Source organism: Lagenorhynchus albirostris, chromosome 12 (assembly GCF_949774975.1).
Source record: "Lagenorhynchus albirostris chromosome 12, mLagAlb1.1, whole genome shotgun sequence".
Taxonomy (NCBI): domain Eukaryota; kingdom Metazoa; phylum Chordata; class Mammalia; order Artiodactyla; family Delphinidae; genus Lagenorhynchus; species Lagenorhynchus albirostris.
The window spans coordinates 68,010,241-68,070,135 of record NC_083106.1 but is presented as its reverse complement, the minus strand read 5'-3'; the positions used below and the strand labels follow the sequence as shown (position 1 = coordinate 68,070,135).

The 59,895-nt window shown below is 41.5% G+C and overlaps 3 protein-coding genes and 1 pseudogene across 3 annotated transcripts; 3 read left to right on the top strand and 1 right to left on the bottom strand.

The window, feature by feature from the left end:
• Positions 1-3,165: 3,165 nt before the first annotated feature.
• Positions 3,166-3,972, bottom strand: GJB7 (gap junction protein beta 7). Its single transcript, XM_060167733.1, has one exon. The coding sequence runs from the start codon at positions 3,970-3,972 to the stop codon at positions 3,166-3,168; it is 807 nt and encodes a 268-aa protein (XP_060023716.1).
• An 8,111-nt stretch (positions 3,973-12,083) lies between these two features.
• On the top strand, positions 12,084-59,064 carry C12H6orf163 (chromosome 12 C6orf163 homolog). Its single transcript, XM_060167686.1, has 6 exons — positions 12,084-12,230; positions 26,209-26,407; positions 42,442-42,536; positions 43,971-44,078; positions 48,889-49,091; positions 55,284-59,064. The coding sequence occupies exons 1-6, from the start codon at positions 12,084-12,086 to the stop codon at positions 55,759-55,761; spliced, it is 1,230 nt and encodes a 409-aa protein (XP_060023669.1). The 3' UTR covers positions 55,762-59,064.
• Positions 26,357-34,776, top strand: SMIM8 (small integral membrane protein 8). The gene is made up of 3 exons (XM_060167749.1): positions 26,357-26,407; positions 32,107-32,264; positions 33,971-34,776. The coding sequence occupies exons 2-3, from the start codon at positions 32,130-32,132 to the stop codon at positions 34,127-34,129; spliced, it is 294 nt and encodes a 97-aa protein (XP_060023732.1). The 5' UTR covers positions 26,357-26,407; positions 32,107-32,129; the 3' UTR covers positions 34,130-34,776.
• Positions 39,188-40,162, top strand: LOC132530895 (density-regulated protein-like; annotated as a pseudogene).
• Positions 59,065-59,895: the final 831 nt, after the last annotated feature.

Below are 59,895 nucleotides of genomic sequence, written 5' to 3'. Positions count from 1 at the left end.
CAGGGGTCGCGGGTTCGATCCGTGGCCGGGGAAGAACCCGCATGCCATGCAGCCAAAAAATAAAAAATGTTTAAGGCATCTTTGGGAAATATAGAGATTTTTTTTTGTAATTAAAAACAAAAGTACATGTGAAACAGTGAAAAGATTTATAAAGAAAAAGTTCATCTCTCCTTCTCCTTCTCTTATTGTAACCAGTGTTGACATCCTTTCCCGTCTTTCCTCCTATTGACACAAACATTCTACACGTACACACATGTAAAAGTTAGGATGCTTGAAGCCTAAGAAGGAAAGATTAATACAGGAGAAGAGTCATACCTCTTTTTTCTATTATACAGGAAAGAAATTAATGAAGAACATGATTTTATTAGCACTCTTTTAGTTGCAAGGCCCAGAAACCCAATTTAAACCAGTTTAAACAAAAATGGGGAATTTATCTTCGATGTGACTAAACTGCAGAAAGGGTAGGGGTGGAGCCAGTGTCAGGGATAGCAGGATCAAAGAATTCAAACATCCTCAGGTCTTTGCCTTTTTTCCCCTCCCCTCTAGTCTTTGCAGTTTGTCTCTCTGAAGAAAGTTGGCTTAATTTCCTTGGGAAGACTGGAACCATAGCCACTTGCATGCTTGGCATTCTTCTATCCAAGTACTTGAAAAAAAAATTCCCTCCAGCTCCAATTAGAGGAAACCCTGTGGCCAGGGGCAAAGTTGTAACCAGAAAGATTCTGGGGAAGAGGGCAAGGGAAACAAAAGAATTGCAAGTCAGGAATGGCTTGAATGAAATTAGAAAGACATCTGTTTAGTGATCTGGGAAGCCTGATGTGGTGAGCAGGTAGTTTAAGGCAGACCTATGGTGATTGTTAACTCTGCTTTTACTAGCTGTGTGTCCCTGAAAGAAGTAACTGCCTTTGCGGGTCTCACTTTCTTCATCTCTAAGGTTACTGTCTGAGCACCAGAAGCTTGTAGGGGGTCAAGTGAGGTGATGTAAATACAGGATACAGGTGTGAGATACCCAACCCCATCTTCACCTCCATGCTCCTTAATGGAAGTGGAAATTTTCTGGAGGTGGGAATTATATCTAAAGATCCACAACACAGTGTCTTGCTTCTATTAATCATTACTCCATAAATATTTATTGAGAAGAGAAAGAATAAAGATGGCAAAATCTAACTGCCAATTTCTCTCAATCAAATGCTTTGGGTCTTCACTGACACCAAGACAGCCTCCAGAATGTTCATATAGGAAACTCATTTTGTAAATTAATTAAGCTTTAAAAAGAAAAAAATTATTCCCCTTCCTATCTAAACAACTTTATGCGTGGCCCTTACCTCCATTACCTTTAAGTCTCCTCTGTACGCAAAGTGGAAAGGCAAGAACGTACATATGCATCCAATCCTCTTAGCTTGAGCAGAGCTTGTTGTCATAACTGAGGTGAAGAGGCTGAGGTCCCCAAAGGCGTTTCGGCAGCAAATTCATCCTCAGACTGAAAAATTCCCTGATGTCCATTCCAGTTCTGTGCACTAAAACCCTATGTTCTAGATTCCATGCCATGATCAGGGCCTCCAAAACCTTAAACCTCTCTAACCACCTATTACTGTAGAAAAAAATATATGTTCCTTTAAGTCCTTCCTGGTTACCTGAATTTGTGAAGGCTAGCTTTTGTGAAACCACAAACATGTTTTCATGTCACAAGGTGAAGTACAATGGATACAAGTACCTGAGTCCAGCAGTGACATGTGGTGTAAACTGGAGGAGGGGGACCACAGAGTTCACATCCTCTCTGCTGTCCAGACAGTCTTTAAAACAGATTATGGCCACTGTTGGCGGCATGGTCTGGAGGCTACATAATGACACAAATAACCTTTGTTATGCACGAACTGTAGTGAGACATTTTATGTTAAAGAGGGCAGGCTGTGGAAGACATGACATAATTTTAGTTAAAATTACATTTTTATGAACTTACATTTTGTTTAAAAAATCCCAGCGGAGAAGAATGATTTCTGAGCTATCTTTACCAGGCAGGGTTGCAAATCCTATTCTAAAATTGTCAGGACAAGTTTTATTTCACAGAACAATCATGCCCAGGGCAGCCAAGTAACGATATCGATGACAGTCGAGTAACAGCGCAAAAACACTTCATTTTTATTCTGGAGAAATGCACATATGTTAGAGTATTAAATCCAAGGAGAATATAGCTGTGATTTTTTTTAAATAGGAAAGTAAAAGAAAGCCATAGTTTTCAAATCAAGTGATAATAAACATATCTTCTTTTTACATTTTTTGAACCAATGTAACAGCATAGTACACATTTTACTATCTATTCTAGAAGGAGATGTACTAGCAAATCGTAGGCAAACTATGACATATTGTATAGTACATTGTGAATTCCTGATTGTATAAAGGTCCAACATATGGAAATTTACAAAGTATTTCATTGTTCTGTGGTTAAAGATAAGTGTTCAGTAACTATCAGGTAGGCATATTCTTTATCTGGGTCTTCCCCTTGCTCCCTACCAATGTGCTTCTCTCTGTGGGACCTGCCTTCCCTCATGACTCTAGAATGACTCTTGCAAATGTCTGCTAGTTCAGGCTTAAGTGGAATTATCTCCCAGTAACATTTGTATTTAAGCTGGAGGCCAGTAAATGATGGCCTTCTTCCCTTTCCCCTAGTCCACTTATATCCAGGGACACCTAAACTGCAAAGCGTCCTGGGCTCTGTGGAGTTTTCCCCAGGCTGAACCCCCTCACTGAATGTGCTTCTGTGTGCCCCTGGTTAGCTGCTACCCCACCCTCATCGCAGGCTTTCTCTACAAAGTTTGAGTAGGGCTGAGTGAGTGGAGCGTTGGCTGCCACTTGGAACGATTGCCAGTGCCTCAATTGTTGTTTGGACACCATCACATTCGAAAGAAGTGTCACTTTTTATATTTTCCAGTTGATAGATCTAAGCACTTAGAAGAATGCTGTTAGTTGGCTTTCTTCAGACTAAGTTGCAATTAACCATTCAAACACAACTCATGTAGGATTCATGTGGATGAACGCTACCACCAAACAATGAGACCTCTGTCTAGCACATATTGAAAAATTTAAAAATTCCTCCCAAGTGACATTAAGGCTGACACCCTTCGTTTTCCAAGGAAGCCTATGTCTACTTCAGAGGGATGCGGGTTTGCTTTAAGCCTCTCGTGTGCCACAGAGTACCTTTGTTTCCCCTCCCTGGGCTGTGCTCATGGCTGAGTCTAAATGGTGCTTCTGGAGCAAGGGAGGGGCCCCCATCTCACCATATTTAACATATCTGAGGTTGTGGCACTCACACACTGAGGACTTGAGTTTTTTAGAGTATTTTTGGAGACAGCACTTAATAAAACACTTGAGGACCAAAAAACTCAGTTCAGTGAAATTCAACACAACGCACAGGCATGAGGTAATGACCAAGAAGAGGATGAAGATGGTTTTCTCCGTGGGTTTGGAGACGAAGCAGTCCACAGTGTTGGGACAAGGCTTCAAATCACACTTCATAAAGTAGGGAACACTAAAGCCACCATAGAGCTTGTAAAATAAAACCAGGAAGCCAATTTCAAAACCAGTTTTAACAATGAGGCTGATCAGGTAAGTGTACCACAGGCCCCCATCCATGGTGCCTGGGCTGACATAGAGTTTCTTCCTGTGCCTTTTCTCTCTACCCTCACGATAGGCTACATGTAGAACCACCAGAAGTGAAGGCGTGGAGACCACGATCAGTTGTAAGGCCCAAAGTCTGACCTGGGAGATGGGGAAGAAGTAGTCAAAACACACATTTTCACAACCAGGCTGTCTAACGTTGCACTCAAACTCTTTCTGCTCATCTTTCCATACATGCTCTGCCGCCACCATGTAGACCAGCAAACGGAAGATGAACGTGACCGCCAGCCAGATCCGCCCGATCCCAGTGGAGTATTTATTTACTCCACTCAGGAGGTCTCTGAGGAACGTCCAACTCATGACTTAGATTCCAAAGAAGGCAATATTCTGCAAAAGAAAACAGTTTCGTCATGATTCATTTACTTCTATTCCATTGATCATTTCTACTGTCTTACTTGTAGATTATGGAATTATGGAAGATAAACTTGACTTTTTGCATTATTACAACCCTGGATGTTCAGGGCTCTCTAAGAATCCCATGGGATATGCTTGCTTTCATACAAGGAGATGACACAGCTGGTCCACAGGATGGAAATGAGCCCATGCCCAGTTTAACTTGGAATTTGGTTTGTCATCCCACACACACTAGCCCATTCCCAGACAAATCCTTCTACTTTTTGGCTTCTCTCTAAGGATGGTTGGGTTCTGTGGCTGATCTAGAAAGAATTAGATATGAATCCCAAGGTGACCTTGGTACCTTGAGATATCCCTCACATGCCAGCTTCTCTTTTTTTTTTAATGTTCTTTTTTAATTGAAGTATAGTAGATTTACAATATTGTGTTAGTTTCAGGTGTACAGCAAAGTGATTCCTATATATGTTTATTTCAGGTTATTTTCCATTATAGGTTATTATAAGATACTGACTATAGTTCCCTGTGTTCTACAGTAAATCCTTGTTGCTAATCTATTTTATATATGGTCGTGTGTGTCTGTTAATCTCAAACCCTTAATTTATCCCTTCCCACCCTTTTCCTTTTTGGTAACCATAAGTTTGTTTTCTATGTCTGTGAGTCTATTTCTGTGTATTAATTTTTGGATTCCACACATTGAAGTTGTAGTCTCTACTCACTTTCTCTAATTTGTCAGTGCCCGTCCATAATCCCTAATCCCTAAAGGTTATTCCCTGTCCCTACTGCCTCCTGTGTCCCGTATCTCATCCCAGCTGCTTGCCTACAATTTGATAGTGAGAAGTGAGGCTCTCCACTATGAACTCCCTCAAACTCATGCTCCCTCATCCCTCCAGATCTACTTACATCGGTGCCCAACTTACCTTCTTTACCCAGTTTGGAGGGAGAGGGTTGGTCTCTTCTCACCTCAAAATGATCATGATCATTCCAGCTCTAATCCCATTCTTGATCTACCCATTTCCCCTGCTCTGAATTCTGTATCTTCACCCTCCACTGCTCCCTTCCTCTCAGTGTATAAACGTGCTGAAGTGTTGTCCATTTTTAGTGGGGGAATCTTCACAGCTTCTCTTTCTGACAACCTCTATCTTTATCCCTTATTTCTACTTCCTCAACTATTATTTACTCATCAACTCACTGAGTCTAGTTTTTCTTCTCAGCATTGCACTTAACTTCAACTACCTCTCAATTACCAAGTGTTCTGGACACTTCAAATCTCCTTTAATTTTCCTGTGGTGTTTGATACTGTTGCCTGCACTTGTGTTTTTGAAACTCTTTCAGCCTTGATTTCCATACCACTCTCCCCGCTCTTTCTGTTATTCTGATCCTCTTGATTGTACCATCTTGGTTGTCTTTGCCCAGCCCTGAACAGCTCTGTCCTCTGCTCTTTTCTCCCTCCATATGCCCTCCCTGCAAAACCTCATGCATTCCTACAGATTCAACTACTGCTTTCAGGTTCTCGTTTCTCAAATCTTAGGCTCCTCCCCAGACTTCCAGATCTCACTGCCTCCTGGCTATTATCTAAATATCCTACAGGCATCTCAAACTTGATATGTCTGTAGTTCAATGTATTATCTGCTCTGCTCTTTGATTTCCTTATGTGGTTAAACAGCATCACTAACGCCCAAGCACCCAGGTCAGAAATCTCATATTCATCCTAGATGCCTCTCTCACGACCCTTTTAAAATTGCTCACCAAGTTCTTCTGATTCCTCCTAAATATCTCTCAAATTCACTTCCAAGTCACTGCTGAGCTCTCTCTCACCCATACAGCCCTGCCACTGCTTTCTACATCCGGTCTCAGCATCTCCTCCGTTCCCCTCCTAGTACACCCTCAATGCTACTCAGTTCTCTTGCGCCCCTCTCCGTCTCTTTTGCTCGTTACCCTACAAAAGTGGATAGGAAGCTAGAGAGCCTTCTTTTCCAACTCAGCGACACTGTCTTTCTTGCACTCTTGGCTTCCATCTTGTCATGTAACTGAACTCCATGGGCTGGGCAGTGATTTTTCTTTCTTTCTTTCTTTCTTTTTTTTTGCGGTACGCGGGCCTCTCACTGCTGTGGCCTCTCCCGTTGTGGAGCACAAGATCCGGACGCGCAGGCTCAGCGGCCATGGCTCACGGGCCCAGCCGCTCCGCGGCATGTGGGATCTTCCCGGACCGGGGCACGAACCCGTATCCCCTACATCGGCAGGCGGACTCTCAACCACTGCGCCACCAGGGAAGCCCCTGATTTTTGTTTCTTGAGCCTACAGTGTGCTCAGCCTTCTCTGTTTAGTGCTCTTTTGAGTTGGTCTCTCACAACCAGCCTGGAAAGTGGGGTTTTTGTTGGTTTGTTTATGGTGGCGGTTGTGTTGTTCTTTCAGATGAGAAAGCAGACTCTGAAAAATAAAGCCACTTCCCAAGGTCACAAAATAAGAGGCAAAGCAGGGTTCACATCCAATTTTCGTTACTCTAAAACAGAGTTTCTCAACAGTGGCACCATTGACATTTGGGGCTGGATAATTCTTTGTTCCAGCAGCTGTCCTGTGCATTGTAGGCTGTTTAGCAGCGTCCCTGGCTTCTCCCAGCTAGATGTCAGTAGCACCACCTCCCGCCCTATTTGTGACAACCAGAAATGTCTCCGGACAGTTCCAAATGTACACTGGGGAGATGTAGCAAAATCTCTCCAGTTGAGACCATTGCGTCTCTAGTACAATCAGAAGATGTGGACTGGAGCTCCAGGTCTGCCGCTAAGATACTTCATGATTTCTCAGGTGAAAACCTTGCCATTTCAGGTCCTATCTCCTATTACAAAGATGGATTACATCTTGCCTTCTCTATAGACTCCGCCAGAGGAGCATCATGGAAATGATGATGTGAGGGGAACCAGAAGGTAAAGAAAATGGGGATATTGTGATAGTAGCGTTCCTGCCAGAGCTCGTCACATGATCTCCTCCAGAGGGAACATTATGTAACAAGCTCACATGCTAGAACCCTGACATGTATGAAGGTTAAGAGGTATTTTCAGAGACAACAATGTACACAATGCCCTATTCAGCAGGGAATAAATACTTCAATGTCCTTGGTTTTCAGAACACAAACAAAATTGTATTAAATAAAAAGGATTCTCAAATCCACCTGAAAGGTTAACATCTCCATGAATTATTAAAACAAAGCCCCAAAGATTAAAAAGGGGACAAAAGGGTCTTATGTTTCCCTATGACATGTGTCATTGGGCATTTGTCTGTATTATTCAGGAGGATATTTATGTAATGTTGCAAAATATTTAAAAGTACCCTGTTGGACATTTCAGAGAACGGATAAAGGTAAGAGATTTTCTTTTTTTCAAAAAGAAAAGTAGTAAGAAAGTGACTGGTGTTTGAATAGGATCAGAAGACGCCATCAAATGTGTTAGGACTATGAATTTCACCTGACTAATGTCCATCCTATTTTGAAGTTCTCTGCTGATGGAAAGGCAATGGCTTTCCTCAGGAGGGAGGGGTGTTCTAATATGAGTCCACTTTTAACAGGAGTGGTTTACCATAGCGGATAAGAGCCTGAACACAGTGTTGGACTCCTTGGGTTCAAGTCCAAGTTCATCTGTGATAATAATAGTACCTACCTCATGGGGCTCAAAACAGAGACTGACACACGGTAGGTGCTCAGTAAGCATTATCATTATAATTTTTAGTTTTTCCATTAAAAACCTTTTCTTGGTGTCAGAGTGAAGTCTTTCCAATTGCGAGGTAAGTATATATATTTTTTTCTTTTTTTTTTCTCTAGCTCTGTTCCTATGAAGGATAATAGTTAGGAATCTCCCAGTAATAGCCCTTTAAGCATTTGAAAGCAGTGAAGTCATCAGCTCAACATTTTTATCTCTTAATAATGTAGATTGTCTCCTTATTTTTAAAAAGGGTCTTTAATTTATCCCTTTTATTAAATTACTAAGGATTACTCCCAATTTTTAGAGTTTCCGTTTACTATTTCTAATGTACAAATTATCCTATGACTCTCTCCTTTCTCTTAAAAAGCAGCAGTTAACTGCATAGGAATTTAGTTTGGAAAACATAAATATTTTCAGAAAGTAAAATATTCAATATTCCAATATGAGGAATAATTTTGGAAATTGGAAATTTCCCCCAAACATTTGATCTAAATTAATTTTGTCTGTTATGTATTACAGACAAAATAAGTTGAACAGAGTTCTGTGGAATATAAGTGAAGTGTGTATTGGGAAATAATGTGCATGTGTACGTTTCTCTAGGGGGAGTGGATTTAAAGAGGTTGGGGAGAAAGGTTGGAACTTATATTCTGGAGGGCTTTGAACACATTTTTTTTTTTAACATCTTTATTGGAGTATAATTGCTTTACAATGGGGTGTTAGTTTCTGCTTTATAACAAAGTGAATCAGCTATACACGTACATATCTCCCCATATCTCCTCCCTCTTGCATCTCCCTCCCACCCTCCCTATCCCACCCCTCTAGGTGGTCACAAAGCACCGAGCTGGTCTCCCTGTGCTATGCAGCTGCTTCCCACTAGCTATCTATTTTACATTTGGTAGTGTGTATATGTCCATGCCACTCTCTCACTTTGCCCCAGCTTACCCTTCTCCCTCCCTGTGTCCTCAAGTCCATTCTCTACATCTGCATCTTTACTCCTATCCTGCCCCTAGGTTCTTCAGAACCACTTTTTTTTTTTTTTTTAGATTCCATATATATGTGTTAGCATACGGTATTTGTTTTGCTCTTTCTGACTTACTTCACTCTGTATGACAGACTCTAGGTCCATCCACCTCACTACAAATAACTCAGTTTCGTTTCTTTTTATGGCTGAGTAATATTCCATTGTATATATGTGCCTCATCTTCTTTATCCATTCATCTGTGGATGGGCACTTAGGTTGCTTCCATGACCTGACTATTGTAAATAGTGCTGCAATGATCATTGTGGTACATGACTCTTTTTGAATTATAGTTTTCTCAGGGTATATGCCCAGTAGTGGGATTGCTGGGTCGTATGGTAGTTCTATTTTTAGCTTTTTAAGGAACCTCCATACTGTTCTTCATAGTGGCTGGATCAATTTACATTCCTACCAACAGTGCAAGAGGGTTCCCTTTTCTCCACACCCTCTCCAGCCTTTATTGTTTGTAGATTTTTTGATGATGGCCATTCTGACTGGTGTGAGGTGATACCTCATTGTAGCCCTGATTTGCATTTCTCTAATGATTGGTGACGTTGAACACATTTTAAAGAAGTTTATTCTTTGTTCTGTGAAAAAAAAATGGGAGTGAGAAGAAGGTGCCGGGACAATCAGATTTCCACATGCAAAAGAATGAAGTTGGATCCCTTCCTCACGCCATTAAAAAAACTTAACTCAAAATGGATCAATGACAAAAATATAAGAGCAAAACCCATAAAACTCAAAATCCTCCACCAGCTATTCTAAGGTTCTACTACTGATTAAGAGAAATTAAGAATAGTATCACAGTCCTCCCTAAAACATGACGTCCTGGAGTGAGAGCACTGTCAGGCTAAATTAAGTAACTCAGAATTTGGAGAAAAATACCTCCTTTGAGTGTGAAATGAGTAAAAAACGTCATGGGATGTTATTTATAGAAGAAACCCACCCCAGAGAGATCATCTGTCCTGTATTCCTGGGATAAACTGGAAAAATACTAGAAAGTTGGTAGGTATGTAGATTTAAGGGTGTAAGATTATGCAAGACTTCCAACATCAAGAAGAGAATTGGAGGGCTTCCCTGGTGGCACAGTGGTTAAGAATCCATCTGCCAATGCAGGGGACACGGGTTCGAGGCCTGGTCCGGGAAGATCCCACATGCCGCAGAGCAACTAAGCCTGTGCACCACAACTACTGAGCCTGTGCTCTAGAGCCTGTGAGCCACAACTACTGAGCCCACATGTCACAACTGCTGAAGCCCGTGGTCCTAGAGCCCGTGCTCCACAACAAAGACAAGACACCGCAATGAGAAGCCTGCGCGCTGCAATGAAGAGTAGCTCCCGCTTGCTGCAACTAGAGAAAGCCCATGCACAGCATCGAAGACCTAATGCAGCCAAAAATAAATAAATAAATTTTTTTTAAAAAAAGGAAGAGAATTGGAAACGTTTTTCCAATCATAGCAACCAGAAGGTACCTGAGTAAAGTGGGTAGTAAATGAAGAAACAGAGAGAAGACAACCAACCATGTGGTCCTGTGAGCGGCATCAAGACATGGCAGCAAAGGTTCACAAAAAAGTAGAGGTCTGCGTGAAAGATAGGTGAACAGAAATGACCTAAAATGGCATGGACCTGTTAAGAGTCTACACAGTTCTCCGGGTAGGGAGAACACGGTAATATGCAGATACCACTCTCTCTTCTGCAACTGAGGATCCTGGGTTTCCTGGGACAACCCCTATTGCAAACATGCTGAGCTATTGTCAGAGCTAGTGAGAATATGCGCAAGTCTTAGGTTTAAAAAATTGAGTCCCAGTAACCATCTGGTAGGACGAGGATAGCTAATGCATCTGGCTCCTATACATCCTGGATTAAAGGTCCATTACAATCATTTGATTCTCATGACTCCAAGTGACCAAGCAACCTTCTGAGGAATTGTTTTCTTGCTGATATTCCTTAAGCTGTGCAATGAAATCCTCTTGAGATTAGATGCAAGACTTCCAGTCCCTGGAGAGTTGCTTTATAAATCAGGCTTCCTGGGGCTTGGCTAATGTGGATGGGTCCCTTAGGGATGACTCCACTCAGGGTGTACTAACTATAAACCTGAGCTTCTGAGCCTTTGGACCTGAGCACCAGCCCGCCCATTCTTCTCTTATTGCAGGATGAGCCTTTGCCATGCCAGCAACTTCTCGCCACACAGGAGGCTGCACTTCTTGTGTGGTTCAGGCATCAGGAAGCAAGTGCCCTCTCTGGGCTCTGAATGGGCACAAACACTGTCCAAGAAACCCTGGCACTGCCAGGAGCAGGGGACCTGCTCTGTTGTTACCAAGGAGTGCTGTTTTGAAACTTGCATTAGAGGGGCACCAGATATCGAATGCCACACACACCACTGGTGACAAGCCCTGAAAAAGCCATCAGCCTCCATACCCAGCTTCTTTTGCTTCTCAGTAATGATAATACCTTGGATATTATTATCCCTGGATAGTGCTTGACCGTTTCCAAAACATCTCACAGCCTCTCATCTGACCCCCACCCCATCTTCTGTAGTAGGCAGTGAGCGGTAGGACCCTTAATGCACTGAAGAAGAAACCAAAACTCAGGAACATGGCTTGTCCACAACGCACAGTAATCAGTAGAAAATCCAGCAGCAGAAGCCAGGTCCTGCAGGATGGGTCTCCAGCTCCCCCTGGAGCTAATTTCTGTCCAACCTTGCGCACAAATCATTTAACCCCCAAAGAAAACAGTTTCCTCTCGGGGACCTCTTTCCATCTCCGAGGCCCATAGAACATGCTGACACGTGTGAACACTTAACCCCTTGTTCGATTTTAAGGCATTTTCATTTTTAGAGATGGCCTATTTGGGAAATGCCCAAAGCAGAAAGTTTCTCAACCCAGGACCTGTGGCTCCTGAAGGGCTGTTGTTGGATTCTCAAGGGTCTATGAGAAGAGTACGTGTGTGTGCTTTTGGTCTAGGATCTTCAAACAAGCCAACAGAAGCACCGCTGAATGACCAGCTCATAACAAGGGCAGCCTCAGGATTTCAGCACTCATATTTACATGTTTGGCAAACTACACAGCCTTCAAGCCAAATCCAGCCCACCGCCTGTTTTGTAAATAAAGTTTTTTGGGACACAGCCATGCCCATTCATTTACGATTGTCTTTGGGCGACTTTTATGCCCAAACAGCAGAGTTGAGTAGTTGCAATAGAGATAAAGCTGCTCTCAAAGCCTAAAATATTAACTATCAGTCCTTCTGCAGAAAATGTTTATTGGCCTCTGGTATATAAATCATGTTTAAAAGCATCTTGCAACCAAGTTGCAGAACTTTAATCACCTAGGCCTGTGAGCAGCAGCACAGGATGGGTTGTGCTCAGGAAAAAGCCACACGAAGCCACAGGGAGAGCCGCGGGAGCCAAGGTGCTGGTGGCTGGAACGGGGATGGATGGTGGATGAAGCAGCCAGGACCAGCCCGGCACGTCAAGCTGGCCCATCACGAGGGCTCTGCAGTCAGAACCTCATTCTCGCCATGAGTAGCGATTTCATTTCAGCAAAACGACATCTTTTGTCTGCTAAACTTTAATTAGTTTAAATTTAATTTATTGGTTTCGCAACGTTTGGTTTTTCTTTTGTAAATATAGCCCCATAAAAGCCACAAGTCTAAAGATTAGCCTGTAGATGTAAAATTATTTTACGCCTAATTTTATGTTTTATACATATCAATAACAGTATACTAAAACTTGAATTGTCAATACTGAGGGTCCATAAATAGTGCTGAGTAGAACAGTACCCACCCAGGCTGACTCGTGTCCATATGTACCACGTGCCTGGTATTTCATTTTCCTGTGTGAATAAAGGTGTTGCCATTTTCAGAGGACCCCCTCTTAGGAACAGTGCAAAGGTTGTCCTCAGGCCACACAGAAAAGGCCACTGAAGGGTCCTAGGCTGTGCCTCTGTGCTCCCATCACCTCACTTACATCAGTCCACACCCTGTGCTCAGGCCAGGCTTCTGCCCTGGTCACAGGCTTCCGAAGCCCTTGTTATCCACACGTTCCAAATGGGCAACTTTACTTAGCGGCAGCTCATCCAGAAAGGGCATCTGTGATGCGGCACAAAACTGAAAAGCAGAATGTCTAAGTCTGTCATAATTAGGATTCCTTCCCTGAGGGAAACTTTTGGGAAAGAGGTAATGACTACCCAATTACAAGAAATGGCATTTTCCCATTAAATAAACAAATCCTACCATAAGAGAAATAAGCTTAACTTACCTCTTGACACAGATGTGAAGATTAAAAAGAAATCCAGTCCGCTGCTCATTCCATTTAAAAAAACATGAGTTGATTATATCATTTCCCCGAGAGGGAACTGGTGTTTTAAGCTGAGGAAAATGGAGTCCAGTGGTTTCCAAGGTAGTGTAAGCAGAACAGGTGTAACCTGATCATTTGTTTTGGCTCATAACTTTGATGTGAATTCTTATGTCTCTGCTGTTTAAAATATATGTTAAAAGAGAAGTGAAACTGAAAAACCAATTCAAAGCCACTGACGTACACGCAGTTCATTGAACATGCCTTTTTATAAAACCTTGTCATCATCTAAACAAAGAAGCTGGGACAATGAGGGAGGATGTTTCATCTCTTTAAATGATTTCCCAAGGTTATTTATCAAAAGCCATCTACGGGGAAAAAATAGGCAAAAGAACAATTTAAGTCAATCTATCTTTGATGAGCTTATTTTAACTTCACTTCATGGGTCATAATCTTAGAAATCCAGAAAGTAAAAGGCATAGTAAGAATCACTTTTCTAAACCCAGGAAGCATTGATAACAGACATTTTCTATGTATATAACAAACAGAGAGAAAGAAAAAGTACTTTTATCTTTTTATGGAGCCATTTCTAGGCATGAGTTTAGCTAAAATTAAAGACGTGCAGAAATGAAAATGAAATCCTTTTCCTCTTGGAATAAGAATAACTTAGAAACAGAATTTTACAGTTGGAAATGATATTAGATGTCATGAAATTGAATGCCTTCATTTTAGAGATGAGAAAACAGAACCACTGAGAGCAGCCTGTTGCAGGTCCCAGAGCCAGTATATGAAGTGTAGAAAAGAGCTGGGCAGGAAACCCAAGTCCCAGACTTTTGCACTGTCATAGCCACCTCCACAGACCAGGTGGATTTCGGTTCTTTCTTACTGCTCTTAACATTCGTGACCTTTATAATTATTCCATATATTCATATATTTAATCCAAAATTCAAAGAGGACTACAGTTTATTTTGAAAAAACATTGATCTACATTATTAATTATATTACTGGATAATTACTGGATAAACCTCTTCCATACCCAATAAAGCAAATCTTGTTTGATTTGGTTTTGTTTTAACAGAGAGATCCCAGGATCCTAGAATACTGACCCAGTTTCCAAAGAGTTGATATCACGATAAGATCCCAAAGCCTTATCTCTGGAATTGATCATCCCTTTTAGTTCCCATTCCTTTGTTTAGCACTTATCAAACTTCATCCATGACCTTAAAACGTTACCTGATTGTACTGAGACAACTTCTGCCAGGAATAGTTGGTCTGAGGTGGTTTGTTGTTAGGGCAACCTTCAGGGTGGCCTTACTGAATCCCCAAGCACTAATGATTCAGAAGATCCCAGCCTTCCAGTAACATTAGCACTAACCCAAACAAAGGTAGCATACGATGACCCAGTATGGCAGAGGTGTAGTTTTCTAGACGAAGGTCCCTGTCCTCGAGGATCATGTAGCGTCTTGCACACCAGCTAGGGGAGGGAGAAATTGCTGGGCTGAGGGGGCTATCAGGAGAGGTTCTATAGAAGAAGAGGATATGGGTTGTATCTTTGTGGAGCAAGAGGCTTGTTCTTACATGGGTGTGTCCTGGACACAGTGCCTCCGATGAACCTGACACCTTCTCAGTTATGCTCACGATGCTTTCAGTGTTTTTGACAAAGAGATTTCATTCTCCCCGCTCCATTTTTTGTTTGGAAGAAGCAAACATAATAAGGACTGCAAAAGGAGTGACGTGTTGTAGTAGAAATAACACCATCTTGAAGTCAGAAAGCTAAGGGTGGGGAGAGGTAAGAGAAGCCAGAGCTGGAAAGAGAATGGAAGGAATGCTGTTTGTTCACCTTGTTCTCCTCTGCTTTCTCTTCACTGCGAGAATGTGTCCCTGCAGAACGTCAGCATGAGCAGAGCCCAGAACATGGAGGGAGTATAAGTCAGAGCCTTCAAATGTCCAGCGTGGCCCCCTGGATGAACCACACAGGGGTGGACGCTGCAGGAAAACCTGCTTGAGGATCGCTGTGTTAATAAAGACAACAGAGGTGTGTCGAATGCAGAGCCATATGAGAAGAACACGACCAAGGTCTAAGCGTTAACATCACAGCTGGCGGCAGTGATGGACGTATAAGCACTCCTGTGCATTGGGAACCCTCACGCACAGAGTACTGTGCTCTGAACTTGACTTTTATTGTTTCTTACCATAATGTCTCTTCCGAGGGAGGTCAGGAGTCTTTTCTCCTCACTTTAGACAGAGCTGGAGCACCGCGTTTTTTCTGGCCTCCGTAAGACCTTTGACAAGCTCAAGTAGGTCTAGAAGACAGTGACCAGAGTGGAGAGGGTGTCTCTAAATGAGTCTTGAAAATATGGATTGGAGGTATTTAGCCTGGAGAGGCGAGGTTCAAGGGAGTTACTTATCAGAATTTGTGTCAATTCTCTATTAAAATGTTTTTTTGCAACAGTACAGATCCCACAGACCGGAGTTCAGACAAACCAGGGTTGGAATCCAGACCTGTTTTTTACTTAACTTCATGAACTTGCTCAAGGTGCTTGAGTTTTCTGAGCCTCAATTTCCTTGTCTGCAAAATGGGAAAGGCATTCCCTTTATTGGTTTCCTTATAATGCTTAAATGAAATAATAACTGCTCAATAAATAGTAGCTGTTGTTATCTGTGTCCACTGAAAGCAATGCTGACTTTGGGTTGTGAGATCTCCTGTAAAAACAAAATGGGACCAGAAATGAGAGAAGTATGCATAGACTCGAAAAACAAAAAAATTACCTTTTGCACTGGGCAGCAAAGCACATATGGGGAGAACTGCCTCTGCATCTCCGAACAATTGCTTTCCAGTACAATTTGTGAACACAAGACACTTACATGAAGAAATAGTACCCATCCCTTTTTTTTTATTTTTTAAAATTTTTATTGGAGTATAGTTGACTTACAATGTTGTGTTAGTTTCTGCTGTACAGCAAAGTGAATCAGTTATACACATACGTATATCCAGTCTTTTTTAGATTCTTTTCCCATATAGGTCATTACGAAGTAATGAGTAGAGTTCCTTGTGCTATACAGTAGGTCCTTATTAGTTATCTATTTTATATATAATGGTGGGTACATGTCAGTCCCAATTCCCAATTTATCCCTCCCCTCTTCCTCCACTGGTAACCATAAGATTGTTTTCTACATCTGTAACTCTATTTCTGTTTTGTAAATAAGTTCATTTGTACCATTTTTTTAGATTCCACATGTAAGCAATATAATACGATATTTGTCCTTCTCTGACTTACTTCACTCAGTATGACAATATCTAGGTCCATCCATGTTGCTGCAAATGGCATTATTTCGTTCTTTTTCACGGCTAATATCCCATTGTATATAGGTACCACATCTTCTTTATTCATTCCTCTGTCGATAGACATTTGGGTTGCTTCCATGTCCTGGCTATGGTAAATAATGCTGCAATGAACACTGGTACATATGTCTTTTTGAATTATGGTTTTCTCAGGGTATTTGCCCAGTAGTGAGATTGCTGGGTCATATGGTAGTTCTATTTTTAGTTTTTTAAGGAACTTCCACTATGTTCTCCATAGTGACTGTATCAATTTACATTCCCACCAACAATGCAAGAGGGTTCCCTTTTCTCCACACCCTCTCCAGCCTTTATTGTTTGTAGATTTTTTGATGATGGCCATTCTGACCGGTGTGAGGTGATACCTCATGGTAGTTTTGATTTGCATTTCTCTAATAATTAGTAATATTGAGCATCTTTTCATGTGCTTTTTGGCCATTTGTATTTCTTCTTTGGAGAAATGTTTATTTAGATCTTCTGCCCATTTTTTGATTGGGTTGTTTGTTTTTTTGTTGTTGAGCTGCATGAGCTGTTTGTACAGTTTGGAAATTAATCCCTTGTCAGTCACTTTGTTTGTAAATATTTTCTCCCATTCTGTCGGTTGTCTTTTCATTTTGTTTATGGTTTCCTTTGCTGGGTAAAAGCATTTGAGTTTAAGTAGGTCCCATTTGTTTATTTTTGTTTCTATTTTCATTACTTTAGGAGGTGGGTCAAAAAAGATATTGCTGCGATTTATGTCAGAGAGTGTTCTGCTTATGTTTTCCTCTAAGAGTTTTATACTATCTGGCCTTACATTTAGGTCTTTAATCCACTTTGAGTTTATTTTTGTGTATGGTGTTAGGGAGTGTTCTAATTTGGTTCTTTTTTTTTTTCTTTTTTTAAATCAAGTGCTTATTAGGAGGAAAAGGGGTACATGTACAGAGACACACGGGCCGACTCAGGGAGAGAGTCACCTCTAATTTCATTCTTATAATGTGGGATGTTAGTTCCCTGACCAGGGATTGAACCTGCGCCCCCTGCAGTGGAAGCGCAGAGTCTTAACCACTGGACCACCAGGGAAGTCCCTACTCATCTCTTTTTAACATGGCAATTCTCAGTTATACCAGGAGCTCATGGGAGTTTTTAGCATCTAGAGCAACTCCAGGAACACAATAAATATTTCTTATGTATTTATTTATTGGAGTATAGTTGATTTACAATATTGTGTTAGTTTCAGGTGTACAGCACACTGATTCAGTTATACATACGTATTTTTTCAGATTCTTTTCCCTTATAGGTTACTACAAAATATTGAGTATAGCTCCCTGTGCTATACAGTAGGTCCTTGTTGCTTATCTGTTTTACATATAGTAGTGTGTATATGTTAATCCCATACTCCTAATTTATCTGTCCCCTCCCTAAATATTTCTCGGTAATGGTTGATGGGAGCAATATCAAGTGCTTCTGAGGTTTCACATTCTGGTGAGAATAAGCTGAAGGGTTCTGTGGCTGCCTCTTACCCTGGTGCTTCGTCTTAACTTCTGACTGATGTAGGGAAGGATTGAGGAAAAATGCTTCGTGGGTACAGAATAGCCGAGGCGTCAGAAAGGTCCCATTTCTATACCTAAAATGAGTTTTCAACATTTTTCAAAGGAAAATGTGAGCATCATTTCCTGATTGTAACCACTCCTAAATCAGCCCTTTCTGGACCCAGTTGCATGATGGGCTTGTCCCACACCAGGCGGCCGTCAGCAGAGACACAGCTCCCGGCCCCATCTAGGCACCGCATCTCCCCCCAGGTCACTGAAAGCACTCGCATTTTCAATATTTGCACTTAAAGCATCAAATATTTTCTAAGCATTTTCCACGTCTGGGAAATGTTTGAGATCTTGTTTTTCCTAAGAAAAAGAAAGTCACATATTCCCTAGCATCAGTCTAGCCACCAGGCTTTCAAAGCTTTCAGGGTTTGAGGGGGCTCTAAGTTAATCAAGCCATGTCCTCTAAACAAATATTACACTTGTATGCCAGATAAGCCTAGGTTTTCATCTCTCTTCCCTTATTATTTGAATTTTCTTTAAGAAAAGCAATAATATGAATGGCTTTGTGTGCATGTAATCGTTAATGCAGATGTTGGAGAATAAACAACAAATGTGTATCTTCTCCATCAATTTTTGCCAAATAGTTCCTAATTTAATCACTTGCATGCCTCCCCACCCTTCCAAAAAATAATATTATTTTAATAGTTAAATTCTAGATTGGAGACACAAATATAGGCAACAAAATCCCATTGTGTATAGAAGATCTATAGAAATCTGTAAATGTACCCTAGAGATTAATAATATGAAATAGAAATAAATACATACAGGAGTAAGGATCTCCCACCCCACGGTGGCTGGAATACTCATTGCAACTGTAACTTCATTATGTGCTTGTAATTGTTAGCTCGATTATCTCGCAGCAGTGTGCAAGTATTGGGTAACAGTGTCTGACATGTAATAGGCATTTAATAAATGTTAGTTAAATTTAGGATTGAAAAGGCAAGTAATGAATAATAGTTGATGAAATGATTTGAGATTCCCGCATGAAAGGGGATCTCAGTAGGTTAAAAGTAGGAGCTGTTGGTTATTTCAGCTGAATAGATGGGTAAAAATATTAAGACAAACATACATAACTATAGAAGATGAAATAATTAGGTCAAATACTTCCTCCAGTGCTTGACTAAACTTAAAAAAAATCACAACAAAACCCAACGCAGATAAAAAAGTACCTTGGACATATTTTTTTGTGGTTCAGAGAAGTACACACTTTAAATTCCATTCAGGGCTTAATGTCTGTGGATTGACAACCGTTCTAAGTTTTGATGCCTACGTATGCTTACCTTGTGCTCCTTGCAGTATAATAAACACAGTTAATTTTACACACAGCCTGCATATGGTTGTACATAGAAGTAAGACTATGGCACCCAGAGCCAATGCTTCACAGCCACAGCCTGAACCCCAGGGACTGTTCACCATCTCTAGCCTTTCGGAAAATCTGAAAAGGAAACCCAGCATGCGTAATGACCTCTGTCAGGCGTTTGAGAAAGAGAAGAAAGATTGTTGGGGGAGTACCACTACACACCCGCCAAAATGACTAAAATTAAAAAGACAGACAATATTAAGTTTTGGTAGGAATATGCGTATACTGCTGGTGAGAGTATAAATTGGTGCAATCACTTTGGAAACTGTTAAATGTAATAAAATTGAACATACACCCACTAATGACTCAGCAATTCCAATCCCAGCTGTATACATATGTGCATCAAAATACACTAACATTCATAACAGCATTATTCATCATAGTCTCAAACTGTAAACACCCAAATGGCCACCAACGTAAGAATGAGTACATGAATTGTGATGTATTCATATTGTCAACCTCCTTGTTGATCAAGCACAGCTTACAGTCTTGGTAGTGCGTCTAAGTGGGGAAATTAGGGAAGAGTATTTGTAGGATTTGGGATTCTGGGCTCACAAGGTTTATGCCAGGTCTTTCAAGGTAGGAAACTGGTTGGGACTAGGTCAAGTTCATGACACTATATTTTAGGATTGGTGGTCATAGCAAAGCAACATTCTGCAGATGAGTTTTATGAAGAGAAAACAATTGTCCTGATAAGTGAGTTGTTTACCCAGATTGGAAAACTGTTTGCTTATAGAAATCGGTTGGCAAAAATTTCCTGATGCAAACAGTAAACTTCTTTATTGATCTGCTATTGTATCTTCCTAATCTGGCTAATCTCAGCTATCAGTCCCATCAGTTAAGTTCATGCTGAGGCAGGAAATCTCACTTCTCAGGACAATGCAATACTATATAGCAATGGAAATGAACCACAGACTGATAAATGCATCAATATGAATGAATTTTAAAACATAATAGTTAAAAAATTAATATATGGTGATAGAAGTTGAAATAGCGGTTGCCAGAGAAGGGGTTGGATAGTGACAGAGAGGAGGTGTGGTGTGGTTCTGGGATGCTCTTCTGGGATATTCTAGCTCCTATTCTGGGTGGTGGTCACTTGAGTGTGTACACTTTGTGAGTATCCACCAAGCTGTTCACTTAGAATTTGTATACTTTCCTTCAATTAAACAAAAAGATTACTTAAAAAATAGAGGTGAGTAAAGGAAAGGCTTCAATTCTAGCACCAGGTTATATTAAATAATTGGTATTGAAAGTAAGTACAACAACAATATTAAAGAAAATCTGAACAAAAGAAAAGAATTCCTCGTAATTACACAATCCTGTAACCCTGCTTGCCTTGATTCACCTGCTTTCCGTTATTCTGTGCCTGTGTCACTTTGCTTTACTCCATCAGGCCTCCAGGACCTAATGGCAGAGCATGCTTTCCCTGCCTGCCCATCCAATTGTATTGATCAAAGCTCTACACCCCTTCTGCAAACAAACAAACATTGTACAATATGCCGTTCATGATGTTCTGTTAGACTCTGGGGTCTCTCCCTAAATGTTTGTAAGATCTATAATAGGCTGCATTTTACATCTGCATGGCTGGAAGAGAGACAGACACTCTTGGTTGCTTGGAGTGAGAGGTGGAGGCTGACTGATCTAAAAGAGAAATAGAGCGAGCCTCTGGCTCAGATTAGGAAACCCTGACGCCTGTTCACACGGAGGCTGTCCTCTTCTGGAGATTTGCCTTTTCACCGTGGATTTTTACAACTGTTCTCATTAATCCAGAAAAGCACTTAGCTTGTCACCAGGTAACCTTAATTTAGCACATTCACAGCTTTCCTGAGAATAAAAACACTTACTGTAATCCACAAATAATCTGCCCTGCGTGTCATCTACTGTGTAACAATTTCCACATGACCTGAGGAAAAGCTCCAAGTTTTTTCAAACTAAAGAAAGAACAGAAGAAAAAAGAAAGAAATTAAAGAAAATAGAAGACAAGGGAATCTTTCTTATTTGAACTTAAAGAGACGTTTCATTTTTGTTTAAGCCATGACACAACATCCTTTTAGGACCGTTACAATAAAGGACTTTATTACATTTTATGCATCTAAGTAACTCAGTTATTTGTTTTATGCCCTAAAAGGAAGGCATTAAAAATAATTAGAATAGAGTTTCTAATCTTCCTAAAAATCTCTATTTATTTATTTATTTATATTGGATTATAGTTGATTTACAACGTTGTGTTAGTTTCAGGTGTACAGCAAAGTGATTCAGCTATGCATACATACATATTTTTTTCCAGATTCATTTCCCTTATAGGTTATTACAAAATATTGAGTATAGTTCCCTGTACTATGCAGTAGGTCCAAATCTTTGCATTTTTTGAAACTTAGGAAGCACCTTCTCAGGATAAATGTCATTGCCTCCAAATAAAATTGTCCCACTCACTTGATTAGATTTGCACTGATCCCAAACCATGCAGACCTATGATCAACACTAACTGTATTTAAGTCTCCACCGTCTGAGATGATTGTTTTGTTTGATTTTTTTTTTTTTTTTTTTTTTTGCGGTACGCGGGCTTCTCACCGCTGTGGCCTCTCCCGTTGCAGAGCACAGGCTCCGGACGCGCAGGCTCAGGGACCATGGCTCACGGGCCCAGCCACTCCGCGGCATGTGGGATCTTCCTGGACCGGGGCACGAACCTGTGTCCCCTGCATCGGCAGGCGGACTCTCAACCACTGCGCCACCAGGGAAGCCCTGATTTGCTGGAGGCTTCACTGGGTCAGATATTTAAATCTTCAGAGGAATTTCTTAAGATGAGTTAAAATGTGACACATCTCTCTCCCCAGGGTAGAAACTATATAACAAAAAGCAGTTATGTCTTATCTGGCAAATGAAGAAGGAAAGTGACCCATCATGAATGTCAGTGGTTCTCAAGGTGAGGTCCAAGGAGCAGCAGTGGCAGCAATGGAATTTCTCAGGCCCCACCCCAGACCTACTTTCTGAAATACGCTGGAGTTGGGGTCCTGTAATTGGTGTTTTAACAAAGGTGAGTCTGACGCATGCTCAAGTTTGCCAACCCTCGATGTAGGATAATGCTGAGGGTATGTGAATGTCAGACCAACTGGCAAGACTTCAGAAACACTAAGCCATCTTGTGAGTTCATCTGTTAGTCTCTGGGACTTCTCTCTAAACGTTTGTAAATTTGGTAATACACTGCATTTTACATCTACATTAAAATTGTTTTATTTCAAAGGTATGTACAGTGAACAGCAGTTTCTATTCAATCGTACAACCCAAATATCCCCAACTTTCTCTAGCATCTGGATAAAAATAAGGTCACTTGAACATTGATACTGACATTTCACTGACTTATTTGCCTACAGGCAAACCTCAGGGCCTATGCCCTCCACACCCCAGGGCGTGGCTATTGACGAAGGGCTGGCCACAAAGCCTTGCTTGGGCCCCCTCTACCTCAGAGGGCTCCCCTCCTCTCTGGAAATTGGGTTTGGGCAAAGGTGGAAGAGTAAGAAAAAGGGTGGGCTTGGGGGTTTTTTTGTGTGTTTTTATCCAATGAGGGGAACAAGTTGATAAAGGAATAAAAGATCTGTGCCTCAGTTGAGAGAAGTTGTTTCTGCAGCCCTGGGTGCCATCAGAGACAGTTACAGAATTGATGTCCAACAATAATCAGTATCGAGGCTGCAAAGAACTTTTTGGGGGGGTCTTAAAAAATTGCAATTTGGGAGACACAGAATCAGGTAAAACTAAAAGCCTGTTCCGGGGAAGAGAAAGAGTCAGGGGCTTATAAAAGCAAAAGCCACAGGATTGTTCAAGAATTATGACTGACTCTGATACAGGAAAGGAAATATTTGTCCATAAGGGATAGGCTGTCACTGGTTATTTTAGGGTAAGCGTCCAACACATATCTTGAGTTTCTGGAGCACTGGGCAGATGTTCTGAATGCCTGCTTTAGACGGTAAGTGATCAAAGGTCAGGTTCCATCCAGGCTGAGACATGCATAAGTCACACTTTCTCGATGGCCTCCAGGCTCGATGTGAGAGAGCTCTCTTAGCAACACCAACTCCATTTTGATTTTCCTCTCACAAGCAGGGCCTGCAGCCCCATCGTGGCAGCTGTGCCCTCCTGCACTAGGACCCCTTTCACAATATCTCACTCTCACCCCATTGTGGGAAAGTGTCTCTCATGGTCCAGAGGCCCCTATGCGTTGGCTGGCTGCTCTTCATCATGGTACCTCCTCCTTAGCATCTCACTTGTCCACTTAACATCCCTTCTGTGAATATTTCTGGAGCTCTTCATGTGTCTGGAAATATAGCTACGAGCAAAACGTAGAGCCTTCATGCAGCTTACATGAAGCTCCATGGAGCTTTCATGGCATAGTCATGCCTTCATGGAACTTACATGCTAAAGGAGAAGAAAGACAATAAATAAATTATATGATGGCAGGTAACAACACTATTTGTTCAAGTCCCTCAGGAGTCTCTCCTGTGCATTCAGCACCAGGCCCACCCATTTCCTCCACTCTGGCCACCTCATTTAGTCACCCACCGTGAGTAGAAGGCATCCCTTCACCACCACGTGAGCATGGGAAAGCAGCACCCCTCGGTGGAAAAGCTCTAGTCTATGGTCCCTGCCAGCTGCTGCTTTTCAGTTCTGTGTAACTTCTCAGGAAGCAGGTCTACCTGTGGGGTGGACGTCTGCTTGTTTTGTCTTCCTAGCACCTCTACCCCATCCCAACCCCCAGAGAATGTCTCCTCCACAACTGGGATAACATGACCTTGACCCAGGCTGGGCCAGCCCTGCTATCCCTTCCTCCTGTCCACAACAATTTGTCCTGAGAAAGGGTACATGACCCAAAGGTCATGAAAGCCAGTCACAATTCTGTTATGAGATTTGATAAATGGGTGATTAGAAAAGCTCCCTTTCCACTTGGATGTACCTTAACGTGGTAGGAGGCTGGAACTGCCAGCAGGGATGTACCCAAGACATGCAGTGAGTGTACCTGAGAAGCACATAGAGAAATGAGACAAGGGAGCCCTGTTGGCATCTATGGATGTCCCATATCTCACTGTTCCCCAAACCAGTCCCCTCCCTGTACTTAATTACATGGGGTAATACAGATCCTTTTGCACTCAAGTTACTTTCAGTTATTTGCAGCTGAAATAACAGTTGTATGCTGAACCCACATTAATTATGTCACCTACTTTGACTTGGCGTGATGCCAGCGAAAATAATTCAGCATTCATTTTATAAAAATTACCGCAACAATGTGGTGAAGAATCTGCCTGCCAATGCAGGGGACACAGGTCGAGCCCTGGTGTGGGAAGATCCCACATGCTGCGGAGCAACTAAGCTCGTGTGCCACGACTACTGAAGCCCGCATGCCTAGACCCCGTGCAAAGATTAATTCTATTAATTCTTGCCTGAAAAAAAGTACCCTTCCCTTGAGAAGGCTCACAGACCACCAGTATTGTCCCTAGAGCAGACTTTGGGAACTTCTGATTACAATAGTTGTCTTTCATAAATCTGAATGCATTTTCACACAGATGAAACTTTGTTTTATGCAGCCAATCCGATCAAATAGAAAAGCTCCTAATCCTAGCAAATACCAGATGTCCTGTTAAATATTATTAAATATTGATGGTGCTATCTTATTACTTTTTAAAATTAATTAATTATTTTTTATCTTTGGCTGCGTTGGTCTTCGTTGCTGAGCGCGGGCTTTCTCTAGTCGCGGTGAGCAGGGGCTATCTTTAATGCGGTGCGTGGGCTTCTCATTGCGGTGGCTTCTCTTGTTGCGGAGCACGTGCTCTAGGCATGCAGGCTTCAGTAGCTGTGGCTGGCGGGCTCTAGAGCGCAAGCTCAGTAGTTGTGGCGCACAGGCTTAGTTGCTTCGTGGCATGTGGGATATTTCAGGATCAGGGCTCAAACCCGCGTCCCCTGAATTGGCAGGTGGATTCTTAACCACTGTGCCACTGGGGAAGTCCCTCTTGTCTTTTTTTTTTTTTTTTGCGGTACGCGGGCCTCTCACTGCCGCGGCCTCTCCCGCCGTGGAGCACAGGTTCTGGACGCGCAGGCCCAGCAGCCATGGCTCACAGGCCCAGTCGCTCCGCGGCACGTGGGATCCTCCCGGACCGGGGCACGAACCCGCGTCCCCCGCATCGGCAGGCGGACTCTCAACCACTGCGCCACCAGGGAAGCCCCCTGTTGTCTTTTTGATGATAGCCCTTCAACAGGCGTGAGGCGATATCTCACTGTGGTTTTGCATTTCCCTAATGATTAGTGATGTTGAGCACCTTTTCATGTTACAAACAGCTTTTTCATTAAAATTTAACTTATTTGTCAGAAGATTGCCTACTAATACCAGATGTCAGTGAACTTTTAAAAATTAAACCTCAAATTAAAGTCAATTTGGCTTGAGAGAACAAGTTTTAAATTCAAAATCCATTTGCCAAAACTGCACATAAATCCATGCCAAAATCTGGGCACCTGATATTCTATTTTGTTTGTTTTAACACAGCTTTTATCCCAACAAAGTTCAAATCAGCAAAGTACGTGCAAACCGGCATCCATATCTATTCTTATCACCCATAGCCACATGTATCTTGCATCCTAGAATCTCAAGGCACTAACAATGTCAGAGGATTAACTGTACATTTAAATGACTGTGTCCCTGAAATGGCGCTAGGAGGAGACCAGATCCGAGCCTTCTTTCCCAAATCAGAAAGCTTTCCCCTTCCATTAATAAATTTATGTAATTCTAGGTGATGTCTCCTTTTATTTATACAAAACACACACGCGAAACTGGAAAGTTATTTGAACTTAGTAGGCTGAAAACTTAAGGTAAAAAAGGAAGAAACCAAAAACGCCCTTTGCAAACTCCATCCCGCGGGCGGGCTGTAGGACTTGGGAGGTGGAGGAGAGGCCCTAGACTGGTACCCCTCCGCTCCCGCGCCCCTGCGCCGCAGCCTCCGGGCTGTAGGGGCCGCTGCGGCGCCGAGCTTGCCGAGCGCGCTGGGCCGCTCTCTCCTGCAGGGAGAGACGAGGCGCAGGAGGAGAGGCGGAGCGCAGCGGGCGCGGAGCGGAGGTGACCCAGCGGCAGGTTAGGAGCGGCGGGGCCGGGGTGGCTGGACGGAGGGCCGGCGGATGGGGACAGGGCGGTCGCCCTACAGCGCACTCGACCCTGGCCTTGGAGGGCCAGGCCGCCATGCGGGCCTCGCTCCCAGGTGCGTGGACTCGGCGGCGTTCTCTCAAGCCCCCCGAATCCTCGCCACTCGGTGGGCGCCCTGAGCCGGGTCTTGGAGATCTCTGCGTGTCCCGCCCCTTCCGTGGACACTTCCACCGCCGGAACCCTCCCATTTCCTGGGCAGTTTCTTGGTATCCCAGCTCACCAAACTTCCTAATTAGGGGAAAGTGGTTTTGTAACTGTTTTCACATGAGGTGCCTCTCCTTTTTAACTGTTAAGTCGTGTGTTCCCCCTGCAAGACAATGTCTGGAACTTAACTGAATGCAGTTGTGTTGTTTTGTTTTTTTCTGGAGGCTTCAAAGGTATCAGTCTTTGAGTAGGGCCAGAGGTAGTGTGGGTACCACACTATGGGGAGGGCAGCGGACCCAGGTAGTACTTTACACCCCTCAGATTGTAGGCAACAACTGTTGTCAACATCTTTCTCCTTTTTCTAGGTACAGTAAATTTCAAGAGATGGAAAGAGATATTTTAATAGCGTTTTTTACCTTAAAAACAGCAAATACAGAATTCATCTTTAAAATTTAATTGATTATAATTTTATGTTTCTTAAATCTTGTAATAAATAACTTACAAATGCAGAGTCTTATCAATTTAGGAGTAAGGTGGGGTGAAGTGGTGGACTAGGGGTGGGCTGGAAATTGAGAGACCTGGATTATCTCCCTCTCCCTTGGGCAAAGGCAATCTCTGTGGGTTTAGATTTCTTTGTTTAAAAAAAGGGGACTGGATTCGATGGTGAAGATGACAGTAGCTACCAGTTATTGAACATCTGTTTTGTCCTATAAAAAATGTTACCTCATTTAATCCACATAGTAATTCTATGCATTAGATAATATTATCCCTTTTGTAGAGGTGCAGACTGAGGCTTAGGGAGGTTGTCACTCAAAAACATACACCTAATCTGTAGGAAAGTTGGAATTTGAGGCTATTCTACACTCCCTCAAGACAGAAGTCCTCTGATTCTGTCCCAAACTTGCTTATTCTAATTCAAATTTTTTTTTTTTTTTTTTTGCTTTACGCGGGCCTCTCACTGCTGCGGCCTCTCCGGTTGCGGAGCACAGGCTCCGGACGTGCAGGCCCAGCGGCCATGACTCACGGGCCCAGCCGCTCCGCGGCATGTGGGATCCTCCCTGTCCGGGGCACGAACCCGTGTGCCCTGCATTGGCAGGCGGGTCCTCAACCACTGTTTAACCAGGGAAGCCCCTGTTTTTAGTTTTTTAAGGAACCTCCATACCGTTCTCCATAGTGGCTGTACCAATTTACATTCCCACCAGCAGTGTAGGAAGGTTCCCTTTTCTCCACACCCTCTCCAGTATTTATTGTTTGTAGACTTTTTGATGATGGCCATTCTGACCAGCGTGAGCTGATACCTCATTGTAGCTTTGATTTGCATTTCTCTGAGGATTAGCTATGTTAAACATCTTTTCATGTGCCTATGGGCCATGTGTATGTCTTTTTTGGAGAAATGTCTATTTAGGTCTTCCACCCATTTTTTGATTGGGTTGTTTGTTTTTTTGATATTGAGCTGCATGGGCTGTTTGTATATTTTGGAGATTAATCTCTTGTCAATTGCATCGTTTGCAAATATTTTCTCCCATTCTGTAGGTTGTCTTTTCATTTTGTTTATGGTTTCCTTTGCTGTGCAAAAGCTAAGTTTAATTAGGTCGCATTTGTTTATTTTTGTTTTTATTTTCATTACTCTAGGAGGTTGATCCTTTTGGATTCAAAAAGATATTGCTGTGATTTATGTCAAAGAGTGTTTTGCCTGTGTTTTCCTCTAAGAGTTTTATAGTATCCAGCCTTACATTTAGGTCTTTAATCTAGTTTGAGTTTATTTTTGTGTATGTTGTTAGAGAATGTTCTGATTTCATTCTTTTACATGTAGCTGTCCAGTTTTCCCAGCACTACTTATTGAAGAGACTGTCTTTTCGCCAGGAGGGACATATGAAGTAAATATAGTTTAGTTTAGTTTAGATCTTTTTTTACAGGCAGGTATGAAAAATTCTCCTCTCTTCTATTTAAAAAAATTATATACAACAGTTTCTTTTCATGAGTTGTTAAGGGAACAACAAATGGGTGATGGAAAAATGAAGAAGAAATAAGAATGGGGGCACCTGCACAGATTGCAGAGCCAGGTGGTGGCCCTGGGTTACCTGATTTATTGAGCGTTTTACAGGTGGGCCTACACAGAAACTAATCACCAAATTACTTAGCCAGGAGCAGTTCAGTGCCAGGTTCCCATCATCCTTGTGCGCGCATGTGCGCGCGCATGCGTGTGTGTAATATTTATTTATTTGGCTGCGCTGGGTCTTACTTGCGGCATGTGAAATCTAGTTCCCTGACCAGGTATCGAACCCAGGCCCCTTGTATTGGAAGCGCGGAGTCTTAACTGCTGGACCACCAGGGAAGTCCGGAGAGTCCCCTTTTAATGCAATAAATGAGGTTCCTAGCTTACAAATAAACATATCTTGAAAGCAAGTGTATCTAGAGATTCGTCAGTATCATATACAAATAAGAAAGTACGAGTTACCTGCAGTGGGAAAAGAAGAGTAAGGGAAGAAGTGGGAGAAAGTGATGGGTAGACTTAGGAAGTTCTGATGGACATGTGCTAGATGTTAACTGTTGTCTTAGGTACTGCTGATTCAAGTGGTAATGTTGGAATAGGTTGTTGCTGTGCTTTGAACTTACGGTGCTGCAGCTTTTTAAAATGGAATTATATTAGCTCTGCACTTGAAAGTAGCTAGTCAGCTTTTACTACTGGATTAAAAGTTTGATTTTGAAATAGAGACTTGTTTTCCCAAAAAGCACTGACAATTAACACATCTGTGAAGAAACAGCTAAGGTTTTGCATCTTACATACTTTATTTATTCAACCACCACATCTTGAATTTCTGCCCCAGGCATATTCCTACAGCTCTGTGTGCTGGGCATGTGAGGAGATGCAGAAGAACCTTCTCTTACGTGAAAGAAATGGGGCTTCCCTGGTGACGCAGTGGTTGGGAGTCTGCCTGCCGATGCAGGGGATATGGGTTCGTGCCCCGGTCCGGGAAGATCCCGCATGCCGCGGAGCGGCTGGGCCTGTGGGCCATGGCCGCTGAGCCTGCGCGTCTGGAGCCTGTTTTCCGCAACGGGAGAGGCCACAACAGTGAGAGGCCCGCGTGCCGCAAAAGAAAAAACAAAACAAAACAAAACATGAAAAAATGTTCTGCTTTGTTCTGTTCTTATATATCACAAATTCTTACCTACTAAGGCCCTTTTTGGCCTCAGAAATCTGTTTCTTTTTACATAAAGTACAGAAGGTTGTTAAAATTCTTTATTAGTTTTATCAGTGGCATAAACAAGTTATGCAGTTTGGGGAGAACTATTGTAACATCTTCAGTGACTGTGGCTCATTAAAGGAGAAGCAGCAATAGAACTGAGCTGTCTTATTCCAGGCCTAGTAAAAGAATGATATATAATGGAAAATATTATTTTCATACGTTCCCCAAAGTATCGCAAACAATGGAAATTGTGGCATATTAAATCTTTTTAAATATAGTGTAGTAGGTAATTTAAATTGTAAAAGGCCCTTTCAATAAACATTTGCAGTGGTTTCTAGCCCAGGTGTTCTTTAATTGTCATTTCTGGCCAAGAGTTTAACATAAACAGAATGTGGATGTCTAGAGGTTGCAGTATAATAACTACTACCTTGATTGCTTATTTGCTTGATTCGTCACAAAGCAAATGTAGGTTCGGCTTAGGAAAGAGGAGACCAAAGAATCTTGCATGTGTATATATATAAATATTAATATATCTGAGAGGCTTGAGAGGCTGTCTTCCAGGTTATAGTCCTCAGTAAGGTCCCCAAATGAAACTTAACTTGCAACTTGTAGCTTGCGCGTTTTTCTTCACTTGACAGTTTCAGGAAGTTCACGTAAGAGTCGGGCATATGAGTGGACCCCTGGTTCTGCAGAAAATGTTGGATTTTTTTGCCAACCTTGGGCATGACGAGTTTCAAGCAAGTGTGTGCTGGCTGAAAAAATTTCAGGCATGTCATGGAATGATTCAGAAGTTGTCTGTAGTGAAAAAAACACTGTTCAGTAGAGAAAACTAGTAACTTGAATGCAGTTGAAATTTTAAAAAAATTGCTCGTTACAGCTTGAATGACGTTTTAAATTCTGATGAAATAAGTGTTTTACGAGTTGTTACCTCATATACTTCGTGTCCAAGGTAGACTTCGCAGAAGAGGTAAACAGAGGTTGATGATTGCTCTATTCTGCTGTAATGCATCGTGGTCGGAAGAGATGAGACCACTTGTCATTGGCAAGTCAGCTAACCCCCAGGGCTGCAGAAATGTTTATTTGCTCCCCAGTGATTATGAAACCAATACACATGCCCAAAGTATGGGAGGTTTATTTAATGAATGGCTGAGAATGGTTAGCAAAGGGATGGAAGGAGTGAAACCAAGATCCTCTTGCTAATGGCCACCTGCTGTGCCTATAGCACACTCCTGTGTTTGGATCACACATGTGTTGGGCTTTCCCATTGAATAATCAGTATGTTTTGAAAAAACTGAACTAACTTTCTCCATAAGTAATAAAGTTGCAAAAATACTGCTTTTATAAAGACTATAAAATGGAAGACTTAAAGAATACTTGAATAAACAAAGCCCCAATGAGTGTTTAAATGTGAGTGTTTGACTCTCATTTCATAACATTTACTATATGAGAGGGTTCAACATTTCCCCTGAAGAATTTTATTATATTGTCATCAAGTTCAGCCTTTCTTTGGAAGGTGTCTTTCCCTACCTTCTCCCTTGCAATTCTGCCCCCCGCCCCCAAGCATTCCGTGGCAGGAATGGTAGGAATAAGCTTTTGCCTAATAGTATCTAGAAGAGAAAAATATTCACAACATGATGACATTCCAGCTGGGAGAACCAGAAGCCAAAGACATACTCGGATCTAATAGGATAAATTCTGAGTAATTAAGAGAAAAAAGGGTATTCAGATTAAGGAGGTAGCATAGTGGTTGTTTCCAGAGAGTGGCTGATAGGCAGAGAGGGAGTGAGGACTGACAGCTGTTCACCCTTCTGTCTGGTGCTGGTGCTGGGGTGACTGGTGGAGGAAGGCAGAGGGGGTGGGAGCAGTGGAGCAATGGAATGCTCCTGTCCTGAAGGGCTATTGGAAGGTGAGGAAGAGTGAAAATGGAAGGAAATTAAGAAGGTGTGGATAACCCACAGGCCACTTCCACCCTCAGCACCCCCTTCATATAACAAGATACAGTGTGACTCAGACCAACAAACAAATTATCTAGCCTCTTGGAAAAGTAGGAAGACAATTTTTGCATACCTCACTAGTTTGGTCTAAGAGATGAAAAATAAAATAGCCATTTTGCCAAGCAAAACCTGAAGTTCCATTTACAAAGTATGTGTTATACAAAGGAAGAAAATAATTGACCATCACTTTGGTGGAAAAGTGGACTGGAATTCAAAAAGAATGAATACGGAATCCGTTTCTTAAAGAGCATTATCAAAAGAACATAATCTGGAAGGGAAAAAAAGTCTCTCATTTTATTTTTAGGTACTAAATCATCATTAGTCAAGATGTCTTCAGCACCTGAGCCTCCAGCCTTTAAAAAGGAGCCACCCAAGGAAAAAGACCTGGGAAACCCAGGGCTCAGAGGGGTCCGCTCCACAACCTTATTTCGAGCTGTGAATCCAGAGCTCTTCATTAAACCTGTAAGAAATACATCCATGATAAGACTTTTTTTAAAAATATTTATTTATTTATTTGGCTGTGCTGGGTCCCATTTGCAGCATGTGGGACCTTTAGTTGCTGCATGTGGGATTCAGCTCCCCGACCAGGGATCGAACCAGGCCCCCTGCACTGGGAGCGTGGAGTCCCAGCCACTAGACCACCAGGGAAGTTCCCAGGATAAGACTTTATGTTCAATTTAACTAGGCTGTCAGAAATAGAAAGTTCTTATTATTTGATTTTATCTTGGAAGACCTCTCTGTGAATAAAAAGCAGGTGGAAGGGAGATCTTAAATGCTGTTTCACTTAATACACATATAAAACTAATTATTCTGAGCACATTTGGAGAATTTTAATGGAAAATGGTTGGATTTTAATGGATTGACTTCAAATTCCCGTTTAAAATTTTATTTTAATATCTGCATTAATTTTAAGGAAATTTTTATTGTTTGATCAAGTATTATTAAGTAAATAAGATCTTCCATTGAAACAAAGAAAACAGACTGAAAATCTGATCATTCTTATAGTCTACAATTCCAGGCTTTATTAATATTTTAACCTAGGGGGATAGTGCAAACATATCTCGAAAAATTTCAAAACATGCATTTGTACACTGTTAGGGAGTTAGCTAATCATTCATATTTTTGTAGCAAGTTATTGAATATATTTGATATGATAAATTTTACTTTTTTTAAAACTCAGATCATACAATGTACTTAAATGTATTGAATGTGATTAGAATTTTAATAACATAGTTGCCAGTATAAGCTGTTTGAAAGTTAAATAGGTCAATTTAACAATCACATCGCAACGAAGAGTAGCCCTCGCCGCAACTAGAGAAAGCCCGTGCGCAGAAACAGAGACCCAACGCAGCCATAAATGAATGAATAAATAAATAAAATAAGAAATATTTTTAAAAGAATTGTAAATTTAAACTGCTCTGAGGCTTGACCTTTATTTTTTTTGATGATTAAGATTTGAAATAATAGTAGTACAACAGGTATGGTGACAGAAGCAGAAAATACAAATTTAAAAAGCTTTTTTAAAAAAAAATATTCAAAGCTGCATCACTTTGCCTCTTAGGGTCTTGGATTTTACAGCAGCAAATCAAGGTTATTATAATAGCATTTCTCTTCCAATCACTAAATTTCTTGAGGTAATAGAATAAGTTCCCAGAGAAGAGCGTGTATATTTTGCTGTACCTGGTATATGACATGAAAGGGTTTCTGCCAGTTATCCATGAACTCAGGTGAGAAGAATAGCATGTATATTTCATTCCTCACTTCCTAATAAAATTAACTAATTTAAGGTTTGCAAGTGGGAAGCTTGGGCCCAGAGAAGTTAAGCAACTTTTCCACATCACACAGATAACACTGAAAACTGAGCACTGGACCAGTTTTCGTGCCTCTCGTTTCCCTCGCACCTCTTCCAGCCTCACCTTCCTAAAGGTGAAGGTTGGAGATGTCCCAGCTGTGGACAGAAGAAGCAAGAGTCTTCTATAGTCTCTAAATTATCAGGAGTTGAGTTAATTGAATAAAGAACTGGGTAAATTTTTATAAATGAAATTAATACCATAGGAATGTGGTGTGGTACTAAAGCCTTGGCATGTCAAGAGAAAAGTGCAAGAGATACTTGAGTCTCCTCAAATGATGAGTCTTAATGAGGTCTTATAATTTTTTTCCTTTGACAGAACAAACCTGTAATGGCTTTCGGATTGATAACCCTTTCACTTTGTGTGGCTTATATCGGTTATCTACATGCGACACAGGAGAATAAGAAGGACCTCTATGAAGCTATTGATAGTGAGGGACACAGTTATATGAGGAGGAAAACATCTAAGTGGGATTAACAGTGCTGGTTACTGCAGATGGAGCTTTACTGGGGACTCTGAAATCTTCAGGTGAAGATTAGCACCAAACAGTGTCTTGTTTCTTGTTCTAGAAGATGCTGCTGAGGAAGAAGGATGACGGTTGCAGCCAGGCCACTATAGTGAATGTTGTCCTTTCAAAACTGTAGCCATTATCGCATTCTTTTTCCACAGAAAGAGCTGCTCAATATTTTTTCTTGACTAAATCCTCTTGTAAAAGTGCCATGAGAATGGAAGTCACTTTTGTGAGTTAAGTTCTATATAATAAAAAGTACCGATGCTCTTAAATTTACATGGTATTTTTAACATTTTAAGGGGAATTGTGCATTTACAACTGTTGTGTTTAGTTTGTTTTGCTGTTTGCAAGGACAGTGTTCATTTTCTACCTGGCATAGAACCTATATTTGTAAAGAAAAAAACAATTGTAAATTATCGTAAAGCCTGCAGTTAAAAACAAATAGTTTTTACAGAGTCACAGATGGGTCTTATATTTCGATTTTCCATTTCAGCTAATTTTGGTCCAGAATTTTAATTGAAAAGATACTCCCATTCAACTACTAAAATAAAGATTAAATGAGAGAATAACCCAAAGTAATTGGAGTTTTTCTTTTTTTAAAAGGAAAGTATGTTATACTGAGTATGATGTTTTTATTTGACTACAACCATTATCTGTTTTGGTTTTTGTAAATGTTACAGTGATATTATAAATGTAGACCAAATGTTCTTACAGTTATTTAAAAACTAGAACTACTCAATAGATAAGAAAAGAAGATCTAGTTTTAAAATAACCATAAGAACATGGGTTTACCTTATATATATATACCTTTCTGATGAGTGTTCTAGACCTGTTTCATTTCTAGATATTTACCGCATTCTCCAAATCATTGGAATTGGAGCTCAGTAATAAATCTCATCTCTGAAATTTTGTTTCATTTATTATTAACAAGTAAAATAATTGCATAGGCAGAGTTTATCATCATAATGTAATATTTAATTTCCAGTGCTTTATTGTGGTTTTGCAAGATACATGAAAATGTAATTATGTCTGATTTGTAAATATTAAAGAGCTTAGCTAATTATCTACATGCAACTAAATTAAGTCTTTACTACTGAGCCCTAAATATTTCTTTGCTAGGTGTCTCTGTATAGTACACTTAAAGTAGTTTAAAATGCACTTAGGAGGTATAAAATGCCTTTTAATTTAAAGTATTATCTTCTGCTGTTGGTTATTAAAGAACTAGAGTTCTTCTGTTTTCAACTTTAACGTCACATGATTGTCTTTAGAGTTCTTCTAGTAGTCAACAAAATAAGTGGCTATTTGGTGAGGGAGTTATTAGTTAGGTGAGCTATCAGGAGATATTGCAGCAAAGAAGGGCATCCAGAACTGGACAGAGGGCGGCCTTAAGCCATGTGACGTGTGTGAATGAACCAGGGTAGCAGTAGATTCCGCAAGGCACACAGCTGTGAAAAGTAGTGCAAGGGAAGAAACCCATTGAATTTTAGGAGCAAGTAACTGTGATACTATTTACAGGGTGGTTACAAGTTCTGTAGCACAGTCTTTCTGTGTGCAGTGTCAAAGGCTGCCTGGCTGTGTGTTGATGTTTTCATTCCTTCTCTAAAGGAAAATGCCACTTTGACAGAGTCAGTTGTCTAAGGAGGGAATGCTCAGGGCAAGATAATTACAGCCTTTTGTAGTCTGGGTTCAAGTGGTAGGAGGAATGTTTTCCAGTGCAGGAATCTGGTTGAGTTGGGCAAACTCAGTAACATAAGAAATTCAGTCTTGAAGCAAGTCTTGGTAAGTGAACCTTTGATAAGGTGTAAGCGACCTCTTTGCCCAGGGAAGCAGTCTCTTCTGATAGAAGAGCTATTTGCCCAGAGGAGCGAGCAGTTCAACTGACAAGTTGATAAGAATTTCCTGACGTAAACAGTGAAGTTACTTATTATTTTATACCCTAATCGGGTGACCAATCTGTCCCAGTTTGCCAGGCATCAAGGGGGTTCTTGAGATGTAGGACTTTCCATTTTAAAACAAGGACAACAAATTAGTTAACTCTGATTTTTAAAACCAAGCTTAGTAATTTTGAGTGCTTGCTTAATGAAAGTAAATTTTCCTTTAAGATACTTGTGATATTTACCAGTTTTATTGCCATGGCACAAAAACATATTTATAGATAACCTGAAAAAAATTAAACTCCCTCCTTTTCTGGCCTAAAAAAATCACTTCTTTTTTTAAAATTTTTTTTTGGTACGCGGGCCTCTCCCGCTGCCGAGCACAGGCTCTGGACGCGCAGGCTCAGCGGCCATGGCTCACGGGCCCAGCCGCTCTGCGGCATGTGGGATCTTCCCGGACCGGGGCACGAACCTGTGTCCCCTGAATCGGCAGGCGGACTCTCAACCGCTGTGCCACCAGGGAAGCCCCAAAAGTCAGTTCTTTAAAACAAACCATTTAACAGAAAGTATAGCAGGCTGAATAATACTCCTTTTCCCCCAGCCACCCCAGAGATGTTTGGATCCTAATCCCTAGAACCTGTGAATATGTTCCATTATATGGCGGAAGGGTCTTGACAGATGTGATTAAGTTCAGGATTTTGAGATGGGGAAATTATCCTTTATTATCTGGGTGGACTTGATAGAATCACAGAAGTCCTTATAAGAGGGAGGCAGATGATCAGAGGAAGAAGCAATGTCACCCTGCAAACAGGAAGAGAAAAGGCTACATTGATGTGAGTCCATGGGCCAAGGAACGTGGGTGGCCTCTTGAAGCTGGAAAAGGCAAGGAAACAGATTCTTCCCTAAAGCCTCCAGAAGGACCAGTGCTGCTAACATCTTAATTTTAGCCCCGTAAGACTCATTTTGGACTTCTGACCTCCGGAAGTGCAAGAGAATAAATTTGTGTGGTTTTAAGCTACTAAATATGTGGTAATTTGTTACAACCCCAGAAGGAAACTAATACAGAAGGTATCTGGGAAATGAACAGCTGTACCATGTTCCCTTTAGTCATTATTTCTAGTCGCTTTTATGAGCAAAGCTTGTCTTACCTAGCAACAGTTGCTAAGTAAGTTAACAGTTTAATCTAGAGTCTAGGAGGGAGCAACTGCTTAAATCTTCCCAAATCCAGTGCCCAGACCTTATAATGGCAGAGGCTTTCATTACCATTCTTTACCATTAGGCACATAACCACTACCTAATCATGGCAAATCATTTAATCCTTGCAGGCCTCTAGCATTATCTTCAAACCTTGAACCTCTTCCAGCTTTCTCAAACATCTAGCTTTTCTTAAAGTTACTTTTTCTGATCCTAAAAGAGTGTTTTGGCTGTACGTAGTAAAAGACAAATTTAATTATGATCAGAAATCCGAATTACACAAACTTTGTTTGCTGTGCTGTATGTAATAAGATAATTCCACCAGCCCCCTTTGGGAAAATCTTCAAACAGATCCATGAGTACAAGCCATTTAAGACACGCTTTTACACTCACAAAGATATACTGGGTAAGTGACTTTGCTGTTTTTCTTTGTTCTAATGTTTCATAGCATTATATGACATTCTTCCTGATGTGTAGACTTTGATCAGCCCTCCTGATCAAAGTTGCTTGTCCTGCAGGGGTGTCTGTTTGGCATGAGAAGAATGTGGGTTGAAATCCAGTTCTCCACTTCCCAGTTGCGTGCCTTGACAGTATGCTTAGTCTCTCAGTCTGTCTCCTTATATGTAAATAGGTATGTTAATACTTACCTTGCAGATTTGTCTTGAGGCTTTAATGAAATATTTGTACCTATTCTAAAGTCTGGCACGTAATAGTAACTGAGAGTTCTTTTTGCCCTTCCTCATAATTGGGCACCTTCCATACACACAGGAGAGGAAATATCTCTAAGTAATACCTTAATACATGGGTGAAAGAAACTATATTTTTTTAATACATCTTTATTGGAGTATAATGCTTCACAATGGTGTGTTAGTTCCTGCTGTATAACAAAGTGAATCAGCTGTACGTATACTTATATCCCCATATCCCCTCCCTCTTGGCGTCTCCCTCCCACCCTCCCTATCCCACACCTCTAGGTGGTCACAAAGCACCGAGCTGACCTCCCTGTGCTATGCGGCTGCTTCCCACTAGTTATCTATTTTACATTTGGTAGTGTATGTATGTCCATCCCACTCTCTCACCTCCTCCCAGCTTACCCTTCCCCCTCCCCGCCCTCAAGTCCATTCTCTATGTCTGCGTCTTTATTCCTGTCCTGCCACTAGGTTCATCAGAACCATTTTTTTTTAGATTCCATATATATGCGTTAGCATATGGTAAAACTATATTAGTAGCTGGTGACATAAAAGTAGGTAGATCTGGGTAACAGAATATGTACTATATATACACTTCTTTTTCTTCCTCTTTTAAATCCTTTTGTATTTTTAAAAAATTTTTATTGAAATATAGTTGATTTACCATGTTTCAGGTATATAGCAAAGTGATTCATTTTATATATATAAATATAAAAATTTATATAAATATTTTAAATTTTTATATAAAATATTTTATATAAAATATATATAAAATATATATTCTTTTATATAAATATATGTTCTTTTTCAGCTTGTTTTCCATCATAGGTTATTACAAGATACTGAGTATAATTCCTTGTGCTATACAGTAGATCCTTGTTTATCTATTTTATATATAGTAGTGTGTATCTGTTAATCCCAAATTACCAATTTATCCCTCCCCCCCATATATACACTTCTAGTAAGCAAATCAAGTTGTAATTACAGGTTTCCTTCTCTCCTCATCTCTGTCAGATTTTTCAGTCTGACTTTAAGCCTTAAAAGTGTTTCCTAAGAACTCTCAAAATACTTCTCATATCCTCTCTTCCTTAATATGTTAAATTAGTGGTGATTAAATTTCACTCCTGATTTTTGAACATGTAAGAAGCTAGAGAATGGACGGTGTTTTGAAAAAGCTAAAATGTAGCGGGAGATCAAATTGGGATCATCCTCTAAAAATATCAATACCAAAACTGATAACTGATTTTAACTTTTAGTAACTGTTTAGTATGACTTATTAATTATTATCTCTATAATGATTTGACCTTTTACACCCAGAGCAGTGGATATCTATTCTTAATATGCTTTTATTGGTTGATTCCTTATGCCTCCTAGGATATTTGAATCCAAACATTAAGTGAATAAATTAAAGCATGTTGAAATGTCTGTATAAATGCTAATGAGTATTGCATAGGGTAGTTCTCAACCCTGGCAGTGTCCTACAGAACTTTTAAATCCAAACACAGACTCATTGGATTTAATACTATTACCGAGCTCTTGGGCGGCTCTGGCCGGGGAAGAGGAGTCTCATGTGTCACTTCAGCTGGTGGTAGTGGCGAGCGTGGAAATGGCGGAGACTGTGCGACCACCAGGGTTTTGAAATGGCTGCTGACATTTCTGAATCCGGTGGGCATGATTGCAAAGGAGACCTGAGGAGCAATACCAAGTTAGATGCAGCTTACCCACTTCGAATCCTTTACTGTGGAGTCTATTCATTACCAACAGAGTACTGTGAATATATGTCTGATGTTGCTAAATGTCGACAATGGTTAGAGAAGAATTTATCAAATGAGTTTGCAAAACTTACTGTAGAAAATTCACCCGAACGAGAAGCTGGAACAAGAAGTGAGGGTCAAGGAACAGCAGGGGAAGAGGAAGAGAAGAAAAAACAAAAGAGGTGGAAGGGGTCAAACAAAACAAAAAAAGAAGACTGTACTACAAAAGGTTACGATAGCCCAAATTCCCAGAGCAAAGAAGAAATATGTAACAAGAGTGTGTGGCCTTGCAACTTTTGAAATTGATCTTGAAGAAGCACAAAGGATTTTTGCTTAGAAATTCTCCTGGGTGCCTCAGTAATAGGGGAGGATGAAATCAGCATTCAGGGAGACTTTACAGATGACATAAGTGATGGCATTCAGGAAAAATGGCCAGAGTGGATGATAATAGCATTGAAGATCGTGGAGAAGTGAAGAAGCGATTTTGAAAATTTGTCTGTATTTAATGATCTGAACTGATTGTTGATATGGCCAAAGGGAAAGAGGTCTTTAAAAAAATATATATATATATATATTTATCCTACAGTAAAACTGTAGCCTACCCTCACCCCTGGCATTTTCACTGTTCTGTACAAGGCTGCTTTTTTTTTTTTATTGCCAAAGTCTAATAAACAGGAGAGGGTGTCATGCTTATGCATGAAATAGAATTTAGTCAAATAAAAAATTTTGGTCATTTGGTACTGACGTTTTCTTTTTAACTTTTTTTTTTTTTTTTTTTTTTTGCGGTACGCGGGCCCCTCACTGCTGTGGCCTCTCCCGCTGCGGAGCACAGGGTCCGGACGCATAGGCCCAGCGGCCATGGCTCACGGGCCCAGCCGCTCCGCGGCATGTGGGATCTTCCCGGACCGGGACATGAACCCGTGTCCCCTGCATCGGCAGGCGGACTCCCAACCACTGCGCCACCAGGGAAGCCCATGACCCACTTCTTGACATTATCCTAAAGATATAATGTCTGGCTTAAAACTATGGTTGAGGGTGTTCTTCAAAGTGCTATTCATGATGTAAAAAAATTACAAATGATAAAGATGAACAATTGGGAAATGGTTAAAGAAATGATGGTTTGTCATATGGTAGAATATTTGCATATATTTTAAAATATTTTCTAGGAATACTTGGAAAGTGATAATGTTAAATAGGAGGTCAGACCCTCAAATCCATTTTATACATTATTTTCATCATTGTTTTGAGTGGATAGGCATTCAGAGAGGCTGAGTTCTTTTTCTGGCTATAAATTTATGTGAGTAAAATTCTGCTAACCATTTGAAAATAATATACACCATTGCTCAATATAGTCTGGGAAATAGCAATTGAAATTTGTTTTCCTTACAAGAGAAACAGTGATAATGAATCTTAATGAGTACATTAAATGAATTTAAAATCTGTTTTTATAAAGGTCTTAAGTCAGGTGCTACAAACTGAAAAGAAGACTCATTGTGTTTTAAATTGCTATACACACCTTTAAGAAAGTTAGAACTCATTGTTTATTGCCATGCAAATTGCAATATTAAATGAATTAGTGGGTTTTAAAATAATTGAAATCTTAGTATGTATAATAAAGATACATTATCTTTAATCTTTAATATAAATTAAGAAAGTGAAATTCTGCATTAACTGTGAATTTATCTGATAAAGCAAATTTACCCATTAAAAAAAAAAAATACTGTTACCGAGTCCAAACCTGTTCTGCTCACCATACTACAGGCCCGTAAATCAAGTGACTCAGGGCAAGGAATAACGACTTTATTTGGAAAGCCAGCAGACCCAGAAGATTGCAGACTAACGTCCTAGAGAACCATGGTACCCCATTCAGAAATCAGGCTTCTTTTATATTAAAAGGGGCGGTGGGGGGTGGCTGGTTGTTGCAGACTTCTTGGTGCAGGAATCCTTTGTTCTTGCAGCTGTCTGGGTAGGTCAGGTCATGATGTTACTGTAACCTCCAACAAGACAAATTTTATTCTCTGTTCTGCAACTTTTTATCTCTATATGAATGGGGAAGTGTTAACACCTTTAAAGGTCAGAACCTTGAGAATGGGCTATCCTGTAAATTTCAGGCTATAGGCAACATTCTTAACTCTAAGCAAAACAATAGAATACAAAGGTTAAAGTAAAAGAAACAGATCTAATATGGAGTCAGATTTGTTCTTCCCTATTACAATACTAATCCAACACAGACCCGGTAAATTAGAACCTTCAGAATCGGCCCTCAGCTTGTGGGGTTTTCTTTTAAGTTTTAAAATATTTTTTACATATTTTAATAGTTTTTTATTTGGAAATAGTTGAAGACTGATAAGTTTTAAAAATAGAACAGAGAGTTCCCATCCAGCTTCTCTCATTGATGCCTTACATAATGCTGCTACACTGTCAAAACCAGGAAATTGGTGTTGGATCAATACTGTTAATTCAGGTGCAGGCCTTACATGTACTTTTTTTCTTTGGTGTGTAGTTTTATTTTACTTTTTTTTTTACTTTTTATTTTACTTCCCCAGTTGCCTCCCTGTGGAGTGGGTCTGATACACAGTGCTGTGAGTTCCCTCTTAATCAGTTAGAAAAGAACTTACCCCTTTCATGGGTATCTTTAAAGACTGACATTTCCTGAAAGGATATATTTCTTAGATAACTCTAATAAATAACTCGATAACAGTGAAAAGGAAAGCCAAGAAACAGTCTGTGGATATTTGTGATTTCTTTTTTCTCTTCAAACACACAGATATTGGGACAGATATTCTGAATAAAGGAGAGCAGTTTCAAGAAGCTTTACTCAAAGAACGTATTGCAAAAGCAGAAGCTGCCGTATGGGCTAAGGTAAAGGAAGTTGGAAATCAACCTGAATGCATCTTTGTGGTTCTTTCACGTTTTGGATTTGTATGAAAGAGTGGAGTCAGGCAGAACCGACTTGAATGCTGGCGTCTGTGGGACCAGGGTAGCAAGTTCTTCAATTCCGTAGTTTTGGCGTCTTCAAATGTAAAAGAGGAACAGTAATACTCACTCTGTAGGATTATTGAGAGAGTTCAATGAAATAATGTGCCTGGCACACAGTAGGTGCTCAGTAAGAAGTAGAAATCATCAGGAGCTTCCTTCTGTCTAAATTGCCCCTCTGTGTGGATGACTCCTGCCTGCTCCCTTTATTCTCATGGGATTAAAACCTTTTTAAAAAGACATTCTTGTTGTAGTTGTTTATTATTGCTTAATATTTAATATATAGTAGACCATTCGTTTGTGCAGTGTGTAATGCCCCTAAGTGCCTGTTTTTTCCAAATGCTGCGTCATAGCTGACTCTCCTTTTCACCCCCTCTCCCAGCACCCCTTCGCTCCAAAGTCCTTGACACCTTGTCCATGCGACTGCCGAGGGCCGTGGAGGCAATTTGAGGGTCTTGGGGCTCATGGTCAGATCCCAGACACCTCAGCGAAGCAGAATCTCAATCCTCCAGCTCCCACTTCTTCCAGTTAGAGAGAAAATGCCATACATGACTTCCTAAAGAAAACTAGCGCTCCTTGAGAGCAGGACAACCCACAGTGCTAGAACATTATTTCTCGGTTTCTCTATAAAGTAAACATCATAGCAAAGAGTGTTGGAATTGCCCAGCATTAGTCCCAGCAAAAGCTTGGTATTAAAGTACTTCGAAAGTATAAAATGCTCCAGTGCAAAGGGTAATAGAAATAAAAATCTTACTAGATATGTATCCTTATCAATAATAATAAAATTTAAATTGATTGTGAACCATTAATTAACTACCCTAACACAAGAGAATGCTTTTGTGAATAATGTACAATTTAAATATAACAATATACAATTTAAATATAACTAATGTTCTGGGCATTCTCTTGAAATAAAATAATGAAACCTCTTCCTGAAGACCCTGATGCAGGGGATCTGGGATGGTACTCAGCCTCCCTTCTCAGTAATTTCAGGCTTTGTGCATTTTTCCACTTCTCTGTATTTTCCAGATTTTCTGCGATGAGCATACATGACTTTGATAGTCAATCAAGCAAGAAATAAAGTGCCAAAGAAAAAAGACAACCCAGCAGGCTGCAGTAAAGCTCTCCTTAGCAATTCCTGAAACAGTGATTTTAGCCACGGTTTGGGCCGTGTTAGGGCATCTCTGGCTGAGGCCTAGTTTGCTATGGGAGGTTTGAGATGGGAACAGAGCCAGTAGTCAGGGGCCCCAGGGTGGTTGCTAGTTTTCATTAAACATGAAAACCTGATACATATTAATAAATAAATGAACTCTTTCAAAGGCAGATGAACGCCAAAGAGAAGCAGTGAAGAAAGCCCTTGAAGAAGCAAATGACATGCACAAAATGAAAATCCAGATTCTGAAAGAGGAACATCAAAAAGATTTACAGGTTGTTATAGTGGCTTGTTTGTTGTCTTTTTAGCGGTACTTTAGTGAAAAGCTCTGGCGTGTTTCATGGAGGTTGGTTGGGAGGCCCAGGATTTTCACAGAAGATATGCTGGACTCCACGGCAACAGTGATGCATGGGTGCAAGAGAATCCCTTTGGCATAATGAAGCATAATGAATGGCCTTTGATATAATGAACCCAAACCTTTATGGGGTTAAGGTATGAAGGAGGCACCCCTGCCTGCACTCTACATCCCTTGCCACTGGCTCTCTTTCCTCCTCTCAGTGCCCTTCTCCTGGACCCTCAAACATGTGTGCACCACACTCTTTCCCACCTTGGGGACTTTGCCAGAATGTTCTTCCTGCACTTCATCAGACATCACTGGTCAAGGGAGACCTTACCTGATCAACTCTGTCCTGCTACCCATACACTGTCCTGGTCACCCCGCCCTCTTTAACAGCATCACCACCTAGCACTGGTGTAAGTAAATAGATTGGAGGATTGATTACTTGTTGAATATGTGATCGCCATCTGCCTGCAGCCTTCGTAAGGGTGTGTCTGCCCCGCTACCACCCTTGTCCCAGTGCCAGCACGGTGCCTTGACTTTGTAAGTGTGAAAACGGGCTGAACAGAGGAAGCAGGCGCTTCTCTCCCTTCTCCTGAGCTCTCTGATCGCATCCTTTTTCCTAAGTGTGCGTTTACCGCGATGCCAAGAGGGACCTCTGTTTCTCAGGTATTTCCTGCAGGACCAGAGGTCACACAATGAGGGGAACTCTTTCCAGCCTGTAACTTGTTCCAGTACACGACTCTGGGTAGTCAGTAAACTGTCCAGGCAGAGACCCAGGGGTTCCTTACACAGTTCAGTCCCAAACTCTGCTCAAAGGAAAAAACAGAACTATTTTCACACGTGGGTCACGGGAGGGACAGAACAGGGCACGATGCAGGTGTGATGATTCCTGGGCAGAGGCTGGAGGGAAAGTGGCAGAAGTGTGGACCCAGGTTTGGCCTAATTCAATAAGAACATAACGAATAAACAGTTCAGGGACCATGGGCCCTTTTGTCTCTCGTTTCGGCCGTGAGCACCTGCCATGTATCAGCTCTGTACCAGGTGAGATTAAATAGACTGTCCTCAGAAAACTTTCTGGCAGGAAAGGGAGCTCCACCCCAGGGCTCCTAAGGGACGGTTGACCCTCCCTGCTTGGCTCCAGTGGCCATCCCTGATTTCACTCCGAAACAGGAGGAGCGTTTATAGCATGTCCAGATAGACCTGCTGCTCAGCTAGCTGGGACCGGAATGGCCACACTGGTTCTTGAATAGTGAAATACTCTTCTATCAATTGATAATCACCACTCCCCGGGCCCCTAACACCTTCACCGCCCTGGACCTCCCGCAGCCCAGCAATTTGAAGGGGCAGCCGTTTCCATGGGTGTGGGCCTCTAGGACCCTGTCCTGTGCTACAGCCAGAGGATCCACATTTTAAATATCCCTCCTGGCATTAGGGTGTGATGATGCAAGGGTAGCTTAGATGTGATGCCTGTTGCAAGGAGCCTGCCTCCTAGTCTTGCTCTAGGTAGTTTGATGGTACCCCATATAGTCTTTGGGTTGAGTTGATGTACTTAGTGTTAAAATAGAAGAAGTCCTAAAAAAGTTTAAAGAGGGAGGTTGACCTTTCCAAACTATTCTAAAAAAGTCTCAGGGGCTTTTTTTTTTTTATTATGATGATGAATGAGTGATTTGTCTAAGAGGGATGTGGAGGGTTGTTTCAGCTGTAGGGTCCTCAGACAGACATCGCTATTGCTCCTCAGGGGGTGTCTCTGAACCACCTCCTTAGAGCCTACTTACCTGCAGATTCCTGGGCTCCACCTGACCTACAGAGTCATTGGCAGCATATTTAACCAGCAGCCCATGTGGTTCTCACATATATTAAAGTTTGATATAAACACATATAAAGTCACACATATTCTCTCATATTAAAGTTTGAGATTACCCATATAGAGAGCAGAAAACCAAATTCTTCTAGAACCAAACAGCATACATTCTGGGACGTAGAAATCACCAGGTATTGCTCTTCTGTGATGTTAAGAATTTGGGTGTCAGATGCTTGCTGTTAAATAAAATTTCCAGGTCTTGTCCAATGGACAGATAGGATTTTGAAAAGGTGCTAATATTATCTTATTCAAATACAATAATATTAAAAAGTAAATAATAAAATGGAAGCTAAGGGAAAATGAGAGTAGGAAATAGAATGAAGTCAGGTGTGAATCCGAAACTTGGAAATGTCTGTATGCCACGAGGTCCTGTGCAGTTACCATAGCTGGCCCTTGAGCTTTCTGACAGTCAATGCACAGAGGAAAGTGCTATGAATCACCATGTCCATGAGGTAAAAACAAATCCGGTACTCAGATGGCCCAGATCTTCCTCCATGTGATACCTGAGAGAAACTTCTCATGAGGGAGGCATTGTGTAATAAAGGAAGGTCTGTCAAACATCTGCACAGTGAAGAGCATGGATTTCATGAGGCTGTCTCTTATCTCCAGGTAGAGGCTGATTCACTCAAAATGCATTTCAGTAAAAGTAATTTAACTGGAAGGCTTTCCATTGAGTAAGAACACCGCCAAACAGTAGGTCATTGAATTATTTTTTCGTAGCTTTAAATAGGTATTGGACATGCTGTATGAGGCAGTAAAATGATTTTGATTTTATTAAACCATTACATAAAAGAGGGACAGGGTTTAATTCTCTGAATCCTTGTTCAGAACCCAGTCAAAATAAAGGGCTGGTGTGTCATTTTTAAATTCTATGATTCAAATAGAAATGTATTATGATAATACTTCATCTATCTAAGGTTCAACCATTCAGCAATCTCAGTTACTGAAACTGTACTTGAAAACCCAGAAATAGTCCCTAAGAAGTTGAAATATCCCGTAAGGCGTTAAACAACGGCCTCTGACTACAAGATAGAGACTCAGGCTTATTACCTGTAGCAGAACCTTCCATTCCCTGCTCAGTGATTGTCTCTGGGAGACAGGGAGGAGGAGGGAGGGAGGAACCTCACTGTCTTATAAGCCCGGATGGCGTTTCTGGAAGGAAAATAAACTGATGAATCTCTGGAAAGACCCCAGCATCACAGCCAGCAATGAAACGAGTAGCTGGTGGGCGAGAATCCTGCTTTTGTTCCTAGTTCTTCCACTGACTCACTCTGTGAAATAACTTAGTTTCTTTTGTTTTTATTCTTTTTTTTTTTTTCCGGTACGCGGGCCTCTCAACTGTTGTGGCCTCTCGCGTTGCGGAGCACAGGCTCCGGATGCACAGGCCCAGCGGCCATGGCTCACGGGCCCAGCCGCTCCGTGGCATGTGGGATCTTCCCGGACCGGGACACGAACCCGCGTCCCCCGCATCAGCAGGCGGACTCCCAACCACTGCGCCACCAGGGAAGCCCCTATTCTCTTTTTTTTTTTAAATTTTGTTTAATATTGGAGCAGAGTTGATTTATAATGTTGTGTTAGTTTCAGGTATACAACAAAGTGATTCAGTTATACATGTTTCTGTACTTTATGAAATCCTTTTCCCATTTAGGTTATCACAGAATATTGAGCACCTTTATTTCTTTATGTTCTCTCTTATCTCTGAAACAGATACAAACTGACCTTTAAATGAAAGTTTTGAAACTCCTGGATGGAATTAATTGCCCCTCCTTTCTGGCATGTGTTTCTGTTAAACCACTGGTTGCAGGATGGGGTCTGGGTCTCCTCTGCTAGGCGGTGAGTCCCGAGGAGGATTCCAGCCTCCTTCTGTCTGTAACATCGGTCCTAGCACTGTGCCTGTCACACTGTGCTGTCAGTGGACATTTCCAGGGATACAGGGTTTTCCTTGGGAGCCTGTTTCCCTCAGGTCCTGGTTTGGCAAGTGCCTCCTCTTTTTACTCGGCTGAAGCCTCCACAGGTCCTTCTACCTTGGCGCAGTGGAGCCCTTGCTCCCGTCCCCTTTGTGAACGAGGAAGAGCCCCTCAGCTCGAATGAGCTGGAATGCTCCAGAACGACAGTGGGGACTGGCAGGCAGCTTCCTGTGGCTGCGGTCGTGTGCGGTGCTTGCTGCCCGGGCCTCAGGTGTCCTCCTACCCGGGAGACTCTCATAGTCATTATTTCTGCCATTTTCCAGGACTGACTTCCTAAAGCAGTATCATGTTCTGTATTTCTAATCACGGATAAAGGTAATAGGACATTATAGAATATTTGGACAATCAAGAAAAAATACCTGTGACCCAATTACTTTTCTTTTTGCAATTCCTTTCCAATATTATCTATATACGTATTTTATGCTAGTTTGTGCATTTCTGATTTTACTTAACATCATTATAAATGAAACTTTTCCATATAGTATACACTATTCTTTATTTTTTCCTTTTAATAGCCATGTAATATTCCATGGTATGGATATACCATTCCAGTTCTTTTTCCATTTTTTCTTCTGTATTCCTTTACTTTTTTAAAAAAATATTTTTTTATTGAATGAAAGATTTTAAATTCTATGGTGCTTTACAATATTCAGAAGTTTCACACACATGATTTCATACAAGCCCATAATCCCCCTTTTTTCCCCACCCCCTGTATTGCCCCTCCCCCTTCCCTCTCCCCACTGGTAAACATTAGTTAGATCTATATCTGTGAGTCTGCTTCTTTTTTAAATACACTCTTCTTTTAAATCATTAGGCTTAACTGGTGTACATTCCATCGGGCAGATGAATTATGATTTGAATAACGTTTTTAAACATCAAAGCTGTAACACCTAAACCTAGTTTTTCTGTTGCTTAAGGAAATGGTATCTAAGACCAAGATGGAGTTGCATCAAAACATGGAGCAAGAACTGCAGCGAGAACGCCTGGCTGCCGAGCAACGCATGGTCCGCAGGATCCAGAGGATCATGATGGAGTGCCACCAGGAGAAAGTCAAGGCTGTGGAGGAAGCCCGGGCCCAGGAGAGGCACATAGCCCAGGAGGAGATCCAGGCCCAGAGAAGGTACTCCAGGGGGCACCCCTGCAAATCAGTGTCTTACTCTGTCAGAATCAACTTGGAGAAAGGGATAAGGTTGAAGCACATAGGTGGATATTTCCCAGATTTTGCGTTTTTACATTTTTTTTTTAATTTACTTATTTTTTATTTTTATTTTTGGCTGCATTGTGTCTCTGTTGCTGTGCACGGGCTTTCTCTGGTTGCGGTGAGCAGGGGCTACTCTTTAATGCGGCGCGCGGGCTTCTCATTGCAGTGGCTTCTCTTGTTGTGGAGCACGGGCTCTAGGCGCATGGGCTTCAGTAGTTGTGGTTTGCAGGCTCTAGAGCGCAGGCTCAGTAGTTGTGGCATACGGGCTTAGTTGCTCCGCGGCATGTGGAATCTTCCCGGGCCAGGGATTGAACCCGTGTCCCCTGCATTGGCAGGCAGATTCTTAACCACTGCACCACCAAGGAAGCCCTGTTCTTACATTTTTATTATGGAATATATCAAACATAGAGGACAATATATAGTATATTGTAGAATATGTGTGTGTGTGTGTGTGTGTGTGGTTTAAAGAAAAATAACACGAATACTCAAGGGCCTGCCAGCCATCTGAAGGGATTAAAAAGTCCCATGTTCTTCCTCAACCACATTTCCTTCCTTTCCCCCATCTCGCGAGATAACTACTGTTCTAAAAGTTGTGTTTTTCATTCTATATCTCCAGTTTTAGGGACGGAGAGGAATCAAGAAATACTTTTCCACAGACACATATAAGTCAGTCTTCACATTCTCTAGCCCATACCATACACTACTGTGGATGGGTTACTTTTGGTCTTTTTCTTATTACACAAGTCATAATGCTGTAAACGAAGTTGACCTTATGGAAATACAGAGAGCAAAAATTGCAAAGTCCCAACTCACTGCTTCCTACCCCGTCCCTGTCTCCCAGAGACAATCATTTTAAAGAACGGGGTCTGTATCCTTCTGTGCCCTTTTGATGTATTTACAGCCTTATATATGTGCATAATCTGAAATAATTTTTACATAAATTGGATCATATATATATGTGTGAAAAATACCAAAGGAACCATTTTATAATATGTAATGAACATTTGATGGAATTGGCCAGTTTGAACAGGACAGCAATCCGGAGCCCTAGTGGCCAAGAGAGAACCTCGGTTTCCAGGTGTTCAGCAACCTGACCAAGCTCATGTAGCTGAAGCAGCAGGACCAAAACTGAAACCTTTGTATTCCACCTCCTGGGCTAGGACTTGTCTCTTGCTTTGCTGCTTGAGTTAACAGATCTGTTTGTATATAATTAATGGGTAAAATCGTCCTTGTTAGAACTGTTTAGAATAGGGCCAAAGGTAAAATTCTGTAGGGGGTGCAGATAAATAGGAATGAAGGCTGCAGCCGCGGCTTCTTCGGTGGTCCCCCCTTCTTGCACAGGCTGTAAGTCACTGTGAGGCAGAGGAGGAAGAGGAAAGAGGATTTCAGGAGAAAGTTAGAGAAGGCGGTTACTCCTGAGTGAGTTGTGGTCCAAAGCAGTGGAAGGTGGCTCTCCTCTCCCTCTGCTTCCCACCCTCCATCTGCAGGAGCTCTGTCCATCCTGAAGAAGCCTCTGGGTCCTCTCTTCACACACACCGGCAGCCTCCTGCTTCCTCCTTCCCTCTTTCGCTTTTGTCCCCCTTTGGCTCTTTCCTCTGTTAGGTTCAACAGCCACCTTTCATTAAGCCAGTTGACTAAGATTAGGGAACTGCCATGCCTGTTATTTTAAGTATATCCATCTAGAATGTCCATTTTGTTATTGATGTGTTCCAGGTGCCTGGCAGAGAACCTCGCGCATGGTGGGTGTTCTTTAAATAGTTATCAAAGGTTCAAGCTTGTTCCAGTCAGCTGAACCCACTTTGCAGCACACCAGGTCTTATTTCGAGACATTGCTAGATTCCAGCGTTCTTTAGAGCATTTGCAGAAATTAATATATGGAGAAGGGCCACTGTTGAGAATTCCACTGTGGATCTCTTACTTGGCTATAAACTTTCACTCAAGACTTCAGAATACTTACATATTGTGACAAATTTGTTAAATGCTCAGAAAACTTTCTTTGTGGGTTGAGGTGATTGAGTTCTAAACAGATTATCTAGGAGACACTGTACTCTTTCTCTTAAAGGTAAAAAAAAAGAAAAAAGAAATAAACATCTTGCTCGGAAAAGTTCTAAGTATTTACTTGCCCAAGGCAAAGGCATGACTGAAATGACTGCTCAGGAATGTGTGTGGTGATGGCTGTAATTCCTGGTGCAGGCTGCCCTTTATTCCACACTAGAACATGCAAGGCCCTTTGTATGCTTCTCATTGAATCCTCATATCCCTTCCTGGGGGATTCAGTCATCTTTCGTATCTTCAGATGAACACACTGAGTCTTAGAGAGAGACTAAGCAACTGCCCAAGGTCACCTGGAGAAGATACAAACCCTGGTGTGTATGATACCGAAGCTTGTGACCTTGCCTTACGCCACCCTGCTCACTTCACCAGAGTTCATCAAGTGCCTTCTGGGGCTGTGGTTCTGAGCTCGGGCACTGAGGAATAAGGCTCTTGCCTCAACATTATGTGAAGTAAGTAAAGCATAGCTGTCCCCTTTGAGCAAGGCTAGAGGGACTTGTGCAAAGAACACATGGGTGCTGGAGGAGTTCTCGGTCCTGGAAAGATCAAGCAAAGAGTGTGTGGGCTGTGTGGTGAGGCGGGTTTCTTGGAGGAAGTTAGTCTTGGTTTGGGCCCTAGAAAGAAGGGAGGAGGTCCCATTTGTGAAGGACTGAAAAGAGTGGGGACAGCATGAGCAAACACATGGAGGGGAAGGTGGGGAGTTTAACGAGGCGGAGCTAAGGGAAGTTGGGAGCATTAATACCCCAGAGATAGAAACGCGCTGCTGAAGGTTGGACTCTGGAGATGCCTCCTCTCCTCCCCGCCCCGTCTGATGTCTGCAGCCCCAGCATGGGTAGCACTAATCCTCCTGCAGACCAGGTGCAATAGGTTCCCAGCGTCTCAGGTGGAACATCAGAATATATTTTCCTTATAAGGACACTGGTTATGGCTAATTAAAATAGTGCTAAGAGCCCTGTAGTTCAAGTGAAATAGCTCATTGTGGGCTCACCTGGCAAATGATCTGCTACGTTCAGTGTTTCTCCAAACATTGGATTCACAAATGAATTTTGGAAACAGATCCCTGCGTAACTTAGGAATTGCCTATGGAGAAATGAAGTGTTGGTTTTTGCTGTACGAACACTGGGAAAATAACTGGCGAAAGTTGGAAAGGACATTTAAAAAAATATCAGATCCCTTTAAGCGAGAACAGATTTTGGTAGTAAGGAGTTTAAAAGGGGCTGTCATGGAGGGCGGGAGCTGGTGTCATCTAAGGTACAGTTTGAGCAGATGTACCTGAGATCAGCTCTGGTGGAGCTTTTTAGTCAGCCCCTTAGATGGACACCTCCTCTGTGTGGGTCCAGAGAAAGCCAGGCTGACCTAGTAGGAAGCTCACACCTGCTTGTGATGGAGCCGTGGTTCTGGAGAAGGGGTGTAACTTCCTCCTTGGGGATTTGGGGCCGGCTCAAGGAAATGCCTTCCAGTGCCTTCTGATCTAAGCCCCATGGGCTCTGATCATCATCTCCACAAACTCACCAACATCCTAAAGTTATAAATCATCGGCCTGAATCCTAAGGTTGTGTGTAGACGCACCTTCTGAACACTATCTATGCCTCTATTGTCCTGTGACCTGGGCTGAGAATCAGGAAGTTGGTTTTGATTCCTCTTCTTTCTGTAGCCCCTAAATCCTAGCAATAATGGATTCTGGCACTTGTGACTTTGTAATATTTCTTGGATTTCCCCCTTTCTCTCCTTCTTCCTATCCCTTTCTCTTTCATCATTAATTTAGATCATTGTACACTCAGAATGTTACAAAATAGTACAAATTGGTCTCTCTACTTCACCCAACTCGGATTCAGTTTACCTGATATTATCAGAATAACAATTCTAAAATGTTATTTTCAGTGTGTTGCCCTCCTGATAAGAAATGTATAGTGATCTCTTATGCTATTGAAGCAGGCAGTGTGTTCTACTGAAGGGCGGGAACTCTCCGATTTGCTCCATTGTGTGACATTGAACAATAACTGTCTCCCCAAGCCTCACTTTCTTCACCTGTTACACGGGAATAATAAGAGGTAATAAATACAAATAGAACCGGCTTCAGTGGGTGAAAATTAAATGAGATATAGTGCATGTAAATTGCTTAGCACAGTCCCTGGGACACAGTAAGTACTCAATAAATGGTGACCCTTTTTATTAATAACGGATATAGCCTAGTTGGTGGGAGAGGGAATGAGAAAAATAGCATAGCAGCTGGAGGCTCAGGACAAATGATGTTTACCTCCAGATTGGGAAAATCTGTCAGGTTTGACAGTCAAGTTGAAAGAATCAGAGACAATGAGAAAACTGCACCTTGGAGGGTAGAAGCTGGGGTAAGTCTTGGAAGGACTGTATTAGACTAGGAGGCAGAGAGGGGAGGGTTTTTATTAACAACTATAAATACTCGAATTCAACATTTGTAGGTTTTTTAATCCTCAAATCTTTAGAGGTTCTATTCCAAGTAGGTATCAGGAGATATCCACAGAAGTGTATCTCAGTGGCTAAGAGATTTGCCCTGAACCCAGACTGCCTGGGTTGTAGCACTTGTTTTGCCACTTTTTCTAATTAAGTGAAATTGAGCAAGTTGCTTGACCTCTCTGAGCCACAGTTCCTCATCTATAAAATAGGCCTCATAGACTGAACTGCCTCATAGACTTGTTTGAGTAATCCTTGAGTTAATATATTAACCATTGAGTTACTATTGAGTTTATAGTTGGCTGCTATAAATTCTATATAATTGTATACATTATAACCAGAGGCCTATGAATTCATTCAGCAGTGGTTCTCAAAGTATGGGCCCAGACCCTTTCAGCAGGTCCCCAAGGTCAAAGCTATTTTCTTAATAATACTAAGATGTGATTTGCCTTTTCACTCTATCTCATGAGTATGTAGTGGTGTTTTCCAGGGTTTTATGTGTGATATCTCAACAGATTGAAATGAAACGAAAATCTAGCTTTTTTTTTCTATTAAGCCAGACAGTAAAGAGTTTTGCCACAAATGTAAAATGATGCCACTTTTCTCACCAAAAGTTTTTTATTTTTTTAAATTTTTATTATTTATTTATTTTTTAATTTTTGGCTGTGTTGGGTCTTCGTTTCTGTGCAAGGGCTTTCTCTAGTTGTGGCGAGCGGGGGCCACTCTTCATCGCGGTGCACGGGCCTCTCACTGTCGTGGCCTCTCTTGTTGCGGAGCACAGGCTCCAGACGCGCAGGCTCAGTAGTTGTGGCTCACGGGCTTAGTTGCCCCGCGGCATGTGGGATCTTCCCAGACCAGGGCTCGAACCCATGTCTCCGGCATTAGCAGGCAGATTCCCAACCACTGTGCCACCAGGGAAGCCCTCACCAAAAGTTTTTTGATTTAGAAAAAATATTTTTCCTACGAGGTAAGTGTTTTATGTTAATGTTTAATGGATTTATCGATACTTCACATGAATTTATAAATGTTTGTTAAATGTCTGACATTTAACTTTTAAAACTGTTAGGGTCACTAGATATAACCCATATGAACAAAAGTTCTTTGAGTTTCTTGGTCATTTTAAGAGTGAAAAGTGATCTTGAGACCAAAAAGTTTGAGACTTCTGTCTTAGAGTATTGCTCAGATAGAATCAAGAATAGGGCTAAACTCACCCTGTGAGACAGTTTCCTTCCCTCTGGCTAAAGGTGAGTAGCTGGGTTGATATATAGAAATACTTTCTCTAGGGGTTTGGAAATCTGAGGCTATTTCTTCATTTGTTTTTAGATCTCTGCATTCATATTTTTCTGACTACAGTGGACTCGAGTCCCTAAAGTTAGTGTTAGACGCTAGACTAGTGGCCTCGCCCTAGCCCACAGTGGGGAAATCAATGTGCACCTTCCCTGCTCTGAAAAATATTTTTTTATTGTTAACATCTAATCAAAGCTCATCTCTACCAGCCTGTCTCAGACTGGTGACTCATGTAAACCATGAAAGCATTTCTCCTACATCTGCGGTGAAAGACAAAATCTTTTTTTTTTTGGTGGCTAATCCATCTAACTATTAATATTCAACCCTTGTTCCTTTCTGTAGAAAGGCCATGGAGGAACTTTTGAGAGCTGGTGTCACAGTTATGAAGGATCAAGAGAACAGTGTGAGCCAACTGATAAAGGAAAAAGAACATAAAATGAGCGTCTACTATTGCATGGCTCAGAAACAGAAGCAAGAAGAGGTTCAGAAAGTGCTTCAAGAAGCGGAGAAAACACATCAGGCCACGCTTAGAAATGTGATGGACAAACTGCTTAACACTCAGCGGGAGCTGCTGTCTATGGCGAAGCAACTGGAAATCATGACAAATTGGAAAGATTTCCTGGAGGAGGAGTTACAGGAAACCAGGGTAGCGTTTCAAAAATACATCAATTATACGTTTCCGCAGCTCTCACCGGGACATGCAGATTTTATTCTGCCAGAAAGAAAGAAAATGCCTTCCGGTCTTATTACTCTGGAGAGCCAAGCAACTCTTGATTCGAAGTCTTCATCTGAAATGGCACTACAAAAGACATTGTTCTAAAGACTAAATAAATCCACTCAAAAACCATTTATTGATCCCCGGTTATGTGCAGCGGACTAGTGAGCTGTGAGCATTTTGATGGAAAACCAAAATATGCAAAAGCACATTCCAGGCTACGATGAGGTTCCAAGTCTGATGGAGGAGAGATAACAGTGAGAGGGGTCAAAACTGACTAGGAGGGAAAAAGATTTCTTGGAAGAAGTCTAAACATACTTCTGTATCTGGCTTTACTCACGTTTACATCAGACATTTAACTATTTTAGTATTTGTTGCAGTTAAAAAACAGTAAAGGGACATGTTCTTAGATGGTTTCCGTTGTGGAGAGGTGTGTCTAGTAATCCAGTATGTCTAGTAATCTAGTCTAAAGATTATTATTTTGTGAACTGCAATAGCTTTGTAGGAAAAAAAAGCAGTGTTTCTCAGATTCAATAGGATAAAACTTAAATTCTGGGAAGCCTATATAAAATAATTCAGAAAGGACTCTCTTATATTTGCCATTTGTGAAAGAAAAATATGTCTTTAGAGGTCAGATTCCTTGCCTCAGGGATGGGGAGTCCCCTTATGTTTATACCCAAGCCCAGGAGTGCTTGGAACTCATCTCCTTTAGGTCAAAATGCAGAAAAGCATTCTGTACCGCAATGCTCAGGACCAACAAATGTCAACATCTACTGAATTAAACTGGAAGAAAACCCAAGCCATAAAGACTGCTCCAAAAAAATCTATCCACTTTAATGTAGCATCCTTAAATTATTAATCACCAACTTATATTGGTGGCTTTAAAATTAAGTACCTGGAAAGCCGTTTTCAGTAAATTAAAAAGTGCTATCGTCAAGCAGGCCTTAGGTGGGTTTGTTTACATTGACTGGTCTGGGATTTCCTAATGATAAAAGTAGTGATGTGTTTACAACTGCAAAGTGGACTACACTCTCCTAGTGCTTAGCTTCCTGATTCTGCAGGACTACTGCGGTCCATACTAATCGATTGCCTAGGGGCTGGAAGTCAGAACATTTATACAGTACTTTACACTGCCTTTTCCAGCACGTTCTTCTCATAGCAGTCAATGGGATAGGCAGGACAGGGGTGGTGGTTAGCCCATTTTGACAAATGATAACATGAAAACTACTATGTACGTATTTACATGCGTGAAGTACTTTTTTTAAGTTGAAGTATAGTTGATTTACAATATTGTGTTAGTTTCAGGTATACAGCAAAGTGATTCAGTTATATATATATATTTTTTCAGATTATTTTCCATTATAGGTTTTTACAAGATATTGAATACAGTTCCCTGAGCTATATGGTAATTCCTTATTGTTTATTTTATATACAGTAGTGTGTATATGTTAATCCCATACTCCTAATTTATCCCTCCCCCCACCTCTTTCCCCTTTGGTAACCATAAGTTTGTTTTCTATGTGAGTCTGTTTCTGTTTTGTATATAGCTTCATTTGTATTATTTTTTAGATTCCACATATAAGTGATATCATATAATATTTGTCTTTCTCTGTCTGACTTACTTCACTCAGTGTGATATTCTCTAGGTCCATCCATGTTGCTGCAAATGGCAATATTTCATTCTTTTTATGGCTGAGTAATATTCCATTGTGTATATACCACATCTTCTTAAACCAATTGTCTGTTGATGGGCACTTGGGTTGTTTCCATGTCTTGGCTATTGTAAATAGTGCTGCAGTGAACATTGGGATGCATGTATCTTTTCAAATTAGGCTTTTCATCTTTTCCAGTTATATGCCCAGGAGTGGAATTGCTGGATCATATGGTGATTGTATTTTTAGTTTTTTAAGGAACCTCCATACTGTTTCCATAGTGGCTGCATCAATTTACATTCCCGACAGTGTAGGAGGGTTTCCTTTTCTCTACATGGGAAGCACTTTAAAAACCTTAATATTTAATCCTCACAATGACTTTTGAAAGTAATTATAACTGCCCCCAATTTATAGGGAGGGAAACCAAGACTCAGGGAGATTAAGTAACTCTCTCCAGGGCGCGCAGCTAGTGACAGAGAGGGAATTCAAAATATCATAAGGCACAGGCAGATGGTTCCATGAGGGAGACCTGGGTTTTGCAGACTTGAATAGATAAGAACAGCAGCTGGCACTGGGGAGTGCTAGCATGTGCCAGCCATGCGTGCACAAGTGGACTCATTCATGCCCGCAGCAGGCTGTGAAAGGTAGGAACCATTAACACAGGCACAGGCAGGTCAAGTCACTCTCTCAACGTCATACAGCGAGGAAGGGTCAGAGCCATTTTCAAATCCACAGAGTCAGTCTTCAGCCCACGCCTTCCGTCGTTATTTTTGTTCAGATGTAAAGGCCTTGGTGCCTGGTTGGTTGACTCTGCAGGTGTGTGTCTTCGTGGCTTCTCTAATGAGGACTGGAAGGACGTGGTCTGTCCTCTATGTCGGGCATCGTTTTTGTCCCTTCTAGAAGTGAAAGGAAGTTGTACCTAGGATTGTGTGTCTGAGTTATTGGAGTCATTCACCAGATTCGCAGCTGAGCACAAGGAAGGAAAGCAGAAGGAAAGCATCTTCTGAAGACATTCACTTCATGGCCACAGTGAAGGTGTGTCTTTTGGTATCAGTGATACAGTGCGTAACATAAAAAGAAAGCAGGCGACTTACTTTTGGTTTGGAAAAAGGAATCTAGTTTCTCAGGCTTCAACCAGATTGGAATAAATTATCCGTGTTTTTAGTGTTTTCCTTGTTTATATTGATACTTCACCCTCAGCTCCCACCCCAATCCCAACCGTTAGCTCCCTTAGGGTTTTTAAAGTAATGTGGATGCTTCCAATAAGGGCAGAGTTAGAGATCTTGTTACTGTCCTGATCCCAGCTTGACCTGCCCACCAGAGGACTCCTCCCTCCGCTTCCCCACAGTGCTATTCAGCCCTCCTGTCGTAGGGGTGATCACAGGGGGTTCTGTCAGGTCAGATTGACCTGATCCCAGAACCCCACTTGCTTTTCGCCTTAGAGCCTGGAGTCAGCACGAACCACGGAGGGGAGGGGACCTCTTCTGTCCTCTGTTCTCATTCTGCTCTGCCTGCCCCAAGGCCAATTTGAAGAAACGGTATCTTTACTCTTACCCAAATCCTTCACCTTGATCACTTCAAGGCACAGTTCTTTCTAGCTTGAATGTCTCCAAGATGATATACCCCTGAGAATTAAAGTTCAAAGTGAATGGCTAATCTGCTCTAAAGGGCAGAAAAAGCTGATAGTAAACTAAAAATGAGACCTCCCTCGTATTTCCACAATCCCATCTACGGAACCTCTCAGCAGTTTCTTTTATTTTTTAAATAAATTTATTTATTTATTTATTTTTGGCTGCATTGGGTCTTCGTTGCTGCGCACAGGCTTTCTCTAGTTGCGGTGAGTGGGGGCTACTCTTTGTTGCGATGCACGGGCTTCTCATTGCAGTGGTTTCACTTGTTGCGGAGTGCAAGCTCTAGGCGCATAGGCTCAGTAGTTGTGGCTCGCGGGCCCTAGAACTCAGGCTCAGTAGTTGTGGCGCATGGGCTTAGTTGCTCCGTGGCATGTGGGGTCTTCCCGGACCAGGGCTCGAACCAGTGTCCCCTGCATTGGCAGGCGGATTCTTAACCACTGCGCCACCAGGGAAGCCCTCAGCAGTCTCTTGTTTCCATGACACTGATAAGGATGATCCTTGTGGATAAAAAAAAGAAACAATGGAAAATACAGCAACAACCACTGACTGAGCATCTGCTATGTATCAGCTATGGCACTAAATTCCTTACTAAACCTTGTCTTACTGAAATCTCACAGCAACCCTGTAAGATGCCTCCTATTACTCCCATTTTGAAAATTAGGAAACTGAGGCTCAGAGAAGGAAAGTCACTTGTTGAAAAATGACAAATTGTTTGACTGCAGAGCCATGTGTTTTCCACAGTTACAGCACAGAGCCTAATTTAGTGCCTGTGTAAACACTGAGTAGGCGTCAGGGGTGCACTGCTTTCAAAACACATTGGAATTGTAGCGGGCAAGTCTGAATTACTGTGCAGTACCCTTGCTCTTCCAGTGGGCATGGGCTGGGAGCCAAGAATTGATCAGCCTTCCCTGAATGTGCTTGAGGAACCCTCCTGATGCGGAGCCCAGGGAAGAATT

What these genes read in the sequence shown, in the direction of transcription:
- GJB7 (XM_060167733.1), bottom strand. Translation starts at nt 3,972, where the DNA reads ATGAGTTGGACGTTCCTCAGAGACCTCCTGAGTGGAGTAAATAAATAC.
- SMIM8 (XM_060167749.1), top strand. Translation starts at nt 32,130, where the DNA reads ATGTCTTCAGCACCTGAGCCTCCAGCCTTTAAAAAGGAGCCACCCAAG. An exon ending in CAGAGCTCTTCATTAAACCT is followed by an intron (nt 32,265 to 33,970) that starts GTAAGAAATACA and finishes TTCCTTTGACAG; the next exon opens with AACAAACCTGTAATGGCTTT.
- C12H6orf163 (XM_060167686.1), top strand. Translation starts at nt 12,084, where the DNA reads ATGGGTTGTGCTCAGGAAAAAGCCACACGAAGCCACAGGGAGAGCCGC. An exon ending in CCCATCACGAGGGCTCTGCA is followed by an intron (nt 12,231 to 26,208) that starts GTCAGAACCTCA and finishes GGCGGGCTGTAG; the next exon opens with GACTTGGGAGGTGGAGGAGA. An exon ending in GAGATCCAGGCCCAGAGAAG is followed by an intron (nt 49,092 to 55,283) that starts GTACTCCAGGGG and finishes TCCTTTCTGTAG; the next exon opens with AAAGGCCATGGAGGAACTTT.